At 37.9% G+C, this 72089-nt stretch overlaps 1 protein-coding gene and 2 pseudogenes across 1 annotated transcript; 2 read left to right on the top strand and 1 right to left on the bottom strand.

Annotated features, from left to right (window-relative positions):
- Positions 1-41443: 41443 nt before the first annotated feature.
- On the top strand, positions 41444-42720 carry LOC133791168 (probable carboxylesterase 18). Its single transcript, XM_062229090.1, has one exon. It carries the CDS (start codon positions 41634-41636, stop codon positions 42648-42650), a length of 1017 nt encoding a protein of 338 aa, XP_062085074.1. The 5' UTR covers positions 41444-41633; the 3' UTR covers positions 42651-42720.
- Positions 42721-44210: 1490 nt separating this feature from the next.
- LOC133789544 (uncharacterized) lies at positions 44211-45123 on the bottom strand (annotated as a pseudogene).
- Positions 45124-64462: 19339 nt separating this feature from the next.
- On the top strand, positions 64463-71676 carry LOC133791596 (probable zinc metalloprotease EGY1, chloroplastic; annotated as a pseudogene).
- Positions 71677-72089: the final 413 nt, after the last annotated feature.

The following is a 72089-nucleotide window of genomic DNA, read 5'->3' as shown; positions in this document are numbered from 1 at the left end:
TCTTAAAAGTTCTTAGTCTCAGTATTTTTAAGGTTGCTAAGGATTGGATGTTCGTAAGAGATAGGAAAAGATAGAGAGGAATCTTGATAGTTCTTCAATTGGTAAAATTCCTTATCTTTTCTATGTCATAAATTAATGTACACATGTTAATGGATCTAGTTATTTAAAGATTGTTTAAATTTTTTTTTTTGAAATCCTTGGGCCCACCACCTCGTACATTCTGATGTGCCCATGGAAAACCAGTTATAAACACATCCCTTGCAGCGTAACGATATAGCAATAATAGACAAACCCAAACTAGAATCCAAACTCATTTAAACAAAAATCATTTAGCAATATTACATTAATCTTCTCCGTTGATCCTGTCGGAAGCAGAGACCCAGAAATGACATCTTTGTGAATGGACAAAAATGCATGAGAGAGTCGCTAGGGATTTTCAAAAACCTTATATGCTGCAACGGCAAAAACAGGTTCCAATTTTTCTTGGTCTCTTTTCGACGATCTTCAAAAATGATATTGATTACAAGGTCTCCAAAGCTGAAGATTGTCCCCAAGTTAGTGCATTTTAAGTTCAATGTAAGCAATAAACATTTTGGAAACTAAGTGCAAAAAAAAAAAAAAACCAGCCAGAAAACAATGAACATTCAAGATTTTCATAAAGGATTAGCGAACAAGCTAAATTGGAATAAAAAAAATAAAGGCAAAGTTCCTAGATTTTTCTTAAATTAGCAAAAAAAATTAAGGCTTGTTTGAATTTTGTAGTACAATCGACGACAAGTGCGCAAGTGATTCTTAGGCTTGAAAAAAAAAATCCTTAAATGTTGTTAAGGGATAGTTAGTTTTAGTTAGTTCTGATTAGTAGTTACTTAACTAATTCTGTTAGTTTGTTACTTCTTGTAATCTGCCTATTCTTTTGTGTATATAAGGTTCTGACCTTTTTAATCAGACTTAAGCAATACAGATAATTTTTCTTCATTCTTCTCAATTTCTAAAACTCTAACATGGTATCAGAGTTCTCTTTTTCTTTTTTTTCTTCTTGATTTTGATCCTTCTTCCTGCTCTAATGGCCCAATCGTCTGATGTTAACAATGGTGGTTCAGCTACTCAAACCACTTCTGCTTCCGTCAATCTTCCACGCACAGCACCCGTACAATTGTCCCATACTCTTTTGATCCGACTTGATGAACATAACTATCTACCATGGAAGCACCAAGTTTTTCATGCTATCCGTGGAAATCGTCTCCAAAAGTTCTTAGATGAAGATAATGTTTCGGTGAAGTTTCTTTCCGATGTCGATCGCACTGCTAACAAAATCAATCCCGAGTATCAAGACTGGGAACAACAAGATTCTCTTCTAATTTCTTGGCTTCTTTCTTCCATGTCTGAGAAAATGACTAATCGAATGATTGGTCGTGATACAACTGCTCAGATCTGGAGTGGTCTTTCTACTTACTACACAGCTCAGAATCGAGCAAAGATTGGGCAATTTCGTACTCTTCTTAGAAATACTCGTATGGCTGGTTCTTTAAGTGAATATCTGTTGAAAATCAAGAGTATTGTTGATACTCTTTCTTCTATTGGACATGTAATCTCTGAACAAGATCACATAGATGCCATTTTTAATGGTTTGACCAAAGATTATGAAGTGTTCATTACATCTGTTAACACCCACACAGATTTGTATACTGTAGCTTAAATTGAAGCTCTTTTAATGGCTCAAGAAGTTTGAATTAAGAAAGGGGCGAAAGAACTTGATATTTCGATGGCTGAAGTTAATCTTGCTTCTCAATCTCGCTCCACTGGTTCTCGTGGGACATACCACAACAATGCTCGTGGAGGCTACTCTCGAGGAACCTACCAAAACTTCCCTCCCACCTTTGCGCAACATGGTGGCCCCTCTCTATTCGGCAATTATGGCGGTCGTGGTTCTCTTCCAGCTCCCATTTGTGGATCCTTTCAACCACCGTTTGGTACTTCAAGAGGCAGCTCAAATTCAACTCGTGGTTCATACACTCCATGGGGTCAGAAAACTCAGTGCCAACTCTGTCACAAGCAAGGTCACTCCGTGAAAACCTGCTTTTACAAATTTGATAAGTCTTTCTATGGCCCAGACACGTTTCACTCATTCTCCCCCAACACTTCCACTGGAGAGATGCAAGCTATGTTGGCTACACCAGAAATAGTCAGTGATAACAGCTGGTATCCCAATTCCGAAGCGACTCATCATCTCACTCCAGACCCCAACAATCTCCTCACCACTTCTGAATACTATGGAGATGAACAGATCCACATGGGTAATGGTACAGGTTTGGAAATTAAACATGTTGGACAGTCTATTTTTTCTTCCCTTTTTCATTAAAAACATGTTGTTTTACGTAATCTTCTTCATGTTCCCAATATAACCAAAAAATTTCTCGGTGTATCCACTTTTGCTTAAGATAATGATGTGTATTTTGAGTTTCACCCTCATATTTGTTATGTGAAGGAACTGGGTACAGGGAAGACCTTGCTGGTTGGGAGACGCCACAAGGGTCTCTATAGATTTGGCCTCACTCAGATTGCTCTCTTGTCCAAGTCTCACAGTTCAGCTCCTCCATCTGATTCAACCCTTCCTCCGCAGACCAATGTCTTAGTAGTTCTGTGTCTGTACCACAAAGTGATTTTTGTCTATGGCATAATCGTCTAGGCCATCCTTCAATAAGAGTTGTAAAGTTAGTGTTAAACTCTTGTAATATTTCTGTTTCTAATAAAAATGCATCTGAGTTGTGCAATGCTTGCTGTCATGGTAAGCATCACAAACTCCCACAACAATTACTCTACTCCTCTTCAACTTTTTCACTCTGACTTGTAGGGTCCTGCCCCCGTTCTATCATCTAATGGATATCGATATTACATAAGTTTTATAGATGCTTTTTCAAGACATGCATGGATCTATTTGCTTCACACAAAAGATGAGGCTTTTCCCACTTTCCTCAAGTTCAAAGCTCAAGTTGAGCTGCAACTTGGTGTGCCTATTAAATCTATACAGTTGAATTGGGGTGGTGAATATAGATCTTTCACAAACTTTTTGAACTCTCATGGTATTATTCATAGAGTCTCTTGTCCTCATACTCATGAGCAAAATGGGGTAGCGGAACGAAAATATAGGCATATAGTAGAAAGTGGTCTTACTTTACTTGCTCATTCATTTATGCCCCTTAAGTTTTGGGATGAATCATTTCACACTGCTGTATTTTTAATAAATCGTATGCCTACACATGTGTTGCATAATTTGTCTCCTATTGAATTTTTGTATCAGGTTAGAGCCGATTATTCTATGCTGAAAGTTTTTGGATGCTTATGTTATCCAAACTTAAGGCCATATAATAGGAACAAACTCAACTGCAGGTCAGCTCCGTGTACTTTTCTTGTGTACAGCTTGACCCATAAAGGGTAAAATACATGTCTAAAGATGGTCGGTTGTATCTCTCTCGAGATGTTCTTTTCAATGAGTCCATTTTTCCTTTGCTGAGTCTACTCCCTCCTCCCTTTCTCCTTTTAATGCTCCACAGAAAATGCCATCTGCCCAGCCACCTATTCTACATTCTGCTCCACCTGTTGTGTCTTCCCAGTCCCTTCTCTCTCTGAGTCTCTCTCTTATAAGTCCCACTTCTTCCAATGAGTTCCCTATCTCTGCTACTCACATGTCCAATAGTCCTTCTACTGTCCAACATCAAAACTTACCAAATGTTGTATCTAATGCTTTACCCACTGTTGGAACTTACATTACTCCTGCAGGAACTAATACTCACTATATGGTCACAAGAGCTAAAGCTAGTGTACACAAGCCACGAGTGTTTATTGCAGCTATAGAACCACGAAATGCCAAAGATGCCTTACAAATTCCACATTGGAGAAATGCTATGTCAGTAGAATTTGAAGCATTACACAGAAACAAAACATGGACCTTAGTTGATTTACCACCTGTTTGGAATCCAATTGGTTGCAAATGGGTATATAAAGTCAAGGAAAATCCCAATGGCACCATTCAAAAATATAAAGCTCGTCTTGTTGCAAAAGGTTTTCACCAACAAGAGGGTTTTGACTACAATGAGACCTTTAGCCCAGTTGTAAAACCAGCCACCATTAGAGTTGTTTTAACTGTTGCTCTTTCCAAAGGTTGGTGCATTCGTCAAGTTGACGTTAATAATGCTTTTCTCAATGGGTATTTGTTTGAGGAAGTGTATATGGTACAGCCACTAGGTTTTGAAGACCATACTTATCCAAACAAAGTTTGTCATCTTCGAAAAGCTCTTTACGGACTCAAACAAGCTCCTAAAGCTTGGTTTGAAAAATTGTCTCAAGCTTTGTCTACATATGGTTTTGTTTCAACCAAGGCAGACCCCTCCCTGTTTGTTTGTGCTTCATCTTCACATTGTACCTATGTTCTAGTTTATGTTGATGACATACTTATCATGGGCAGCTCTAAATCTCTCATTGATGGTCTTATTTCAGATATGAATACTGCTTTTTCATTAAAAGACTTGGGAGAAACCAATTATTTTTTGGCCATACAAGTTACTCACACTGCAGATGGAGTTCATTTGTCTCAGTAGAAATATATTCAAGATCTGATTTGCAGGGCTAAAATGCAAGGGGCTAAGTCTCAGAGTACTCCAATGAATGCTGGCCTTCATTTGTCTCACTTTGGCAGTGATCCAGTTGAAGATGCTACCTTATATAGATCCATTGCTGGGGCCCTTCAGTATGCTACGGTCACTCGCCCAGAAATTTCCTATAGTGTCAATAAGGTCTCACAATTTATGCATTCTCCATTAGCCTCTCACTAGATTGCTGTTAAACGCATCCTTAGATATTTGGCAGGCACCTTGGATCATGGCATTTATCTAAAATGATCCTCATCTTTGCGTGTTCATGCTTTTAGTGATGCGGATTGAGCCTCAGATCCTGATGACCACCGCTCCACCACTGGCTACTGCATCTTTTTTGGTGACAACTTAGTAGCTTGGCAGTCAAAGAAACAAACTACAATCTCAAGGTCCTCCACAGAAGCTGAGTTTCGGAGTCTAGCAAGTGTTGTTTCTGAAATATCATGGATTCAGTCCTTAATTCGTGAGCTGCATATGTGTTTACCTTCTCCACCAACTGTGTGGAGTGATAATCTCAGTTCTGTCATGCTGGCTGCTAATCCCGTTCTTCACGCAAGAACGAAGCTTATTGAGATTGATCTTTATTTTGTTCGGGACAAAGTTCTTCAACATCAGCTGGTGGTCAAACATGTTCCTGCACTAGATCAAGTGGCGAATTGCTTAACTAAACCTATCTCCAACTCCCGTTTTTCAGATCTCAAAGACAAACTCACTGTGGTTTCACTATCCACATTGAGTTTGAGGGGGGATGTTAAGGGATAGTTAGTTTTAGTTAGTTCTGATTAGTAGTTACTTAACTAATTCTATTAGTGTGTTACTTCTTGTAGTCTGCCTATTTTTTGTGTATATAAGGTTCTGACCTTTCTAATCAGACTTAAGCAATACAGATCATTTTTCTTCATTCTTCTCAGTTTCTAAAACTCTAACAAATGTAAATGAAAGTGTTCACAAAATCGAGTGCCTGTGCCGAACTTGTGGAGGAGATAGGAGGAGACTAGGTTCTCTTTTAGCCATTCTAATATTTGGAATTTTAAAGAAATTTTAATAATTGAAAAGCAAAAAATTGCCAATGCTGCACCCCACACACATTTGTGCGGCCTCATGTTTGAACCAATCACATTTCAGATTTTAGGGGGTGCACCAATAGTTCCAATTTTGAGGGGTCTACCCGAGAAATTCCCAATATTATATTTATTCTCTCTTTTTTACATCAATATTTGGACACGTTCTAAAAAAAACTCTAATAGCATGATCCTATCATATCTATATACTATTAATTTTCTCATAAATATATATTCTAAAAAAGAAAAATTAATACATAACATCATTGTAGTGTAAGGGCACCGATACTATTGACATTGGGGGGACTATTTGAGTAATCGTGTTCCCCATAGAGCAAACTCAACAAAAATTACCAAAAATGATCAAATAACCATAAAATACTATATTTTATTTTCGCTCTATTTCACATTATATTTGGGTACCTTTTTTAAAAATAAAAAAACCACTCCAAACTATGATCCTATTTTATCAATTTATTATATTTTTCTATAAAAATAAATATTCTCACGCTAAATTTAAAAAATTCATAATTTAGATCATTCAAATATTATGTTAAATTTAAACCAAATTTAAAAGTAAATTATAAAATGACATAATAATTAATAAATCTTACATAATTAAATTTAAAAAAATCATTTATAATTATAAATGGAATGATCTCCAAATTGGAATTATATATGCTCCACAAAGTAGGCCAGAAAATTATGATGCATGTCTATGTCTTAGTTATTAATTTTAACATTTCTTTGAAACATTGTTGAGAAATAAAAAATAAGTTCATGACGACGAGACCTTCATTATTATTTTTACTTTTATATTTCTCTTTATATAAAAAGTGTGTAGATAATAGAAAATTTTTGTTTTAACGGTTTATTTTGTTAACTGTAACACAAATTTTTAAATATTTAACAGAATACACCTTTAAAACTAATTAAAACTATATATTTATTAATTATATTAATATAAATTTGTTGCACCTAAATTTCGAGGATCAATAAATGAGTCTCGAAATGTAGGCTCATAAAGCGTAAGCTCGAAAATAACAAGCAACGGCTAAACACTTGTATAAATATGCATGATTCTTGACATGTTCTTGCTGGTGATCGAGCACAAGTTTAAAAGGCTTGAGCTTATGGTTCAAGCTCGAAAGAAAGAATCTTCTCCGACGCATATGGATATTATATGAGCCTTAGTAGTAAGTTCGAAGATATTGATGTCCGAAGATTGAGTTCGATGAAACCACTAGCTGAGAAGGATGCTGACTGGAATAATGAGCTCGAAGTATTGGTCGATCTTGAAAGCATGTTAGCCTTGCGTTCGAGGTCAGTGACGCGTTTTGCACACAACAGTTGTTAAGAGATCCCTAGTCCTTAGGGATTTGTTATTATCTTATATTAAATCTCAATTATCATGGGATATTATATATTTAATGTATTTATCTACATTTATTTCATATTTTAATAATTGGTTGTAATTTCCCTGAATCAGGAGAAGATATTCTCCCAACCAGGCTTATAAATAGCTTGGTAATTTTCATTTGTATTCATGCACAAATTGGGACTGAGAATTCTCTATTGAATGGCTCTGAGAAAGCTTTGAAAGAGTATTAAGATCAATAATATTGACTCATGGACTAGGAAGATTTTAACTGTTGAACCACATAAATGTTCTATTGTTCTTTTCTTCTTTTCTGAAATATTTTTTAGTGCTCTTCAAATTTAAGTTGACAAAAAACGACGTCAACAGTTTGGTGCTTTCATTGAGAACATTAAGCAAATATTTGTATTGTTTGATCAGAAACCTCCTACATTGCATCAATGGTCACCGCAAACAACCCAAGAGCTGGTGGGTGACCATTGCCCCAAATACCTGAGGAGCAAACTCCTCAAACTGAGAATTATCCCCGGAGGCCTGAAAAACAACCAATGACAGACCACGGCCCAGACGAGGGGAGTACATCATCTGACTCCAGGGAGCCACCTGCTCCCAAGCCCAACAAGGACCTCTATTATAATCCTGAGAAATACATTCCCATTGTGGAACTAGAGAATCACCAATTGCACCAACAATTGGCAGAAGCTACACAACGCAATGAAGAATTGGCTAGGCAGGTCGCCAAGGTCCAGGCGCCACCCTAGAGGCCCAGAGGACGTCCCCGCAGAAGCACAGCCGCCAGGAGGGCTGAACAAGGGGCCTAGCAGACCCAGCCAAGGCCCAGGGCAAACACTAGCGACAATCGCCCTAGGAGGAATACTCAAGCTAATACTGTCAGTAATCAAATGGTGGAGGTAACTGCAGGAATAGGGAATAACCAAGCTCCCCCAACAGCTCGGAGTATTAATCCTGAATCTGTCATAAATAACCCAGAACCATTCTGAGCCAATTCTGGACCTTCCAGGCCCAACAATGGAAGGCCTCCACCATCGCCTATAAGGCATCCACTGTCTGCCATAAGGAACCCATCATCGATCCGAGAAGCACCCCAGCTTGCTCCTAATAGGAACCGGGCAGAGGAGCATGCAACACAAATGCCATCTCGAAGTGGTAGCTAAGACGGAAAACGTCGAACTTGACCCATGCATGGAGGCGACCAAGAGACAACCTGAGGACATAGGGCAGCCTAACCAGCAGGAAGCCACATGTCGAGATCACAGACAGCTGGAGCAAGAGGTCCGGTGGAAGATCCACCACGCAACCATCGAGCCCCTTAACTATAAAGAAATGTTAGTTTTATGAGTGGGATTTTGGACCTCACTAGGTCTGTAAGCGTATATAATACGGAACCCATAAATACTGGGAATTATGACAATAATCCTGATCTTCGAGATCATCTAAACCATAACCGGAGGCAGGCTAATCCCTCGAACCCTAACTAATGTGCAAATCTGAACAGCCGAAAAGAACCTGTGCAGCCAGTATATGGGAAACAGTATAACCCTATACCAGAGCAAGGTGTAACACCATGGATAACCAAGACTGTTACACTGTGTGTTTATAATTGTGCAAGACTTGCTAATCAAGTCATTTAGTTGAAAACATGACCCTAAAATCATAATCGAGTTAGGGTTAAAGGATTTTGGTCATAAACAAATAATTTTTCATTTAAATAAACGTTTAGTACATCAGATCCCAAAAATAGGATTAAAGGACAATTTACAAAATTTTGAAAGCCATATACAATCACAAGCCACTATAATGGAAAAATACGCATTTTAGGTTTCCTTGTCCCTGTACTATCCCTCGGCTATGGCAGACGAGTAGCTGACAATGTACACCTCGCCCCCAGAGCTCTCCAACTCATGGTTGAACCATCTTGCCCTTGCCTTTATCTGCACCACGTAGCACCCGTAAGCCGAGACCCAGCAAGAAAACCATATAGCATAGCATAAACGATGATTTCAATCAAATGATCCATAAAACAGTTAACCAATTAAACAGCATGTCATAACAGTTACCTAATCATAGAGGAAAAGCAATGATTCACAAGCCATTCATCCCAGTATTTAACAAACTATAAGCATCAGATTAGCAATGGTAAACATATCAATACTCATCAGTTTATCCTAATCATCACACAATACTCAGGGTTAATGCCCTTAGGCCGCACCCTCTATTCAATCCACTGAATCCAGCTCGCTTAGGCCGAGCTCGGTGATTATCTAGCTGACCTTAGCTCCCAGTGGCCGAGTCACGTCCTGTGCACAAATATCAGTCTCAGTACTCTTAAGTCGTTTATTTCGTTGTCACATGGCATATCATAATTATACAACATCTGTATACAAATATAGGGATCCTTAGTCCCAACACAGCCACACAAAAGGGTGTAGTTTTCTTACCTTTAAGTCCGAGCGAAGTGAACGAAATTATTTTGATCACAATCCTTAGCCCTGAGCCTTGGTGATAAACCTAGTCACAAGGGCCAATGGTATCAATCAATTTCCAATCAAAATAAAATACCTAGGAGTCAGAAACTAGCCTCCGAGACCTCAATTTCTACTAAACGAGGTAGTACATATTGTCCCGAGCGCCTAGGTTCGAACCCCCGAGCCTGACCAATTCTTGAAACAATTCTAAGTCTAAAATCCCTAGGCGGGTTGCGACTTGCCTCCAAGTCACAGAGTAAGTACCCAAGCCAAAGGGGGAGGTGGGACGCGACTTGGCTTAGTGGGTTGCGGCACGCCCCCAAGTCATAGGCCACACCCAGGACAAAATGGTCACACGCACCACGGCTCCCCCAGGTGGGTCGCAGCGCTCCCCCTTCGAACCCAGAAAATCTGGGTTTTCTCTTCTTCTTCCCAGCCAAGAACACCAAGAGTCTACCCAGAATTTTTCCTATCAACTCCCCTCAATTCAGCACTGAACCAGCCACAAATTCAAGAATTAAACTACCTATTTTAGACACCAAATCCTCATAAATTACTTTTCAATTACTATCTTAATTCAACTAGAATTCATTACCCAAGAACCCAGAACTGAAGCTATTCTTAAGCTCTAGGATACTCAGCTCCTTTTTATTCCATTAAACCAAAGTCATCAACTAATTTATACCTAGAAACCTAGCAAAATACAAGGATGAAAACTAGAGCTCTTACCTCAAATATAAATGACTTCTCCTCTGTTTTCCAGCTCCAATTCCTAGCTTTTTTCTAGCTGAGCTCCCTTCCAAAACTCAGCCTTAAGTCTGAATCCCTTCTGCCCTTTCCCTTAGCTTCAAATTTCATCAAGGGAGAGTGAGAGAGAGAGTACATGAGAGAGATGAGAGAGAGTGAGTTGAGAGCTTTCCTTTAACTTCTAATTCTCTCTATTTTTCCTAAGTCTGAATATATTACTTAACCCAAAATACCTTTTTGCCCCTCCAAGGTTTACTAATCTCCAATTAGCCCCTAGGGATAGAATGGTCATTTTTCTCCCAATTCCAACTGATTCCTCAAGTGTTCCTAATATCTACCAATTAATCCCGTCATCCAATTAACTTCTAATTATTTACCCAATGTCTAATAATCTTCAATATATTTTATAAATTCTCGAAAATACCCCCAAGCTCCACCAAGCCGGGTATAAATCCTCGCCGTGACTATTTCGCCAATCCGCTCACTAGGACCGTCTCAAGCCATATACTACAAATATATCCACATAATATTGTGGTCTCAACAAGTTATCACATATAATCACATTTATGCCCTCAACGGGCCAAAATTAAAAATATGCCCTAATAAGCTAAACAGGGCCCACATGCATATTTAATACTCATAACATGCATTTCACATATCCATATAATCATATGATCATGCATTTAATCATTAAAATCGCACATATACCAATTATGCCCTCCTAGCACGCTAATCAAAACCCTTAAGCCTTATTAGCAATTTTTGGGTCGTTACACAAGGAGCTGGAGTTTTTATAAACAATAACCAGCTACTACAGGCACAAGCTCAACCTCTAGTGGACTTGGTCAAGGAGAGAATTAATCAGCTCAAAAGAGAGTTAAGGCTCCTTCAAGATGAAAGGAAGAAGCACAAGGTCGACGACTCTGATGAGGAGATCGAGCCTTTTGCTACACATATATCAAACACACCATTTCCTTAAGGGTTCAAGATACCACATGTAGCTCCTTTTGATGGGAACTCATACCCATACAACCATCTGAGCAAATTTAACACCATCATGCGAGCCAGCAACGTTGGCTATGAGCTCAGATGCATGTCATTTCTGTAATGCCCTAAACTCCAGGGACCGTTACGGTGTGCCTTATAAACAGTGCTAAACTCGCTAATCGAGTCATTTGGCCAAAATCATGTAACAAAGTATGATTAGCGGTTTAGGGATTAAAAATTTTGGTTAAGAAATAACGTTTCATTAGAACGTTTACTGTATACATTGGGATCCCAAAAATATAATTTAAAGGTCTATTACAAGAAAATATTTACAACCAGCCGATCTAAGCGGAAAAATAGGCTTTAACCCTAGTTCCTCTCTCAACCCTCAGTCGTGGCGGTCGAGCAGCCGCATATGAACATATCGTCACCTAAGCTCTCCAGCTCAAGGATGGTCCAGCTTTCTTTTGCCTTTACCTGCACCACATAGCACCCGTGAGCCGAAGCCCAGCAAGAAAACTCAATATTCTCATGAACAGTAATAATATGTCATCAAATCATAAGGCACACGCCTAGCAAATATAACCCTATCCAAGCAGGCAAATAGGTTCACGTAATGATGGGTGTCCAGGATAAATAATCTCGCCCTCCTGAGTGGATGACTATCAAGTCAATCCTAATCAGATAAGTGATTTAACTCTGGTGGTTCCGGTAACCATATCGGGCTTATAGCCCTAAATAGAAGAGTGATAGATGTACAAGTCACTAAGGTGGGTTCCGTTCCCTTTAGCCATGTGACGATAGGGTCACTGAGGCTTTGCAAATAATTGATCCTTTCACTAGCTTATCAAGATAGGTGTTCGATGGACCAGTCACAAATATAACCTACCGCATGACCATAGAGTCACAACCATGGGATTCCGCTCCCTAACCACATGACAAACCGTCACCTAGGCCTTTGGCCCTGGCTCTGAGTAACTAGTCCTAGACTAGTCAAGCGCTTATAATTTTCATCGACCTTAGGGTCAGTCCAGCATTAATGCTCCTAGAGTCATTCAACGGTGATATTGATTAGATCTAATCTTTTATCGGCCCTGCGTTCAAGACGCTTATGCCGTTTCTGACTCTTAGGTCCATAATATATGACCAATGCCGACCCTGACTAATCAGTGCCATACACAAATAAGCAAGATTTGCTAAGCATTTAATATGCAATCAATGTCCACATTTAATAACCAACATGCCTCAACAACAACCACGTATGTCATGTATACAGGGTGCAGTTTTCTTACGTCTGGTTCGAGCGAGAAACAATAATTGAACGACCCTTGAGAACGATCGATCTTTTAATCCTTTAGCGGTCACCTAGTCATAACCAGATAGAATCTCCAATTAATGAAAATCAACAAAAATAGGGTCTTGATCTAAACCCCACTCTCGGGACCCCGAAATGTACCCACACAGTGAATAGATTCGATCTCGAGCCTTAATGATTGAAACCCCGAGCCAAAAACCCTTAAAAACACTCAAAACGGGGTTCTGAAGAAACAGGGTAGCGTTGTAGCTCCCCCTTGTGGGCGCTATTGCGCTACCTCCAGCCTGAAGTTGCCCAGAAACTTCTCCCTTCGATTCCACCATTTCTAACCCAAACCAAAAGCTTCCAAACATCAAATTAAGTCCCAAATGAACCCGAAAACCATCCCCACATGTCCTAGGCACGACAACCCCAAGAACCCTAGCCAAAAACATCCATTGAAACTCAACTTTCCAATTCAAAAACCAGCTGAAACTCAACTAAGAAAACAGAGTAAGACCAAGAGTTTTAATGGCTAAAATCTCACATCAATTTCAGCAACACGCCCTCTTCAATAGCAGAGGATAACCCTAGCTTATCACAGTTTGGTTCCTTGGCTTGGTTCCTCAAAAAGAGCTTAAAAATCCAAAGAGACATGGAAGAGAAAACCATCAAGAGAGAAGGGAAGAAGTGAGACTCTATTTTTGGTAAGCTTCTACAGCCTTAATGGCTAATATAAATCCTTAAGGGTGAAAAGACCTAAATGCCCTCAAGTCTAAAATAAAACCTTAACAGCCACCAAGGGCAAAATCTTCCTTTCGCACCTATTTCCTTAATCATAATCAACACCCTCCAATTCCCGTTATTCTCAATATTCTCATATACCAATAAATCATATCCCATTACCCTTTAATTCCCAGTAATGTTCTAACCATTAAAATCACCCCGAGGCTCACCCTGAGCCCCGAACTTAATCCCGTTATGACCAAACCGAACACTTGCATTTCATGATCGTCTCATGCCAAAAAGCTCGAACAAATCCACATATAATGTGGTACCATTCATAACTCACCCACATGCACGAAAATACACAATCACGCCCTCAACGGGCCAAATTACCAAAATGCCTTTCTAATTAAAAATAAACCCATATGCATGCCTTTATCACCATATTATAATATAATTCACATAGTCATGCATATAATCATCTAATATTGTAATAAATCAATTATGGACCTCCCCGCCTCCTAATCAATGTCTTAAACCTTATTAGGAAATTTGGGGCATTACAACTATCCCCTCCTTACAGAAATTTCGTCCTCGAAATTTATCTAAACAGCCCGGAATAAGAATTCTACACAATTGATTCCGGCTTCCCAGGTCGCTCCCTCGACCTCACTGTTTCTATAACATACCTTAACCCAAGGTACACTTTTTTCCTCAGAACCTTATTTTTTTTCTATTACAATCTGAATTGGCTATTCCTTACCAGAATACCTAACCTCAACCTTCAGATTCTTATGACTTAACTTATGAGTTCTTTTTAACCCATGTCCACTGTATGGAAATGCATAACACACTGTATACAACTGATAGTGCCAAAGATAAGGCTGATCCAAAGTCAACCTAACCTGTAACGACCCAAAATTACTAATAAGGATTAAGGACCTTGATTAGTGTGTCGGGAGGGCATAATTGGAGGTTATGTGAATCAATAGTGTGAGAATGCATGTTTATGAGTATTGGGTGAGCATGCGGGCCCTGTTCGACTGGTAAGGGCTTAATCGTAATTTTGGCCTGTTAGGGCATAAACGTAATTGTGTGTGATAAATTGTTGAGACCACATTATTATGTGGATAGGTAGATATATATATATATATGTGAAATATGTGAGAACCACATTATTATGTGGATAAATATGCAGCCGGTGACTTGGGGCGATCCTAGGGAGCTAGATAGTAGGAAAGTCACAACGGGGCTTAATGCTTGACTTTGGGCAAGTCAGGGGTACTTTAGGTATCGTGTAGGGATTTGGAATATCGGGTGATGAAAATAAACATATGGAGATATATCTGAGGTTAGAATGTTTAGGCCGGAGTACTGGGGAATTTTACTATTTTTCCCTCGGGGACGTTTCCGGTACCCCAAGCTTTGGGATTAGTCTAACAACCTAAGGATATACTTGGAAAGACTTAGAAAATACTAGATAGAAAATGTAAACTGACCTTTCAGCCTTCTCTCCCTTCTCTCTCTTTCCTCTCCCTGTTAAGGAAGAAAAACTCTGATTTTGTAAAGGGAAACCAGCTAATTTCTGGGAATTGAAGGGGATAAGCTAGAGGATTAGCTCAAGAACTAATCAAGGACTGAATTAGAGCCAAGGTAAGCATTGATTTTTGTTCTGTGGTTAGGAACTTTAAGAAAAATGGATGAGTTTTGAATATTTGTGGTTTTGGCATTTAGGGTGGAATTTGAGGCTGGAACTTTGAAGCTAGGTTAGGGAAACTTGTGGAGAGGTGATACTGCAGCTAAGGTAAGTTTCAATTTAAAGTTTAATGGTCGAATTCCATAAATTCCATGGCTGGTTTTGAGTTTGTGGGTTTGAAATCTTAGAAATTGGAATTGGGATTTTGGTGAGTGTTAGGCTGGATTTCTGGTTGGATTGCATTGTTTAAATTATTCTAATGATGTTGTTATTAATTGGTTTTGAGTTGGGGGCTTTGGGATGGCTTAAGATGAGGTTTAGAGATTGAAAATGGTGGATTTTTCTGGGTTTGAAGGGTCGGGCCGCGGCATGGTTCTTGGTGAGTCGCGGCCCTTCGAGGTTGTTGCACGCTGAGGAAGGAGGGTGGGCCGCGGCATGGTCCAAGCAATGCCGCGGCCCTTACCTGTTTTTGTGCCCATGGAGGGTTCTGTCAAGGGCCATGCCGCGGCGCTTAAGGGATTTTGGGATTTTGAGATTTTAGGCTTGGGAATTTAACCTAGGGTGCTCGGGGTTGAGTCTTTTACCATATTTGGTGAAGTTCAATGTTCCGAGGACTAGAACTTGGTTTAGAAGCTCATTTAAGATTGTTAATGGTATCCTTTATCTTGGTTGTGACTAGGTGTTAAGCTAGGGCTCGAGGATCGGATCGCGCTCAAGGAGCATCGCTTATAACTAGCTCGTTTGAAACCCAAAGGTAAGAAAGCTGCACCTGATTATGTGGCTAGGTTGGGACTAAGTGTTCCCTATGTTTGTATGCATTGTTATGTGAATGTGTTTAACCATGTGGAAACGATGGGACTAAGAGCTCCCTACACTTGTATATCATGTCATGAGATGGTGTTATTATGCCATGGGACATGCAATAACCGGCCTAAGAGTGTCGGAATCAATATTTGCGCACAGGGCGCGGCTCGGCCACTGGTAGCTGAGGCAGCTTATCTATCACTGAGCTCGGTTGAGCTGGCTGGAGTCAGTGATTATTACACTGGGGGCGGCCCAAGAGAGTCGAAGACAGTGTATTAAATAGAGGGTGCGACTAAGGGCGCTGACCCTGAATATCATTTGATGATTTGATGAACTGTTGATTATGATCGTGAATATTGTGTTATGAACGTGATTTGTTGGCTGTCTGGATGAAAAACTGTTAATCTATTGTGTGATATCACTGATTGGATAAATGTTATGAAATGTTGAACTCTTGGTTGTGCATTGTGAAATATTTGATAAATGATGTTGATCTTGCTATGTTATCATGCTTTCTTGCTGGGCCTCGGCTCACGGGTGCTACGTGGTGCAGGTAAAGGAAAGGGTAGGCTGAAACAACCATGAGTTGGAGAGCTCTGGGGGCGAGGTGTACATCGTCAGCTGCTCAGCCGCCACGGTCGAGGAATTGTACAGGGACGGAAACCTAAAATGTATATTTTGCCATTAAAGTGGCTTGAATTATTTGTAACTCTTCGAATTTGTTGTAACTAAGACGTCTAAATCCTGTTTTGAGTTTCCATGTATTAAACTGTCATTTTTAATGAAAATAGCCTGTTTGTGACCAAAATCTTTTATTCCTAATCCGTTGATGACATTGAATTCACACTTTGTTTAAATGGCTTGATTAGCAAGTCTTGCACTATTTTAAACACACAGTGTAACGGTCTTGGTTATCCAGGGCGTTACATAACCAGTCATATCCAGGACTCAACTGCCAACATAATCTAGGGTTCAGCTTGCCCTTAACTCCTCACCCCTTTCCATGGTGATACTTTAAGGAAGATACAATCTTCTACTTGGAACTCCATGTTCCTGCTTCTTAATCCAGCAACGCTTTTCCATTTACTCTGAGAAGTGAGCATTCATGCTCTAACCTCTAATAATCTCAATGATCCCTTGAACCATCACATGATCCAGAATCAACACCTCACCCATCTCATTCAAATGAACTGGTGCTAAGCATTCTCAACATACCTCATCTCATGAGGTACCTTTCCAATACTGGATAACTCTCTTTCTCTCTCTGATTTACCATTAGTCTGAGAACAATAAACTGTACTGAATCCCATTTATATAATCACCATCTTATTTAACCCTTCCATGACCTGGAAGTAACAATAGAGTCTTCATCTGATAAGATAGACCTTAAATTCCATGAAGGCGCACTATCTCTCTCACAAAGAGATCTGAATACTGATCAGCTGCATTATTCGTCCTTACTGATAGAAGTGGCTCACTTTAAATACTGGTCCACAATGACCCAATCCAAATCACGCTGACCCACTAATTTGGGCAATCCCACCGCGAAACCCATCGCGATGCTTTCTTATTTCCATTATAAAATACTCAAAGGCTACAATGGCCCCACTGATTCTGATACTCTGACTTGACCTGCTTACAGGTTAAGAACTTTACCACACATTCCATTATATCCCTCTCCATCTCAAGCCATCAATATAAAGCTTTCAAACTCGGATACATTGTCACGATGCCTGAATGAAGAGAATAAGAGAGTAGCATGAGATTCATCCAGAATCTCTCAATTAATCCCAATGTCCATCGGATTCCACATCTGATCATTATACCGCAATAAATTCATACCTGACACTGCAAAATCCTTAGCTAAGACTTTCTCCTCAATCTTTCCCATCTGTGGTTCACTTAATTGTTTTTTTTCCTTTCTGAGATAGTCATCTCAAGCATAAATCTGGCCACCTGGTCCATCAGACACTCTACTCTAGTTCTGGTCAAATCCTTTAACCAACACGTTACATAGGCGTTAACTTTTCTCTGCTGCTGAGGTGTCATAACAACTTCTAAATTGATTCTAATCTACAAGAAGACTCAGAACTCTTTCTCATGGCACATATAATATCCTGCCCATCCAAGGAAACTCTTGCCTACCGAGGCATTCCTTGACCTTGGCAAATTTTCACAGAGAAAACATCACGCACCACCGTCCAAAAGGATTACAAATCCCATTCAAATAAACCTTTGAATGCTCTATTCATCTAATACATAAACATTCACATTAAACAAATTCTCAAAACATGCTCAGCACTCCTAGTGCCCTTATCAGTTATAACAGCAGACTTCTGGATATTCTCTTCCCTGATCTCTAGCTGGTACTTACCAGATCTAAGATCCACCTTAGAGAATACCATCTAACTCATTAACTGAACCTTTAATTCTTACAACTCCCCTGAGCCATTCAAAACAGCGCCCTAAACCTAAATCCATCCCTGGCACCAATCCAATCACCATTCTATCTCTTCCTAGAAAATAAATCCTGGCAAGTCCCGTGAAAGCACATCCAGAAACTCACAGAATAATCCAATCTTTTCTGACCCCACTTTCACAATCTAAGTGGTATCCTCCACACTAGCTAAAAGTTTTATGCATCACCCTGCAATAAAACTCTAGCTTTCACTACAGATGTCATAAACATACCAAATCCATGCACAGTGCCAATTTTCATAAGGCTTTCCACTCTCAAGCTCAAGAGTTACTATACTTTCTTTCCATTTAGCATTGCCCTATACTTACTTAACCAATCCATACCCTGGATCAAACCAAAGTCATTCATAACCAGCTTTATCAAAGTCACTGATGGGTCCTTTTACAATAATTCACCTCTTCTCTTAAATCACCAATACGGTATCACTTTTCCATCATAACATAATAATATGACATGTATATCAACTTTATGCCTCTCTATATGAAAAAAATAAAGAACAGCATGGCACCAAATCAGTCAGCACAAAATAAAGATCAGAACTAAAAAGTTGATCTGCCACCCCCGAGGAACTAGTCTCGGTCTCAGACTCTGATTGCCTCAGAATAAACACTCGAGTTGGAATCGAGCTATCTATCCCCTTTTTCTCATCATCTTTCAGCCTTGGGCAATTCTTCATGATATGCCCAACCATATCACATGCAAAACATGCCTTTGCTCGGCATTCTCCCAGATGACGCCTCTTGCACCGAGTGCATATTGGATAAGTCTTCCAGCTTTTCTTCTTGCTTACTCCAATAAGTGAAGATACTACTATGTGAGCTTCGTGCTCCCTGGCACTCTTCTTCTCATATCTTACGCTCTTAACAGCAAGAGCCTTTTCTACCACCTGAGCATAGGTAGAGACTTCATGCACTAGGGTAACTCTAATACCCTGAGCTATTCCAGGATTCAATCCCTAAACAAACCTTTCCTTCTGAGCTACATATACTGGAGGGTAATACTCCTAGAATCTTCCATAGAGAAATTCCCATCTGCTCTCAACCCTAGGCTGAGCCAATGCTAGTGCCACTCCTGGCACAACAAAGGAAGAGGTGCTCCCCAACAGATTCTGTTGTTGCTTCAAACACCTAATCTCTTCCTCATGCCTCTGCAATCTTGATTGCAAATCTGTGAACATCTGTTGAAAATTCATAGGAGCAGATGAAGAACTAATACCCTGGTTGTAACTCCCAGCCTTTGTATAACCACCACCAGGCCTCATTATCTGCCTTGAATATAAACCTGCTAATTGAATCTGTAGTCAATAACTTGACCCATTAATCATGATGAGCATATCAAGAGCTTTCCCCAGAGCAACAATCTTACCACCCACATTTACAAACCACTTGCAGTGTTAAAAACATGCCCATGGCATTCATACATCAATCATGACCCTGCTCTTCCAACATTCACACCATGCCTCCAACTCCAGCCTGCAAATATTACAATTATATATTTATGGAGCAGGTAATCAATAATCACATTCATATACATATTCACGGAGCATATAATCATATAATCAAGAGCCACGCTCTATTAGAATCTCATGCTCCCTAATACAATAAGAAGGTAAAGCATTTACATTCTATTTAAGCAGTTAAGCACATACCCATAGAAATAGTTACCATTCCCTGAGTGATGCTATCTTCAGTGACGAGTGTACATGCCCAACTTGTCTTTAGGAACCATAAACCTTGGCTCGCTCTAATACCAAGTTGTAACGCCCTAAACTCCAGGGACCGTTGCGGTGTGCCTTATAAACAGTGCTAAACTCGCTAATCGAGTCATTTGGCCAAAATTGTGTAACTAAGTAAGATTAGCGGTTTAGGGATTAAAAAAATTGGTTAAGATATAACATTTCATTAGAACGTTTACTATATACATTGGGATCCCAAAAATATAATTTAAAGGTCTATTACAAGAAAATATTTACAACCAGCTGATCTAAGCGGCAAAACAGGGTTTAACCCTAGTTCATCTCTCAACCCTCGGCCGTGGCGGTCGAGCAGCCGCATATGTACACATCGTCACCTAAGCTCTCCAACTCAAGGATGGTCCAGCTTTCTTTTACCTTTACCTGCACAACATAGCACCCATGAGCCGAAGCCCAACAAGAAAACACAATATGCTTATGAATAGTAATAATATGTCATCAAATCATAAGGCACACGCCTAGCAAATATAACCCTATCCAAGTAGGCAAATAGGTTCACGTAATGATGGGTATCCAGGATAAATAATCCTGCCCTCTTGAGTGGATGACTATCAAGTCAATCCTAATCAGATAAGTGATTTAACACTGGTGGTTCCGGTAACCATACCGGGCTTATAGCTCTAAATAGAAGAGTGACAGTTGTACAAGCCACTAAGGCGGGTTCCGTTCCCTTTAGCCATGTGACGATAGGGTCACCGGGGCTTTGCAAATAAGTGATCCTTTCACTAGCTTATCAAGATAGGTGTTTGATGAACCAGTCACCAATATAACCTACCGCATGACCATAGAGTCACAACCATGGGATTCCGCTCCCTAGCCACGTGACAAACTATCACCTAAGCCTTTGGCCCTGGCTCTGAGTAACTAGTCCTAGACTAGTCAAGCGCTTATAATTTTCATCGACCTTAGGGTCGGTCCAGCGTTAATTCTCCTAGAGTCATTCAACGTTGATATCGATTAGATCTAATCTTTTATCGACCCTGCATTCAGGGCGCTTATGCCGTTTCTGACTCTCAGGTCAGTAATATGCGACCAATGTCGACCCTGACTAATCAGTGCCATACACAAATAAGCAAGATTTGCTAAGCATTTAATATGCAATCAATTTCCACATTTAATAACCAACATGCCTCAACAACTACCACGCATGTCATGTATACAGGGTGCCGTTTTCTTACCTCTGGTTCGAGCGAGAAACAACGATTGAACGACCCTTGAGAACGATCGATCTTTTAATCCTTTAGCGGTCACCTAGTCATAACCAGATACAATCTCTGATTAATGAAAATAAAAAAAATAGGGTCTTGATCTAAACCACTCTCGGGACCCCGAAATGTACCCACATGGTGAGTAGATTCGCTCCCGGGCCTTAAGGATTGAAACCCCGAGCCAAAAACCCTTCAAAACACTCAAAACGGGGTTCGGAAGAAACAGGGTAGTGCTGTAGCGCTAGCCCCCTAGTGCCCCAGCACTCTTCACTGAACCAAAACTGCCCCAGAGCCACATCAGGTAGTGCTGTAGCGACCCCTTGTGGGCGCTGTAGCGCTACCTCCAGCCTGAAATTTCCCAGAAACTTCTCCCTTTGATTCCACCATTTCTAACCCAAACCAAAAGCTTCCAAACATCAAATTAAGTCCCAAATGAACTCAAAAACCATCCCCACATGTCCTAGGCACCACAACCCCAAGAACCCTAGCCAAAAACATCCATTGAAACTCAACTTTCCAATTCAAAAACCAGCTGAAACTCAACTAAGAAAACAGAGCAAGAACAAGAGTTTTAATGGCTAAAAACTCACCTCAATTTCAGCAACACACCCTCTTCAATAGTAGAGCATAACCCTTGCTTATCACAGCTTGGTTCCTTGGCTTGGTTCCTCAAAAAGCGCTTGAAAATCCAAAGAGAAATGGAAGAGAAAACCATCGAGAGAGAAGGGAAGAAGTCAGACTCTATTTTTTGTAAGCTTATACAGCCTTAATGGTTGATATAAATCCTTAAGGGTGAAAAGACCTAAATTCCCTCAAGTCTAAAATAAAACCTTAACAGCCACCAAGGGCAAAATCATCCTTTCGCACCTATTTCATTAATGATAATTAACATCCTCCAATTCCCGTTATTCTCAATATTCTCAAATACCAATAAATCATATCCCATTACCCTTTAATTCCCGGTAATGTTCTAACCATTAAAATCACCCCGAGACTCACCCCGAGCCCCGAACTTAATCCCGTTATTACCAGATCGAACACTTGCATTTCATGATCGTCTCATGCCGAAAAGCTTGAACAAATCCACATATAATGTGGTACCATTCATAACTCACCCACATGCACGAAAATACACAACCACGCCCTCAACGGGTCAAATTACCAAAATGCCCTTATAATTAAAAATAATTCCATATCCATGCATTTATCATCATATTATAATATAATTAACATAGCCATGCATATAATCATCTAATATCGTAATAAATCAATTATGGCCCTCCTAGCCTCCTAATCAAGGTCCTAAACCTTATTAGGAAATTTGGGGCATTACAATTTCAAACTACTTTGACAAGACCAGCGAAAAACTGGTTCGATAAATTTAGAAGACATTCGATCTCATCTTGGGATCAATTGGCAAAGGAATTTAAAAAATAATTCAAGGCCATGGTAGGCGTCAGACTCGAGGCCTCGACCTTGACCAATGTCAGACAACAGCCGAGAGAGACATTAAAAAGCTATCTGGCAAGGTTTAACATCGAGGTGGAGCGAGCCCGTAATGTTGATGATAGTGGTCATCTTATGTTCGTTCAAGCTGGTATATTGCCAGGAAGTCCCCTTTGGGATGATATGTAGAGAAAACCGGTAAGAATAATAATCGAGTTCAACAAAAGGGCTCAGAGATTCGTCAATGTAGAGAAGGTGAGGCAGCATTAAAACTGATCCCTCAGCCCATTATAACTACATCGATGAATGTTAACTCAGCCTCAACCTCGGCTACCATCAACGTCACGACCCTCAAGAGATAACCCTTCAAAAAGAAAGAAAAATGAAGGGAATAACTCAGAGGCTGACTGGGGGAAAAAGACGAAGGGAGACAAGTATTTCTCCATTTATACGGTTTACACCTAGCTCACTAAAACTTGGGAGAATATATTTGTCATAAATAAGAATCAAGTTCCGTTTAGGCGACCTGACCCAATAAGAAATCAGGAATCAAAGAGAGACACCAACAAGTACTGTAGGTTCCACAGGGATGTCGGACATACCACCGATGAGTGACGATAACTAATATATGAGATCGATGGCCTAATCTCGAGAGGATATTTCAGACAATACATAAGAAATCGAAATACCACTCAGGCATCGGCTGGACAGAGGGCAGCTTCTACGCAACCTACCCAACAGAATAACACCTCCCGAGCAAGGGAGGATGATCAACCTTCCCCAATAGATGGGGAGGATGTGGTAACCATCTCCGGAGGACCACACCTAGATGGATCAGGCAGAAATTCCCATAAGAGATATGTGAACGAGCTCAAGATGGGAGACGGTTCTCCCTACGTGTGATAGTCAGAATCTCGTGATCCACAGGCAGAAAGATCGGGTAAAAGTTGTGCAATTCCACATCGCCTGGGGAAGGTCAAGTGTGATGATTCTAAGACTGTGTAGGTATGAGACTACAAAGTTGTAGAATGCTTAAATGGATTGATGGGTACTACCTATACCAACAAGATGCATCTTCTTTTCGGTAGCTCATTACTTGAGAACTCCCAAGTTAAGCATACTTGACCTGGAGTAGTCTCATGATGGGTGACCTCCTAGGAAGTTTTCCCAAGAAGCGTGTGAGTGAGGACAAAGCACACTGGAAAGACTCATGTTGGTTTGTAGGGCTAGTCGTCATTCCAGGAAGCAACCATAGTGACAGAGGGCATTACATATGGTATCAGAGCCTTGACTCAGCCAGAAGTGTGGCTGACGGGGATGTCGGACCCCTAAAGGGAGGGTGATTGTGATAGTCAGAATCCTGTGATCTGCAGGGGGAAAGACCGGGTAAAAGTTGTGCAGTCCCACATCACCTGGGGAAGGTCAAGTGTGATGATTCTAAGACTGTGTAGGTATGAGACTACAGAGTTGAAGAATGCTTAAATGGATTGATGGGTACTACTTATGCCAACAAGATGCATCTTCTTTTTGGTAGCCCATCACATTAGAACTCCAAAGTTAAGCGTGCTTGACCTGGAATAGTCTCATGATGGGCAACCTCCTGGGAAGTTTTCCCAAGAAGCGTGCGAGTGAGGACAAAGCACGTTGGAAAGACTCGTGTTGGTTTGTAGGGCCAGTTGTCATTCCAGGAAGCAACCATAGTGATGTGGGGCATTACACTACGAGCCTGAACTGTGAGCTCCAAAGCAACAAAAGGTTGAATCTCAACCCATTACTTTTACAGAAGAAGATGCTTCGCATGTTTAGTTTCCCCACAACGACCCTCTAGTCATCACACCTCAGCTTTCCAATAAAAGGGTGCGCAGAGTCTTGATAGATAACGGGGACTCAGTCAATATCCTTTATAAGGTCACTCGAGAAAAGATGGGACTCACACTTCGATATTTGAAAGCCTGTGAAACGACGTTTTATGGATTTTCAGATGAAGGGATTGCCAGCACGGGATCTATCAAACTCCCCATAACCTTGGGAGACAATCCAGTCTCGGTGACCAAGATGATGGAATTCATAGTGGTGGACACCCTGTCTGCCTACAACGTACTGCTCGGAAGACCAGCCCTGATTGGGCTGGGGCAGTGTCGTCTGTTAGGCATTTAGCCATCAAGTTTCTGAAGTGTAGTGGTATCGGGACGTTGAAGGGAGACCAGCTCGCTACACGGGAATGTTATAGCATTTCCATGAGAGGAAAGAACAAAACAAGTGCACAAGCACTTGTTGTTATTTGGAAAATGAACGGATCTATCTTCGAAATCGAAGAAGAGATCGACACTAGAATAGAAGAAGAAAGGGTCAATCTCAGACCAATTAAGGAGCTTGAAGAAGTGAAGCTCGATGAGAGAGATACCACGAAGGTGGTAAAAATAGGAAAGAATCTTTCAAAAGATGTGAAATAACAATTAACTCGCTTCTTGAGAGAAAACTAGGATGTGTTTGCATGGTCACACTCAGATATGGTGGGGATCAGTTCGAGCGTTATAATCCATGCACTCAAGACAGATAAGAGCTTCCCTCCGAAGCAACAAAAAAGGAGGCTCCTGGACGACGATAGGAAGAAAGCCCTGAAAGAGGAGATCGAAAGGCTAAAGGGAAATCGGTTTATCTGAGATGCTTTCTACCCTGATTGGATAGCCAATCCTATGCTGGTTCTGAAGCCCAATGGCAAGTGGCAAACTTGCATTGATTATTCAAAACTCAACAAGGCATGCCTCAAGGATTGTTTTCCCTTACCTCGAATCGAACAACTCGTAGATGCCACTGCAGGTCATGGCATCATGTCATTTATGGAAGCTTATTATGGATATAATTAGATAGCCATACATGCACCTGAATAAGAACATAAAAGCTTCATGGCTGATAAGGGCTTGTATTGCTACAATGTAATGCATTTCGGGCTCAAGAACGTAGGAGCCACATACCAATGACTAGTGAATAGGATGTTCGCTAAGCAGATTGGGAATATCATGGAAGTTTATGTGGACGATATATTGGTCAAGTCCAAACATAACTGTAACCATGTGGACGATCTCATTGAATGTTTTGTTGTGCTTCAAAATTATAATATGAGACTTAACCCACAGAACTGCTCATTCGGAGTATCCTTGGGAAAGTTTCTCAGATTCATAGTGAATGCTCGGGGTATAGAGGCTAATCCCGACAAGATTAAGGCGTTAGTTGACATGCCCTCACCTCAAAAACATAAAGATGTTCAAAGCCTAACTGGACGAATGGCAGCCTTAAGTAGGTTTATCTCGTAATCTACAGATCAGTGCCTTCCATTCTTTAATCTTTTGAGAGGGGCCAAGAAATTTGAATGGTCAGAAGAGTGTGAACTCGTGTTCCAGAATCTTAATAAAAATCTCGCCGAGCCACCAATCTTGTCTAAACCAATCATAGGGGAAGTCTTGTACTTATACCTCGCCACAACCGAGCATGCCATTAGTGCAGTACTTATTCAGGAGGATAAGAAAGTAAAAAAAAAACCTGTTTACTACGTCAGCAAAAGGTTATTGGGGGCAGAATTGAGATACCCATTAATGGAAAAACTGGTTTTGTGCCTAATACATGCATCTTGAAAGCTTCAACCCTATTTCTAAGCACATCCTATCCGTGTGTTAACTGATCTCCTGTTAAGGCAAGTATTACCCAAGCCTAAATCATCCAGGAGATTGATGAAATGGGTCATCGAGCTTGAACAGTTCGAGATCACCTATCATCCTAGAATAACTATCAAAGGGAAAGCTTTGGCAGACTTCATTTTCGAATGTATAGGAATCTCCAACGAGGAAGTCGTAACCCCAGCCCGCATGTTGTGAAAACTTTATGTCGATGGGTCCTCTAATGAAAATGGGTCGGGGGCAAGAATCATTTTGATCACCCCGATTGGAAATCGCTTCCATTCTGCATTAAGTTTTGGCTTTGAGGCTGAGTACGAGGCGTTATTAGCAGGTCTTTGAATAGCCTCCGTGTAACGCCCTGGCTACCCCAGAACAGTTATGGTGAACGGTGGACCGGAAATTTGACTCATTACCTGAGTCCTTTGGTCAAAAACGTGCTCTACGTGTGATTAACAGGCTAAGGTATAAAACCAATAAAAAGGAAATGGAGATTTTATTACAAACTGCTCTGCACAGCTAAACAAAACATTTACAAGTGGTTCTCAGTACAAAATGGTCATTACAGTTTTAAATTTACAATCCCGCCGACCTAAGCGGCAAAAATAGGGTAAACCCCCTAGTTCCTCTGAGAACGCCTTGGCCGTGGTGGTCAAGCGGCTGCATATGTACACAACACCACATCAGCTTTCCACTCAAGGCTAGGTGAGCTTTTCTTTCCCTTTACCTGCACCACATAGCACCCATGAGCCAAAGCCCAGCAAGAAAACACAATACTTTTCATAAACATTACCAAATGATTATCATTATAATTACACTGAGCATAAAGCTTTCAGACAAATGAATAACACATGATTTTAGCGGGAGAGTGGCTGTTAAGTAAGACACTAGCCTCCAAGCTCTCTTTTCTAGCGGGAGAGTGGTTGCTAGGTAAGCCACCAGCCTCCAAGCTCTATTTTGTAGCGGAAGAGTGGCTGATGGGTAAGCCACTAGCCTTCAAGCTCTGTTTTGTAGCGGAAGAGTGGCTGATGGGTAAGCCACTAGCCTTCAAGCTCTGTTTGTTCATCGACCCTCAGGGTCGGTCAGGCATTAATGATCCTTGCGTCATTCAATGCTAGCAGTCGATTAGATCTAATCTCTGTTGGCTTGCGTGATTCACGCTAAGGTCGTTCTGACAAGTAAGTCAGCGCTTCCTGACCTGTGTCCAGTAACACTGCCGAGCCTGACAAATAAGTCACAGCCTCACAGCTGATACTAACACTTTTGTCAATTCTGTATTCAATCCATGTCCATATTTATACAATCAACATGCCTCACAAATATCCATGCATGTCACACTTTGGGTGCAGTTTTCTTACAAAAATCCTCACAAATATCCATGCATGTATTCAATCCATGTTCCGAGGCCTAAAACTAGGTTTCCGGGGTCAAAACGAGCAAACGGGGTGAAAACAGGGCAAGGGCTGCGGCCCTAGCACCTTGGGCCGCAGCCCCCAGGGTTCCCAGAGGCTAGGGCCACGGCGCCCTTCATCAAGGGCCGCGGCGCCCAGCAGGCACAAGGCGCCCTTCATCAAGGGCCGCGGCGCCCAGCAGGCACAAGGCCTCCACCTGCTTCTTCAAAGAAGGGTCGCGGCGCCTCAAGAACAGGGCCGCAGCGCTCCACCCTGGGCTATTCCCAACCGCGTTTCTAACACTCCAAAGCCTCCAAAATGATCCCTAAACATTCCCCAATCATCAAGAAAAAGTTCCCAAGCTTCCCCATGCATCAAAACCCTCAAAACCCAAGGCTCGAACGAACCGAAAACTCAACAATTCACAAATTCAATTCAAAACTTAGAAACTCGGAAAAAACTCAAAACTTAAACTTCGATTACCTTCAATTGGGTTGTTTTCCGTCGAATCCTTCAGTTAAGAAGCTTCTAATCTTCCCTAGGATCGCTATGCCTCGATCCTCACTCGATTCCGACTCCTAGAACTCAAGATTTCGACAAAAAGGCTTAAACGACAAAACGAACTTTGAAAAGGGAGAACGGAAGGTTTTCTTATCGTATATTCTATCTGATAAGCTACTTCAACCTTAAGTAACCTCAAATAAAACCTAATGCTCGGGGTCCCGAAAACACCCCCGGGGACATTATAGTCAAAACCTCCAGAATTTCACCCTGATCTCAAATATTCCCAATTTATCATCAAATGAACATTTCTATTACCCCAAAATTGACCCCATTATGGTAAAACCGCTAATCCACTAAAAATAATCGTCTCATGTTGCTTAGCTCGAATATATCTCCATAATAATAGAATCTCATTCACAAATCATATCATGCACCCAAATACACAAATTACCCTCAACGGGCCAAATTATCATCATACCCCTGTAATTGTAAATATGGACTCATATGCATGCATTTCACATCATATCATAATATAATCAACATATACATGCATTTAATCAATTAATAACATAATTAAGCGAGTATGGCCCTCCCGGCCTACTATTCATGCCGTTAAACTCATCGGAGAATTCGGGGCATTACACTCCGAGCTCAAAGCAAAGGTCATCCACTGCTACAGTGACTCTCAGTTGGTCGTTAACCAGGTCCTAGGTGAATATCAGGCTTGTGGCATAAAAATGGCAGCCTATCTGGAGAAAGTTAAGGCATCATTTGGGGAATTTGAGTTCTACGCCATAGAACAAGTTCCCTAGGAACAAAATTCAAATGCAGATGCAATGTCCAAGCTCTCCACGACCAAAGAAGCTGACACACTCAACGTGGTTCCAATAGAATACATACTGGTTCCAAGCATAATCGAGCCTAAGGAAGAATATGTCAACATGATTGACTCACAACCCACCTAGATGACCCCGATAGTTTACTACCTCGAAACCGGAATTCTCTCAGCAGACCCGAACGATGCTAGAAAACTTATGTACAAAATACCAAGATACACCATCTTGGAAGGAAAGTTGTACATAAGGGGATACTCCATGCCACTACTTAGGTGTGTAACTCCCCCCGAGGCAAAGAAGATTTTAGCATAAATCCATGAAGGATTTTGCGGAGACTACACTAGGGAGCATAGTCTGTCAAAAAAGGTGATTAGGAAAGGATATTTTTGGCCAACAGTCAAGGCAGACTCATTTGAGTACATTAAGCATTGTGATAAGTGTCAACGATTTGCTTCAATACCGCGAGCTCCACCCACCGAGCTTACCATGATGACCTCCCCATGGCCATTCGTGGTATGGGGAATCGACCTCATAGGCTCCTTGCCAACCAGAAAAGATGGAGTAAAATACGTTGTAGTCGTCGTCGACGATTATTTTACAAAGTGGACCGAAGCCGAACCCTTAGCTACTACCACCTCGAAGAAAGTCCTAGATTTCGTAGTAAAAAATATCATTTATAGATACGGGATGCCTAGGATGATTATGTCGGATAATGGGACCCAATTTGAAAGTGATTTGTTCACACACTTCTGCGAAAAAAATGGGATTATTAAAAGCTTTTCCTCCATGGCCCATCCACAAGAAAATGGCTAGGTCGAATCTGTAAATAAGACTCTAAAGAGTTCTGTTAAGAAAAGGCTATAAGAAGCTAAGGGGAGATGGCAGGAGGAACTACCTCAAATCCTGTGGACATACAGAACAACGGCGAGAACCTTGACAGGACATACCCCATTCTCCCTGGCTTATGGATGCGAGGCCATGTTGCCTATCGAGGTCAAAATCCAAACTATAAGGTGGGACGCATATGATCAAACCTCGAACCTATCCCAGCTCGAAGAAAGTTTGGTCCTTATTAAAGAAAGACGAGACGAAGCCCAGTTGAAAATGTTGCATACCAGCAGAGGGCTGCGAGATATTTTAACAAAAGAGTCTGAGACAAGAAATTCGAATTGAGAGAATTGGTTTTGAGGCGTGTGTTTCTGGCCACACGAGACCTATCTGCTGGGATGTTCGGGCCTAATTGGGAGGGACCCTACCAGATCAATTCCATCATTCAACCTGGAGTTTATAAGCTAGCAAGGATAAATGGAGGATTGGTTCCGCGAGCTTGGAATGGTGAACATCTACGACCTTATTATCAGTGATGTACAATGATGTTTATTCGTTTTAACCAAGCTGATGTTTGATTTTTGCTTTTTTTCAATACAGTTATGAATTTTATTCAAATTTTGTATTTTTATTGTTATAATTATTTGCAAGCCCTTAAAATTCAATAACCTAAGATCACAATCATAGGATATTAAGGGGGCATAAGTGGTATACAATCATACCATAGGCTTGAAAAAATATAACATAAATAAAAATAAACTCTAATAACAATGTATGGATTATTAACCTAACATGAAGAAAACAATGTGTATGGATCATTAACCAAACACGAATTAAACAGGCCTGGAACAAACCAACAACGCCTAATCGACACAGTCAAAAATTGGAATTCTAGATAAACCAACCAAAAACCATAAGTTGAGACCAGGGCTAGAAATTTTTGTGAATGACTTTCGACCTCGCAACCTCGAGATCATACTCGAGGAAGAGGAAAAGTAACTGGAAAAACAAAATATAACTAGACTAATAAGGTTACATACCATTTAAGTATCTTTTTAAAAAAAAATGCATGGTAAAAGTAAAGTTCGACTTTGACAATAACGAAATCAACAATGGGCATTTCAAATAAACTATGCATCGATGTATTGAAATTCAAACTTAAACCCAACGTATATTTATACAAATAATCAAGTATAAAAGCAAGTACTTGTTAATAACATGCTCGAAATATTTCGATCCAGAAATATGATGTATAATATTAAGGTAAAAAGCTAAAGGTAGATAATGTGCAAACAGGTTTTTCGAGCTACAAATTAGAAAGCATAAAAACTACTATTAAAATATAACATTCACAAGATAATCAAAATAGCTCAGACTCGAGCTGTAAATTCTCTTTGCCCCAAGGGAACAAAAAATATACAATATAGTTATAAAAATTATAAGGGACACGGCCCTATTCGAGACAGCTCAGTGTTGGTCGACTGAACCAAACTCGACCTCCTCGCATTTTTCATCCCCGTTCCCTCCATCTTGGGTAGTGGTTGTGACCTCTTCCTTGGCAAACCGAGCCTTCCATTTGGAGATGAACTCCTCTTCTTTTTCCTGTAGGAACGAAGTGTCTATCTCAGGGTTTAGAGACCATATCATATACATAGCTCAGTTTGTAGCCCAATCCTTCTTTGTCTTGAACTCCTCGGCGAGGCACTTCTTTTCATCTTCAAGAATTTTGAAGGTTGAATTCTTCTCCTCCTTCAACATTCAGCCTCGACCTTGGTAGCACTTGTCTCTACTTTCAGGCGATCGATCTCAGCTCAGGCAACGTCGAAATCCACTGTCTTGGTGTCGAGTTCCGCCTTTAGGATGTTGGCAGTAGCCTCAGAGGAATCAAGTTTAGCTTGAAAAAGCTTGAGGGCATCCTCGGCCTTGGCTTAGGCCTCCTCAGCTTTGACCTGGGCTCCCTTGGCCTCCTTCAGACCATCTTCAGCTTGGATGCAAGCCTGGTTTGTTTCAAAAACTAGGGTTTCTGCCATCGCCATCTTTGAGGAGAATACCGAACTCTGGCGAAGGACACCAAGAAGGGCTTGAAACAAAAAGTTTTTAAAAGGGTAAGAAAATAAACAGATGACCAAAGAAAGTAAAAGTCACAGGGAGCAGGCTTACCAAAACCCTGAGCTCCATTGTTTGGTTGGTGAGGCGTGTGGGATTGTCCCCCCTCAAAAACTGCCACACATTGGCGTCGAGATTGCTGCAGGATTAGCCTGTTCGGCATAACAGGTATGAGCAAAGGTCAGCTCCCAGAGATCCCGCAACATTCTCCAGAGGGTACTCTCGAATGTAAGATGACCCCACGAACTTGCAGACCACGGTTGGGGCACCCCTAGGCTTGAGGGCCGAAGGAGGCACTTGTTTGCCTTTGTCCCCATCAATGATCAGTTGGGGAGGTGGCATTTTCTCTGAAGACTCGATGGTGGCGAGAAACCACATCCATGGAGTCTGAAGCTTGGGCCTTGAGCTCGGAAGAGGCGGGCATCTAGGGAGAGGACCCCTCAACGATCTTGGTCAACTTTGAGGCATCCCCTTTCTTTGAGGTTACATGACCTCGTTCAATACCTTGGGGTTTGGGGGGCTGTCCCAAAAGGCTGTCTAGATCCGACTCCATGTCACCTGAAAAGCACAGGGAAGATTAATCAAGTTGAGAAAGAAAAAATCCATACACATTTTTATAAGTGAAAAAGACTAAGTGTCAAGGACCAAACAGGAGGACTCACTAGAGCTCGAACTTGGGGACCAGGAAATTCCCCTATCTTTTGACAAGGCTATGGGAGTCCCCTCCCTAAAGGTAGGGGACATCCTTGAGAGGTCCCTATGATCGTATGTGCCATATTGCACTGCTACCCCATCCCAAACCTCATTTAAGCTATACATGGTTTGGTATTTACCTAGCCAACTATTGAACCTACAGACTCTAAGGTCTACTCTCGGCCATTCTAGGAAGTTATCCCTGGGGTCCTCAAAGAGGATCATTACGTCAGGCTCGTGCTTACGTAATGACGAAGACCTCATGAATGAGTCGAGCATGACTTTACCTCTTAACGAGCTCGCTAAGACCTCATTCTGCGCCTCATTTCTTGAGCTCGAGGGTTCAAATGGGCAAGGTCTATGGACTCGAGAGCTTTGACCCGCGTGTTGGCCTCTCACAGGGAGCTTGGTGGTAGGCATGGGCATGTCCTCCCATCTCGCATATTAGCAGTTGCTGAAGTCGTCAGTGGTCTCGCCTTCTTCTTGAAGATTGCAAAACTGAAGCTTGTCCTCATGGAGAAGATAAGAGAGTGATCGTCGACCATAGGGAAGCTTGAGGATAGCTTCCCTATGTTCCCTCATGGCATCCGTAGGCTAGGGGTGATGGTAGGTGGCTATATAAAATGTTTGAGCAAGTCAGTTGGGCTCGCAAATTAAAGGAAAATTTAATCAGAAAACACAAGTAAGGAACTTACGAATTCTCCAAAAAGAGTAGAATCGAGAGGGAGCAAGACCGTCTGTCCAGAAGAAGGCACTCTTGAAGTTTGAAGGATGATTTAGAATATCCTCAAACAGTCACTTCTCCTTCAGGTAGCTTGACAGATAGTACAACCCATCCCCACCATAAGCTAGGGAAGGGTTGCTTTTGAGGCGAAAAAAGGTACAATATATCGTGTGTTGTGGGCTACTCCCACTTTATCTCCTTGTACAGCGACTTCAACGCAAACATAACCATGTACGAGTTCGTCTGGAGTTGGAATAGAGTTATGCTCGCATAGTCCAGAAAGCTCCGGAAGTAATCCTTTAGGGGTAATAAAGCCCCAACTCGTAGGTGCTCACGGCTCCAGGCTGTGAGCTTGACTTTTCTATCTGGATCATCTTCGTCAGGGGCAAAACAGCTTCTCTCGTCGAAGCTAGTAGGGCGACAGACTAACTTCCCAGAAAGCTTCAACCCGTTGCAAGAGAGTAGCTCGAACATTTTTCGGGTCGAAGTAATGGATCTTTAGTAGTGTTCGACCTTGAAGAAAGAACTCTCCGAGACCGAGATAGAAAGGGATTTGGGGGCTTTAGGCGACTGGTTAGAAGGACCCTCCATAAGGTTGAATACGAGCTCACCAGGTGGAAAGGCTATGGTAACTTTGAGTTTGGGGTCTAATGGAATAAGTCGGATCTCGAGATCTAGTTCGAGATAGGCTGCCACTTGGAGTATTTTCCTTTTCCTCTCTTCAACCCCGTCGATCTGACATCGAAAGTAATCTCGTATATCCTCTTGCTCACACCGTTCTTTGTGCTCGCGGATCAGTCGTTGATGTTGGGTGAAAGATGATTCAGGACTAAGAGTTGATGGGTGGTAAGGGATGGCAAACATGGGCCCCCACCGATTCTCATAGTACTGCGGCATCTAGCAAGGAAGGAAAATGTGAGGGCCCATTATATAAAAAAAAAATATATGGATAAAAGAGGAAGGGGTTAAAATCTGTATAACTCAAGCTTGAAAGCATGAGATGACGAGATCACCCTAATTGAGCCTGAAGGCTGGAAAATGTGAGATTGACTCGGATGTATATCCTGAACTATTGTAAAGTTTGGGCATCGAGCGTGCACCCACGTGGGAATGGGACTGTTATTGCCAGTTTATAAGAATCCCAAATTTCTCGGGAAAAAGTTGGCAGTTGCTCGAAAAGGTGACATTTTCGTGATTCATGCATTAAAACCCTAATCTAAAACTCTATTTCTTAAGCTACATGAAACCTATGACAAAAAAAACTCCATTACCAGAAAAACTCCATTTTTACGTGTTTCTACCATAAATTTTTTTGTCTAAATCGTGATCCTAATCATGCCAAATCTACCCAAATTAAAAAAACTTGCTTAATGTAAGAAAGGAGCCATAAAATTTGGTAAGAACCAGAAAGCCATCCTCACAGACAAAGAAACACATAAACAAGAAAAAATACATATATAACCAAGAAAGATCAGAACACTTACGTGAATTGGATCGAAGGTACGATGAGATAGTCGACTGAAGTAGCGGAAGCAAGAATGATTTCACAGAGTCGAATGTACTAGAATGGCTTTGCTTCTTTGGTTTAGAAAACATGGAAAAAGAAGTCTGGTTCTTTCTTTCTTTTTCTCTCTGGTTCGTATTCTTTGAAAAGTAAAAGTGGGAATGGGGAAGGTGGAGAAGGGAAATATATATACCCCAGTCGTCAAATCAAAGGTCAAATGGATATGTGCCATTGATTCATATTAAAGGAGATCCAAGGGATCACGTTTGATTCTCAAAATATGGCCGCAAAAAGGAATAGGAAAGGACGTATGCAGAAAAAGAGAGTACTCGAGTACTCTGGGTATTCAATCCCCAAGTGACGTATGTCCGCACTCGAGTGTGGTAGGTGACACGATTTTCGAAAATGGAGTTCAAAAGTTTTCTTCTCATAGGATTCGAACCAACACTTTTGAGGGGACAAAATGTTACACCCAAATTTCGAGAATGAATAAATGAGTCTCAAAATGTAAGGTCGTAAAGCGTAAACTCGAAAATAACAAGCAGCGGTTGAACACTTGTATAAATATGCATGATTCCTGACCTTTTCTTGTTGGCGATCGAGCACAAGCTTAAAAGGCTCGAGCTTAAGGTTAAAGCTCGAAAGAAAGAAAATTCTCCAACACATATGGGTGTTATTCGAGCCTCAGTTGTAAGCTCGAAGATATTGGTCTTTGAAGATTGAGTTCGATGAAACCACTAGCTGAGGAGGAGGCTGGCTAGAATAACGAGCTCAAAGTATTGGTCGATCTCGAAAACGCATTAACCTTGCGTTCGAGGTCAGCGACACGTTTTGCACACAATAGTTGTTAGGAGATCCCTATTCCTTAGGGATTTGTTGTTATCTGATATTAAATTCCAATTATCATGGAATCTTATGTATTTAATGTATTTATTTACTTTTATTTTAGATTTGAATAATTGGTTGTAACTTCCCTGAATCAGAGGAAGATATTCTCTCAACTAGGCTTATAAATAGCCTGGTAATTTTCATTTGTATTCACACACAAATTGGGAATAAGAATACTCTAAGAAATCTTTGAAGGAGTATTAAGATCAATAATATTGACTCGTGGACCAGTCAGATTTTAACTGCTGAACCACGTAAAAATTCAATTGTTCTTTTCTCCTTTTTTGAAATATTGTTTAGTGCTCTTCAAATTTAAGTTGACGAAAAACGGCGTCAACAAAATTCAAATATTATAAAATGTCATTATTATAATAATATTTAATATAAAAATACATATTTAATAATTATATTAATATAAATTCAAATGTTATAAAATATTATTTTGATAATAATATATAGTCCTAATTTTTTACCAATTATATTAATATGTATTCAATATTATAAAATATTATTATAATAATATTTAATACAAGAGAAGATATTTAATACTTATATTAATATAAATTTAAATCTTATGAAATATCATTATAAAAATAATATATAATACATAATATTAATTTTTATCAAAAAAATTATCATTTATATTTAAAAAGGTTATCATCATATTATATATATTTTAAAAAAATCATAAACAATATTTTGGTTTAATTTTTCTTTTAATATGTTTATGTCATTCTTTTTATATATATATTATTATTTGTTTATTTAAAATTTATATGATAATACTATAAATTTAATAAAAATAATTAATAAATTCTATAAATAAAATTAAGTATGTGTGCATTTCACGTTGCTTATATCTATTACATATAAAATAAGTGTTTCAACCCTATGTTTAATCAAATAAATTTTGCTATAAGTATAATAGTAACTTATATAAAAAAAATGAATTATAACTTTGTAAAAATTCTCACGTGGAACTCATGAATAAAGTACGTGTGACAAGTCCCTTTTTCTTTTGTCGCGTTAATAAGTTACATATAAGTGGTAAGTAAACTATCTATTGCACTATCTATGTGGATGAAAAGAGTACAAAACAGAGTATATTTATTGATTTACATGTCAAATTATTAGTGGAGTTTACATGTTATTTATTGATTTAAGAAAGTAAAAAAAAAAAGCCAAATATAGTGGAATGTATTTAGTTTATCTGCAACTTAACTTACATATTGGGGTGTACAATATTTTGGTGTGCTGCTACACGACTTGGCTAGACAGCTATCTAACACAAAACTAATTGCATTTCTATTTCTTTGCCATCACTCATCGATCGCGGCTACATCATCTTGGCACCGACTTCGCATTAAAGTTTTAACTAACATCCAACTAACATCCTCAAATCATTTCTGAATAATTAATAATAGTGCTTATTTTTCTTAATAAAATAAATTTATCATGGATTATATGAGTATTTTAAAATTATCTTATTAATATAAATATTAAAGAAAAGAATATGAATGTATGAAAACTTCAAAATTGTATGTGATTACATATATAATTATTTTTAAATAATCATATATAAAACTAACTAGAAAAATTATACTATTTTAATTAATAAATACGTAATTTTAAAGAGTTAATATCATTTTGGATTCACTGAATTATCATTGATACTCTTTATTTTGTTAAATAATAATTTTGGATTTTTTACAAAATAAATCAAAATAGTATTTTCTCACTTAATTTTAATCAAATTATTTTTCATTATTATCAAAATACCCTTACTTTGACGAGCAACACCTTTCGGTGTCTCCTAACCCAAACTCCAATTGGGTTTTGCTCGCCTTAGTGAAGCTCAGAGGTGACTGAAAGGTTGCTAAGAAGCCATGACGACATGAGATTTCATCAGGCCTTTAATGGTGCCCCACCACGTGTCTAGAGAAGGGAGCTTAGTGTTGGGGGTTTCAGCGACATCTACTCCTCTTGGTGGGGCGCCAAGGATAGGAAGAAGTAGAACACATGACGCCAATCATAGCTTAGTGACGGGACAACCATGGCTGATTGGAAGGAGAGAATAAGAGAGAAATTTTAACGCCCTCCTAATCCAGGACCGTTACACTGTGTACTTAAAATTGTATCAGACCTGCTAATTAGGTCATTTGGCTTAAAACGTGTAACTAAGGTTAGTGATAAGGGTTAGGGTTAAAAATTTTGGTCAAAGAACCATTGAATTTTATTCCAAAAGTTTTCTATAACATAGGATCCCAAAATATTACAACTCAACTGTTAAAAAGGGTAAATACATATATAAAAGTTACTTCAGCCGACCTAAACGGAAAAATAGGGATATAACCTTAGTTCCTTTGAGATAACCCTAGTCGTGGTGGTCGAGCAGCCGCATATGTACACGCCGCCATCGAAGCTCTCCAACTCATGGCTGATCAAGTTTTTCCTTTCCCTTACCTGCACCACAAAGTACCCATGAGCCGAGGCTCAACAAGAAAACAGAACGTGCAACAACAAAGAATATAAACTTTAAAATAACCATTCAATAATAATTAGAAACATTAACTCATAGATACTATCACTTAAGTTTAAACATATGATCATTGAATTAACCTGGGGCCGCTGCCCTATTCAGTTGCCCTTTAAGCCGATTCTCGGGCCTATGCCCTAGCTACAAGACCATAGAGTCACCTAGGGCCTCACCCTTAGCTCTGTCTCACTAGCCATAGAGCTAGTCCAACCCCCGTGGTTCACCACTGACCTTAGAGTCGATCAACGTAATAGTACGTTGTTGGTTTAGGTCAATGCCTCTCGACCAGCACACAACGCTATTGTCGTCCTTGACTCATAAGTCAAGCCCTAATCCAGGAATTACATACCTTAATACAGAAAATAGATGCGGAGAGGCACATCCTGACAAATTAAGCACATACTCATGCTAATCATATAATCCCATTGAATAACCATTTTCATGATACTAAACATATTCATATAACGGGGCAACTTGCCCTAACTGTAGAATTCATGCCACACATATAAGCACTTAAACATTCATCAACAAGCATTAAGAACAATAGCTTAACATAACCAATCATGGGGCCCAAGCCCTAATCATATTAATATATAACAGACGGACCAAGCCCTAATCACATACAACATGTTCTGAGTGCAGTTTTCTTACTTTAGGTCCAAGCAAGCGTAAATAAGAGCGACCCTCGAGTACGATCTTGGTTTCGAGCCCCTAGCGATACCCTAAGTCACAACCATAAAATAGGATTCTATTAATATCGAGCGATCAAAGGCTTCCGAACCAAGTCTTAGCCTTCGGGGCCTCAGGCTCCACCAAACGGGGTAGTGGAAACAATTCCGAGCCCTAAGGAAAAAGTTCTATTTTGAAAACAAACTCCCAAGGAAAAACTTCCCAGGCGGGCCGCGACTTGGCCCCCTGTGGGTCGCGGCGCGTCCCTTGACCAGCCTCTTCCTCCTCTCTGTCCAGAGGCACGGGCTGCGACTTGGCCTATCAAGTTGAGGCACGCCCCCCAGGTAGAGGCCTCCCAAGGTGCATGGCTCAGGCTAAGTCGCGACTTGTCAAGAACAAGGTCACGACTTGGCCCCTCGAACCCAGAAATAACCTCCATTTCAGCAACCAAATTCAATCCTAACCATACCAAATTTCACCCCAAAACATAAATTCAACCAACACAACAACTCTACTATGCTCCCAGCAACAAAACCCAATAGAAAACTAGTCCCAAAACTCATTAAATCCTTACTTAAATCTTTGAACTTCAAAGGCTCAAAAACACATAAAAACCAGCTATGAAAACTCATAATTTAAATGCTGGAAATCAAATTCAAGGCTTACCTTCTGATGAAGATTAATTCCCTCAAGACCTAAGGCTCAACTCATGTGATCCTAGCCCAAATTCTCCTTGGTTTCTAGCCCTGAATTCCTTAATCTCCAATGATATTAGCTTAGGAAAGCTTGAGAGAAAAACAAGTGAATAGAGAGAGGAAAATAGTCGGTTTAGGCTGAACACTCTATGGGTTTCTAACTTTTGTCCCTTAAGTGACTTAAGTTAATCCCAAGGCTCGGAGTACCAAAAACGTCCCCAAGGGCAAAATGGTAAATTTTCCCCTATATTCCCTCCTAAATACTCTAACTCCAAATATTTATTTTCATAACTCGATAACCAAATTAAATGTCTATTACCCAAAATACCTATTGACTCCCCCCAAGTCGGGTATCAGGTCCCGTTGTGACTTTCCCCCTAACTTGCTCCCTAGGACCGCCTCGTGCCAAATAACCAAAACAAACTCACATAATAATGTGATCTCTCACATATATCACATATATGCACATAAATACAATTATGCCCGCAATTGGCCAAATTACCAAAATTGCCCTTCTAATAAGAAGCAGACCCACATGCATATTTAATATCCCTAAATATGCGCATTTAATCATATTATCACAGAATTCACATATTCACAATTAATATAGCAATTAAACACGTAATTTCATATATTGTCATCCCGACCCCTCTAATCAAGGCCCTAAGCCTTATTAGGTAATTTTGGGACGTTATAAAAATGGGTTGAAGGTGAGAGAAGGTCAAGGATAAGGTTTGTGTTTAATTAAATATGATATTTGTGTTTAATTAATTAAATATTTTTTAAATTTAAATTTTATTAATTTTTGGTTTTATAACATTTATTATTATAATAATAATTATTAAATTAACTAATTTATATAACTTTATAGTATTTTAGTCATACTTAAAAAAAATTGACGGAAATTGGATAATTGTATTATTTTGTTTCATTTTACAAAATATTTGGTCAAAATTAGCGGTTAACAAAATAGAATGTTTAATTGGTAACTTTTGCATAATACATTATCCAAAATGATATTTATTATTTTTTTTATGAATGATTTTATAAGAAAATAGTTAAATTAGATAATTAAATTTAATTATGTGCGAATCTAATTGATAGACATTTATAATCCATTTATATGAGTTTTATTTTAGTTCTTTTAAAAGGTAAATGGAATCTCATATGATTATCATCATGTTTAAAGATTCGCACATAATTAAATTTAATTATCTATATGTTTAAAGATTATGGCGATTATCTCATTACTTATTAAATTAAGAAAAAAAATCAAGAATTAATCAAATAAAATTGAGATATATGTAATTAAAGTGCTAAAGTTTTACTATTTTTTTTGTTGGGAAGTGCCAAAACTATACCTTTATTAATACTTAAATATATATATTTTAAAAAATATCAAACATTGTGTTTAGTTGCATTTCGTAGTTACCAACAATTAACTCTCACTTTTGGCCAATATTATAGTATAAGTATTTTGTTTAAGTTTGAAAATTTTATTTAAATTTCTATCAAATTGAAATTTAGGGTTTATGTATTTTTAATTACATCTTGTATTTTCAAAAGATTTTAAAAATCATAAATATATTTTATAATTTTTTCAATTTTTTTTATAAGTACACCAATCGTGACGTGACACATGACCATTCATACCTAAATATCCCAGTAAAATTCCAAAGTATTCAAGTACCGTACATATGGGCACCGTGATCCGAAGATATATAGGACCCACATCTAACCGTAGGGACATTGAAGATATATAAATATATATTTTTTAAAATTCTGTTTTGTGAATTCTTCATCCCATTTTTCGAGGCATTATTATAACTCATGAGTCAGGGTGAGTAATACTCTAACCATACAATCATTCATTCATGGCAAACAAAGATCCAGTGCTTTCTCCTTCTCTTCCATGGAAGACTCGGATCAGCGTGGGATTGCTCTCATTCGTCACTGATACTGCTCGTCGAAACAACGGCACCATTAACCGTCGCTTCCTCCGTCTCTTCGAAATCAAATCTCCCACCACTCCCTCCCCCGTCAAAGGAGTTTCCTCCTCCGACTACACCCTCGACTCATCCCGCAACCTCTGGTTCCGCGTCTTCGTCCCTAGCTCCGCTTCCGCCTCCGCCCCCAAATCACTCCCCGTCTTCATCTTCTTCCACGGCGGTGGCTTCGCTTTCCTAAGTCCCGATGCCTTCGCATACGACGCCGCCTGCCGCAAAATAGCCCGCAAAACCCCGGCCATCGCCGTCTCCGTCAACTACCGTCTCTCGCCAGAGCACCGCTATCCTTGCCAGTACGAAGACGGCTTCGATGTCATGAAGTACCTGGACGGAGAAGGAGCCCTCCCGGAGGAGGCTGACGTGTCCAAGTGCTTTCTCGCTGGAGACAGCGCGGGGGGCAACCTGGCACACCACACGGCAGTGCGTGTTTCGGAGGAGCGGGAGAAGTTCAAGGCGGTGAGGGTGTTGGGGTTGGTGACGATACAGCCATTTTTCGGGGGAGAGGAGAGGACGGAGGCGGAGCTGAGGCTGAGAACGGCGCCGATAGTAGAATTGCAGCGGACTGATTGGATGTGGAAGGCATTCTTGCCGGAGGGCTCGAATCGGGACCACGAGGCTTCGAACGTGAGTGGGCCCCGCGGCAAGGATATATCGGGTTTGGCAAATTTTCCGAAGACGCTGGTGTTCGTGGGCGGGTGGGACCCACTTCAGGATTGGCAGAGGAAGTATCATCAGTGGTTGAAGAAATCGGGCAAAGACGCGGAGCTTATTGAGTACCCGGATATGATCCACGCTTTTTATTTGTTTCCGGAGATTCCCGAGTCTCACCAACTCTTCACGCAAGTCAAGGATTTCGTACTCAATTGTATCACTAATTCCAAATAGCCTTATCTTTCTCTGTCTCCGAGATTATGTGGTGGGATTGGATCAATAATATCATATTATTTATTGCAAATGTTTTATTTTATTATTATTATTCATAAATTTCAAAGTTGATCTAGACTTTCACTTTCTCCTTTTTCATACCAGCAAGTTCGGCATTAAACGGCCATAATTTCAAGAGAAAATTCAGGGAAATAGGTGAAAGGTGAGGAGGGTGGGTAATGAATGGGTCCCATGGTCGGTCGCCGAAGAAGCCTAGAATTATGGACATTTTTTTCTTGGGGGGAGAGAAGGCCGAAGACGAGAGTTTTGCAGAGAAAATTGCAAGTGTTTTTTGGGTTCTTTTTTCACGATACCTGAACCATAAGATATTCTTGATAATTTTCGAAGAAGACGATATCGAGAGGATCCTGGGACCATTTCGGCAAATCGTTTCGCGGCTTTTTTGTATAATACAATTTAGCGTGTTCTCTCCAATTCTTTTTCGAAAAATCTGGATATGATAAAGGTGCTGTCAGGAAATTTTAATATAGATCTCGGTGGTTGTGGGGTTTCACTCTAGGTTTTGTGGGTAGAGGTAGCAGTATTTTTTGACCCATGAAATCGTCTATATGTACGCGTTCAACAATTGTAAACTATTTTGATTTTTTGAACTACAATATACATCGTTATAAAAAAAATAGTGCCGAAAAATGTTCATGAGTCAAGAACATTGAGAGCCTCACCAGTAGGGATTAAAGTGAAGCCCGTATAGGAGAATTCCCATAACTAATATTATTATTATTATTAGAGAAATTGGGGTGAAAATGATTTTGCACTGTCTAAATTTTTTGATTAGTTTTCAATCAGTTATTTAAATTTTTTGACCAACTATCTAAATTTTTTATTATAAAAAATTATTAAAATTAAATTAGAATGCAAAATAACTTTAAAAAATATATTATTTTGACAAATCACTCTTATTATTATTATTATTGGATAAATTTGTACTTAAAATGGCTAAAAGAAGTTATGGGCGATACTATTTGTACTATTCACCTACTGATTTTTTTCACTTCTCAGGCCAACACCAACCCAACGGCATTACTGCATATATATTGCGTGATTATCTCGAATCCAACTTCATATAGGCATATATGATGTGTACTGTTCACACGACAAAAGCCTATTTCTTTACTATATATATTATATCTTTTTTTAAAAGATAAATATATTTATATCATATATAAATAAACATATGAGTATTATTTGGATCTATATTTTATGTTGGGTTTTTTAAATTATAAATACACATGTAATTTAATTTTCTAAATAAAATTTCAAATACTTCATAATTAATTTTTTATATAATTTATTTTAATTTGTGTATAAACATTCTTATTCTACACTATAAGAAAGTAAAATTAACATTGAAATTGAAATTGATTAAAGATACAAAAGATAATTAAATTATTACAAACTTACATTCTAATATTAAAATCAAACACCCTAAACATAAAACTATAAACAACAATATTAATATATATAGAACACAAGACAAACTAAGACATACTTCTAATAATTTTAAAAATTATTCCCAATTCTGCCAAGATAGTCATAATATTGACTATAATCTTGTGAAGGATTATGAGATCATTGATGTTCATCTTCAGCTCCGACTCTTTGTTCTTCTTTATATTGAGATCCTTGGAATTGAGATGCTCGATATTGAGATCCTTGATATTGAGATCATTCTCCTTGTTCTCCATGTTCAGATGTTTGCGCTCTTGATATGTAAATTTTTCTCTTTTCGCTTTGAATAAATTGGTGAAACTCTGGATCAGATATAGAATTCAAATCCGTAAATAAAATTTTATTCTCTTCTCTCTAACTAGCCACATCAACTTTTTGTCTTAGAAGTTCATTTCTTTCAAAGTTACATTTTCTATATCGTTAACAAGTTTTTGACTTTGATCCATTAATTTCTTAAATTGTTCATCACTTTTTTGTTTTCCTTTTGCTTTTTTCACACCGATAGGTCTTTTAGATAAATTAACAGGAACTTCCTCATCATTCATATTAAGATCAAATGAATTCATACCGTTGGGTGTCGATTTTGGTGATTCGAAGCCAGAAGAACAAGATTGGGGGGAATTGAAACTATGACCTTGTTGTTGGAATCTAGCTGGTGAATTGGTGTTGTCATTTGCAAATTTCTCACAATCTTTAAGAATGGACCACACATGATCAAATTTGAACCCTCTTCTGTACTTTGGATCTTGTGCTAATAACATTTTCGCTTGATTTAACTGCTGAATAATAAATAAATGTTGTCAATAAAATTAAAAATAAGTTACTAACTAAAAATAAAATATAACAATATAATATCTTCTTGTGAAGCACCACTTGGATTTTTATTTTCAATTTGGTTAACGCATCCCCTTAATTTTGAAACTACCGCAAGAATGGTCGTCATTCGAGTTTGTGAAGATCTTCTCGGTCGAGGTTGACTACTAAACTGTCCAGAGTGATACGCTAATTCAACTCTTGCCCACATCTGATCTTTGAATTGGTTAATTCCTATGATTGGATTTTGAGAAATGTCAAGATACACATGACACAAGTGCACATCTTCTTCAATCGAGTATGAAGAAGTTCGAATTGAAGTCATTTTGAAAGAGAAAGAAATTGGTTTAGAACTATGTTGAAGAGGTGTGGTCATCGTATGTGAAAAATATGTCATTATATAGGGATGTAAAAGTTAGATTTCTTACGACAAAATAATTTAAAATCGGAAGACAAAAATAGGATGTGACAATACAATACAATACTATGTGTATCTTTTATTAAGACAAAATAATTTGAAATCTGAAGATAAAAATACGATGTGACAATACAATGCTACAAGTATCTTTTCTTAAGACAAAATAATTTGAAATCTGACGACAAAAATACGATGTGACTATACAATGCTACAAGTATATGTTCTTAAGACAAAATAATTTGAAATCTGAAGACAAAAATACAATGTGACAATACAATGCTACGGGTATCTTTTCTTAAGACAAAATAATTTGAAATTTGAAGACAAAAATATGATGTGACAATACAATGCTACATGTATATTTTCTTAAGACAAAATAATTTGAAATTTGAAGACAAAAATACGATGTGACAATACAATGCTATGAGTATCTTTTCTTGTCTTCAATAATTTGAAATATGAAGATAGTGAATATCTACACTATAAAACATTGGCTTAATGTAGACCAACAACACATACAAATCAACGTGGATTAAAGATGAATTCTCATTATGGTAGTTCATTTTATTTGGCATCGTCTTCTTCTTCAGATGATGATGATGATTATTATGATGATCTAGAAAAGCAAGTGGTATGTCAAATTATTGCTAACAACATTTTTTGCATCGTTCAACACCAAAATAACGAAGGGTCACATAGGGGCTCAATTCCTGGTCATATAGTAGTCAACCGTGACCGAGAAAATGCTGATCGCAATCTCTTCAACGACTATTTTGCAGAGAACCCTTGATTTTCTGCCTCGATGTTCCGCCGAAGATTCTGAATGGGTCGTGCTTTATTCCTTCATGTTTATGATGTTGTACAAAGACATGACAATTACTTCTTCCAATGAAGAGAAGCACTCGGTAAGCTCGGGTTATTGAGTCTACAAAAAGTAACAACCGTATTTCGAATGTTGGCATATGGTGTACCGGCAGATGCTACCGACGAGTATATCAAAATAGGAGAATCTACTGCTTTGAAAAGTTTGAAACGATTTTGTCGTGCTGTTATCGAGGTCTTTGGAACGGGAATTTGATAAATCATGCTTACATTAGCTTAATAATTAAAATTTGAACCAAAGTTAACCACCATATGATACAAATGCTCATCTTTCATTTAATACCAAAAATACCCCTCTCATAACAAAATCCCATACCTTTCCTCTCTAAAATCTTGCAAGAAAGATACACATGGGTAAGTGATTTTCTTTGATTCTTGTTGTTGTTGGTTGTTTTTATGATTTAGAATGCTGTTTAGATGTTGGATCAGTAGTTTGTTGGTATTTTTTGCTGTTTTTTGGGTGAAAATCGTGGTCTGTGAAAATTTGCGTTTTTTTGGGTTCCTTGAGTTTTTTTCTAAATGCCCGATAGTGTCCGATAGAGGCCCGATGCAGGAACGATAGTTGTTGAGTTTCAAGGTTAGGGATGAGGTCCGATGGCCACCCGATGCTTGCCCGATATGTTTGGTTACCCGATGGTCATTAAGGTTTGATGTCTACCCGATGGTTGCCCGATTATTATTTTCAATCATACACCCTTTTTAAGTACGATAATGGATCGATAGTAGTCCGATATATGCCCGATAGTTGTTATAAAGTTAATGCGGACCTATTAGTACGATTGTACACGATGGTACCCGATAAGTGCCCGATGCTTGCCCGATAGTACGATGGTACACGATAGTGATAAAAAAACTTAAATAAAAACCATACCTTTCGGCTTTTCCCCTGCCCATTTCCCGTTCCCTCCCAAAACTCTTCACTCCCACAAAACCATCGAGCAACATAACTACTCTCACCCGACGCCTCTCTCTCCCTCACCCACCCTCACCCGGCACTTTTCTCTCCCTCACCTGACGGTCGGAAAAACCCCCACCGGAGACGAAGAAAAACCAAGCCCCAACCCCCACCGGAGATGAAGAAAAACCAAGCCTCACTGGAGAAGAAAAACTGACACCCCATTACGCAAAAATGTCTAGGGTATGTGTTTTTTTCAATTTCTTTTCCATTGGAAAATGTTATAGTATGTATTGTTGAATTTGACTGTGTGAAATCTGACTGTGTGAAATCTGATAAACCGTAAAATTTTGAAAAAAAATTCTGGGTTTTTTAGAGGTACGATAGGGTACGATAGTGGGTCGATAGGGGTACGATAGTATTTGTGTTTCTCATAACTTTAGGTTGAAGATGAGTGTACGATAGTGGTTCGACGTTGGTACGATAGGTTTGTGTTTTCTGATAACTTGAGGTTGAAGATGGAGGTACGATAGGGTACGATGTTGGGTACGATGTGTGCCCGATAGTGGGAACAAATGGTTGTGTTGTTATAATTCGATGGTGTACGATGTGAGGTACGATTGTGAACGATAATGTTATAGTTCCAGTTTTTCATTGGTGTCTGATATGGTGCGATAGTGTCCGATAGTTGCTCGATAGTCTATTGCAGAATATAAAATTTGATGTTTTTTTTTGTTATTCTATTTAATTGGGTATTTATTTGTTTTATGCAGAACTTAAGACCTCCACAACTGATAGTTCCAGTAGAGGAACATTTTACTGGACGTATCACTTGGCGCGACAGTTGGTACTTTCCAAAGATTAAAGCAAAATTTATACAGTGTGGTTTATTGGATAGGGTGAAGGAATCCCCTTTCAAACAGTTCTTCATGGCGGAACCATTAAATTTTTCTGGTGCCTTAGTCCATCAGCTGTTGTTGCACAAATTCAGAGGAGAGAAGACTGACGAAGTCCAGTTTTATATTGGGAAAAAAAGATGTAGATTTAGCCAATTGGAGTTCGGTTTAGTTACTGGTTTAAATTTTGAGGCCGAACCATCTGAAGCTGAGATTAAAGCGAAGAGCACTTCAGATCGGTTGATTCTTGAGTACTTCAGTGGTCATTCCCCAGTGAGCATAGGGCAACTGCGCAGAACTTTTGAGAGTTGTCAAATAGTTGATGATATGTACAAGATGGGTTTGTGCTTATTAGTTGAGGGTGTTTTGAAAGGTCGAGAGGAGAAGTTGATGGTTTGGACTGACATGCTGAAGATGGTAGACGACGTTGACTTCTTTTTCCAGTACCCGTGGGGGAAGATATCATACCAGAAGTTGTTACAAACTTGTCAAAAAGACTTTGTTGAAATGAAGAAGCATTTACAGAAGAAGATTGAGAAAGGAAAGACTCAGAAGGAGGCCAAGTACTCTATTTATGGGTATGCTGCAGCATTGCAGTATTGGGCTTTTGAGTCCATCATTGAGTTGGGTCAGGACTATGCTGTGAGATTGGGCCAAGGCATTCCAAGAATGATCAACTGACAGAGCAAGGAGAAAGTAGAGATACACAAAGAGCAACTTATTAAGTTGTTTGCCAAAAAGGTGAGCTTTTACTTTACTTTTGAATGTTCTATATTTTTTTCTAGATATGCAATTTTATGGGTACTGCACGATAGGAATACGATAGGGTACGATTTGAGTACGATTATGGGGTTATTTTGTGGTTTTTTGTCAACTGTTTGAAAATTGGCTAAGGGGTACGATTTGGTACGATGATGGTCCGTTGGGGGTATGATATGCATTCTTTATTAATGTTGTTGTAGAGGTACGATATTGGTACGATGTTGTACGATGATGGTACGATAGTTAGCAAGTAATTCTCACTTACGGGTACGATATTGTTATGTTATGGGTACGATATGGGTACGATAATTGCATGATATGGGTACGATTGGGGTACGATAGTGTACCATTTTTCACCGATGACAATTACTTATTTTTTATATTGTTTTGCTTTCCAATCTAAATATGCATTGTTTTTTGTGGCAGTTGACAGTATACCCCTACCTGTGTGCCCGACCTGCTGAAGAACAGTATATGAGGACCCTTACAGACAATGAAGCCCCATTGTATGTGGACATGGGGTTAGAGGAACTAGAGGTGGGTCCCGATGGACAGCCTACACAGGAAGCCTTACAGAGCCAGGTTGAAAAGCTTGCTGAAAAGTTAGCTGAGCAAGCAGAAGCAGCAAATATTTTTAAGGAGGTTCCACCAACTCAACCTGAGGCACCTGAGGTTCCCCCATCAACACCTCATGCCAGCACCTCCTCCCAAGCTGAGCAACCAGGCTACTCTATGATTTTGGCCAGGTTGGAAAAGGTTGAAGGGCAACAAAGTGCCCTTATTAAAGGTCAGTCCGAGATCTTGGGTCAATTGCAAAAGCTGATGACGATGATGGAAGATCTTAGTAGGCCAGCTCTAGATCCACACCCTCAGTCCACTGAAGAAGGCCCTCAGTCTCCTGTAGATGAAGACATTCTCCCTAACGATTACAGACCTGTTGATGTAGATGATCACATTTTTCGCACACCAGAGGATATGCAAATTACTGTAATCGGAGATACTGAAGATTCTGAAGTACAATTCTTAAACATAGCTCCACCAGCACCGGAGAAGAGGAGAGAAAGAAAGAGGCCTAGGTGGTTCGATGAGTACACTACAATGAGGAAAAGGAATAAGAAATCGAAGACAGCAGTGAATGTGGATCCATTGAGGGTTGTTGATGGTAAATTACTTATGACCTTTCACAAGTGGTTGCTTGGCACCATTGGGAATAAATATCCGAGGGAATGCTTCTCACGGACACACGATGCTGCTTGGTTCCTGAAACTGCATACTCCGAGGACATGGCTTTCTGACTCTGTAAGTTTTCTATAACTTCATAATTAAATAATGTTGAAAATTTATTTAAATGTTTCTATATGTAGTGGTACGATATAGGTACGATTGGTGTACGATGGTAATACGATAATTATAAGTGTCAAATTATAAACTGTTTATATGTCAATGGTACGATTGTGGTACGACATTAGCACGATAGGGGTACGATATAATTTGTTAAGTTGTTACTATTACCATCGTAATTTTAGAATTTGTAGTGGGACGATATAGGTACGTTGGTAGTACGATGATGGTACGACAGTGGGACGCTAGTGGGTACGATGTTGTATAATATTAGTTTTTGCCATAAAGGTACGATGATGGTACGACATTAGCACGATATGGGTATGATAGAAGGTTTTATTGTTGTTATTTTGTTACTATATTCATGTACGATTGGGGTACGATTATGGTACGATTGGGGTACGATTATGGTACGATTGGGGTACGATAGTTACTATATTCATGTCTGATAGTTTTTTGTTTATTTATTTTGGTACGATAATGTGGTTACTGACTTAATTTTCCTTTAATGTAGCATTTAGATGCAGCATTCCATCTCATGAGGAGGCGTCTAGAATTTTATCCTAACGTGTACCCTTAGAAATGTGTTGTTATGCCTACAATTTTTATCGAATCATTGAAGGCTCGGTGGGACGCTTTTCCAGGTTCTGAATACTCTAGATTTAGTTGGGATGACAGTATATTGGACCTGGTTAGGGGTGATGCAGTCCAGTTCTTACCGAGTTGGCAGAACAAGGAGTTCATTTATTTTGCCCTCTTCTTGAAAGACCAATTGCATTGGGTAGCTGTAGAGGCAGACCTGAATGGGTGGATGCTCAACATCTTTGACTCCAGTATTGGATAAATTTCCGAAAATGATTTGATCAGCTTGATGGTTGACTGGTGTACCATTTTCCCATCGGTCTTGCGACAGTCCGGTTTATTTGAGAACCATGACATTATACTCGCGCCTCAGTTGACAGCATCAGAGAGCCAGGTCAGACCCTTCGATTGGAAACTCACTCCACGTGAATTTGTACCGCAAACAAAATCCAGGTGAACTTTATTAAATATCACATATTAATTATTATTTCTTAATTACAAAATTTATTAAATTATTGTTTATTTTCTAATGCAGTGGCGATTGCGGATGTTACGTGATTGAGCATATTGAACATAAGCTTCTACAACTACCATTTGATAATGTAACTGACAATAATATGAAACTTTTTAGGCAAAGGTGGTGTGTAGACTTATTCTACCAAAACTCATGTTGAACGGTCTTAATGTTTTTGAATTGTATAATTTTTTTTATTGCTCTTTTTGCAATTACTACATTTTAATGTGCTTAATCTTTGCATCGTACTATCGTCGATCACTATCGTACTCTATCATACCCTCACATGCCTCACAAATTTCACGAACTGTACTGAAACCATACCATCGTACCAGTATCGGACCAATATCGTACATTATCGTACCCTAATGTCGTACATTAACTATCGTACTACATCGAGCAACATCGTACCATATTGTAAGATACATTTAAATAATCATACAACAAACAATATCGTGCATTGTCGTACCGGCATCGTGCACTATCGAACCAACACTGGATTATTACATATTTAAGAGTTTCATAATGGAGAAAAAAACAGAAAAAAACCTGCAAAATCCAGCACATAACAAATATTACTAGTTCAAGCAGAAATAAAACATAATAGGTCAACTAGAATACAAACAAAACAATTTAACCTCGGTACTTGCAAGACGCTTTGTTGTGCCCTTTACCACCACACTTGCTACAACATCGTTGTATCACAACCTTGTCTCCATTAGAAGGATATCGATTTTTCCTAATTCGTCCGACCTTTTGCTTCTTCGGTCGGCCTACAGGTTTCTTCTCAATTGGTACTCCAACTTGGATGTTCTTAATGTCTTCAGGCAATTCCCAATCATCCTCATCACCAACTGGCATAATTGTCCCCTCATATGTGCTCTTCCAACTCTCTCTTGTGTAATATTGAGAGCACAATGCGTACATGCTAATATTTCGTTCTTGAGCAGCAGCACATGCATGTGGACAAGGAATCTTCATGATTTGGAATAGGCCGCAACTGCATGTTCGTGCCTCCAAATCAACTATACCACCGCTCTGAACTGTTCCTCCGGGGTGGACATTAAATGTATAAGGTCCAGCTCTGTCGACGCTTAAGAACCGAGATTTCTCAAATTGACATGACAAGTCCCCCTCCATAACTGGTGATAGAGTCGTGCTACACTTTTCAGCGTTTTCCTTTCGAGTAGCAAACCATGTTTGAATAGTAAACCTGATGAATTCAACAAAAGCAGTGATCGGGAAGGCTCTTGCGTCCTTAGTTTTGCTGTTGAAACTTTCAGCCCAATTACTTGTCATTACATTGTAACGGTCCCCTGGAAAGTACGCACGAACCCATCTTTCAAATCCAATGCCCTCAAGATATAGTGCAACTCGAACATCCATTGCTTTTATCTTCTCAAATTCTCTTTCAAAATCTGTCTTCTTATACGAGTATGCACAACTGTAAATATGATCCGTGAAGCAATCAGTCTTGAACTTGCTAGCCACGTTCATAATAATGTGGTGGTAGCATGCGCCATGGGGTGCATCAGGGAAGACAAGTTCCAAAGCATGAACAATGCTTTGATGCCTATCCGATACGAATGCTAAGTTCTCAACATCACCAATCGCTTGTTTCAACTTCCTCATGAAATAGGTCCAAGAGTCGTGGTTCTCACTGTCAACTATTGCGAAAGCAATCGGAAATATGTGGTTGTCTGAATCCAATGCCACGGCACACAACATTTGGCCACCATACCTAGTTTTCAAGAAGGACCCATCAATACATATAACAGGTCGACAAAACTTGAATCCCCGCCTACAAGCACCTAGAGAAAAAAAAGCAATACTTGAAGCGACCCTCGTCTACCTTGAAATCAGTAATGGAATCGGGATTGTTCAACTGCAGCATGTGCAAGTACCCAGGTAACTTCGAATATGAAGCTTCAGGCGTACCCCTAACTATGTGGAGTGCTTTCTCTCTGCATCTCCAAGCCTTCTCATAACTCATTTCGATCCCGAAAGAATTCTTCATATCTTCTCTTATTTTGGAGGCTAAATAATCTGAACCGTTAACTGAGAATTTATCCTTGATCAGTTCGGCAACTACCAAAGGTGATGCTTGATGGTTATCTTTTTTTCGAACATCGAGGGAACATGTGTGTTCATTTTCAAATGCTGTCACCTCGAACATGTTAGAAAGTTGCTTCTTCTTCCCTCTTAACCTCCACCCACAATCAGGATCCTTGCATGTAATGTACCAAACATCAGTACCAGACTTCTTAACTATAAAGTCGAATCCCTTCTTCATTGCAAACAAGCCAGCAACCTTCTTTAAATGTTCCTTGTCTCTGAAAAACTTTCCTAAATGAATCTCCCCGCCTGATGTGCCACCCATAGATATATAGTGACTATTATCCTCAATGTCTTCTCTTGTAAACATCTGAGCTTTGAATTTACTATAATATGTCGAAGAAGAGAGTGGATCACTAAATTCTCTAGCATCATTTGTTCCGTCTGGACGACTACTACTAGTACCAGGTGTTTGGCGATCTTCTCTACGGGGTCTACTTCTACATGTTGTTTGCCTCGGTATTTGGTACGACAGTGGACTCAGGCTCAAAGCTTGAGAATGGACCTCTGTTTCTTGGTTGTCTCTTACATCTTCATTGCAATCAAAATCAGCATCAGGTTCAGGATAATCAAGAAAATCGTCATTGCCCTCAAAATCATTTTCAGGGTCAGGACAATCAGGAAAATCATCATGAAATGGCATCTATGCTACATGATCAACTGTCGGTATGAAAGGGTTTGATTCAGGTACAGCAGTGGCTACCAGCACCTCCGGATTTGTTTCTGGAACATAAGTCCCAACCTCACTACGAGTATCCTTAACAGTACTTGGTGGAGGATTACGATCAACAATGATATTCTTCTCCACCAAAGTCACAAAAAGGGGAACAAATTCATCTGGCTTCTTCAAAAGCATTGACAAATATAAGCTTACACCCTTGTCATTCCTTATAAGTTCAGGTCGATACATTAACCCTTTCATATACTTATAATTCACTTCTAATTTCAGGTCATACTGCACTTTGTCAACCTCCAGCTCTGAGTACAAAAGTTCAACAAGTTGTGAGTAAGTTATGTCCTTCTCCAACTCGAACGTTAAATTTTTGGCTCCATTAAAAACCCAATCTCTACCTTCACGCTCCCAAACACCATTATACATTAAGTACGCGAACAAAGTTGACCCTATCATGTACAAAGAAAAAAAAAATCAGTAAATTACAACAAAATGTCAAAATTTAGTTCAAATGTTTTGGCATCGTACTAGTATCGGCCCATATCGGGCGATATCGGGCAAAGTTTTATTTATGTTTTTGATCACTTAAAACACTAATATCGGGCAAGTATCGGGTAACATCGTGTACCATCGTACTATTAGGTCCGCAGTAACTTAATAATAACAATCGGGCATATATCGGACTACTATCGATCCATTATCGTACTTAAAAGGGTGTATAGATTTAAAATAATAATCGGGCAACCATCGGGTAGCCATCGTACCTTAATGACCATCGGGTAACCAAACATATCGGGCAAGCATCGGGTGGCCATCAGACCTTCATCCCTAACCTTGAAACTCAACAACTATCGTGCTTGTATCGGGCCTCTATCGGACACTATCGGGCATTTAGAAAAAACTCAGGGAACCCAAAAAAACGCAGATTTTCACATAACACGATTTTCACCCAAAAAAACAGCAAAAAATACCAACAAACTACAGATCCAACATCTAAACAGCATTATGAATCATAAAAGCAACCAACAACAACAAGAATCAAAGAAAATCACTTACCCATTTAATCTCTTCACTATGAGCAAAAATAACACAAAGCTTGGTGTTTCTCCTCAAACAATCCACAATGTCCGAATGTGTATCTTTCTTGCAAGATTTTAGTATAAAAATCTTGTGTGTAAAACGTATGGTGAAGAGAGAGTGAGAGAGAATGTATGGTGAAGAGAGGTATGGTGAAGAGAGGTAGAGAGGAAGAGGGAGAATAGAGAGGAAAGGTTTTATGAGAGGGGTATTTTTGGTATTAAATGAAAGATGAGCATTGATATCATATGGTGGTTAACTTTGGTTCAAATTTTAATTATTAAGCTAATATAAGCATGATTTATCAAATTTCCCCTTTGGAACCCGCTATCTCTGATCACCTAACGTTGATGATGTTGCAAGGCTGCTACACATTGGTGAAAGTCGAGGTTTCCAGGAATGTTGGGTAGTTTAGATTGTATGCATTGGAAATGGAAAAATTGTTTAACGGCTTAGGGAGGACAATACGCTGGTCGTAGTGGATCTCCAACTATTATTCTTGAAGTTGTAGCTGACTATGATCTTTGGATATGACATGCATATTTTGGTCTACTTGGATGTAACAATGATATTAACGTGTTGGAGGCGTCCCATCTTTTTGCTGATCTTGCTGTGGGTATTTCTCTACCGGCTAATTATATCATTAAAGGGAAAGAGTATAATATGGGTTATTATTTAGCCGATAGTATATGTCCAAAATGGTCTACTATTGCTCAAACCATTCGTGAGCCACTTGGCCCGTAGCAACAATTATTTGCTTGAAAACAAGAAGGATGTAGAAAAGATGTAGAACGTGCATTTGGAGTATTGCAATCAAGATTTGTCATTGTGGCAGGACCAGCGCATCTATGGAATAAGAGGATATTATATGATATAATGACTTCATGTATTATTATGCATAATATGATAATAGAAGATGAATGCGACTTTAATGCACCCATTGAAGAACGACTCGAAGTGCCAAATCCAGAAGTTGAGATGGTGGGTAATGACGATGCTCGATTTCAAGAATTTCTAGCTCAACATAGAACAATCAAAGACAAGGATGTTCACATCGCACTTCGAAATGCATTAATTGAACACTTGTGGGACGAATATAGTATCAGAAAATTAGTTTAATTTAATTAATATTTCAAGGGTGTGTTATGTTTTAGAGTTAATTGAATGTATTTTATTTTAGTAGTGTAATATTTAAATAGGAAAATGTAATGTGTTATTATAATTTTTCATGTTTTAATATTTATGAAATAAGTTTCATGTAATTAATAATAACATTTTCACTTAATTGATTAATTAAATAAATAAATGATAAAATAATATAATAATAAAAATAATATTCTATTTTATTAAAAAATAATATAATAATAAAGAATATATATTTTTGGTGTTGTGGTTGGAATTGAAAAAAAATATGGTGCTAAGATTCCTTAGTTTTGGTGTTGGTCCAACACCATATATAGTGTTATGGGTTGGAGATGCCCTCATCTACTCAATTAATTTAATGAGTTTATACTATTTCGATATTTATTTACATTTTTTAATTATGTATCTTCTTAAATAATTAAAAATAATATGTTAGTTAATTGGCTCAGTCAACATTCTATTTTATCAACTTTTTATTTTTGGAATTCTGTAAGGACATTTGGCCTTGTCCTATTCCGTTGTTATTGCTATATATAGCTTATGTTGTACCTGAGAGAGAAGAGAGATTCGTACTCAAAGAAAGTTGAAGTTTGTGCTAATAAAAGTGGTTGTCCATGGATGTAGGTTAGAGTTATACTGACTTTAATTCGAACAACGTAAATACTGTGTGTGCCTTGTGTTTTTAGTTATGTTTTTATACTTAAGTTCTTGTTTACTTGTGAGGTGTGTTCTTGAAGGCTTGAATTTTGTGGTGAACTTTGTTCTTGACTCTACAAATTGGTGCAGTGAACGTGGGCAAATTCAGTCATGGCTTCAGCCAAATATGAAGTTGAGAAATTCACTGAACAAAATGATTTTGGGTTGTGGCGATTGAAGATGAGAGTACTTCTCATTCAACAGGGACTTGAAGAAGCTTTGAAAGGAGAATCTAGTTTTGACAAGAAAATGGAGGAAAAGGATAGGAAGGTGCTGCTGGACAAAGCACACAGTGCGATTATCTTGAGTCTAGGTGATAAACTTCTTAGAAAAGTCTCCAAAGAGAAGACAACTGGAGGGGTTTAGGCCAAGCTCGAAGGTTTGTATATGACCAAATCTCTGGTAAATCGACTCTATCTCAAACAAACTTTGTATTCCTTTAAGATGTAAGAAGATAAAACTATAGAAGAACAACTAGATGTTTTTAACAAACTAATTCCTAATTTGGAAAATATTGATGTTACTATTAATGATGAAGATCAAGCTTTATTGTTGTTGTGTTCATTACCAAAGACTAACACTCATTTCAAAGAAACCTTGTTATTTGGAAGAGAGTTTTTATCTCTTGATGAAGTGCATGCTAGGGTTTTGTGCCTTAATTAAAACTCAATTTCTTTGTAACCTCATTTTATTATCAATAAAAGAATAGAAACCAATTTTTGACTTGGTCAATCACTTTGCTCACGTGTTTTATTTTCATGATTATTTGTTTAATATAAACTTCTATTAAATCATGAACATATAGCTAATCATATTTATATTGACGCAATCATAGTGGAATATAAATATGATTACATGTTCAAAAATAATTTAGTCCTAAGATTAGTCAGTGCACAGGATTTACATTGACTTGCCAATCTACGATATAATCTACTTACACATTGTAGTGTTATGTTCTTTCCAAAATATTAGCAAAGTAGATAAGATCGGATGTATTTGTTATATCGGACTGAATCTATATTGACAGTAGATAAGATAAGTAAACATACCGTTATTATCTATTCTAGTCATATGATATAGTTGATCATATGTCAATTCAATCTTAATTATGAGTGGTTAGTATTCTAACTGATTGTATTATTTGAGTTCTTTGAATTATTTGTTACCAGCTTACCCCACAGACTAGCCCATACTTACATCTTGGGAACTCGATAGTATAGTTGAGTGGGAGTGTTAATCATAGATATGAACATCTATAGAGTAAAATGATGATTTCCTTTTAGTTTGGTTCAAGGTGCTAAATGATAGAGATCTCATTCAGTAATTAATATTAGTTTACTGAAATGTCATTTACAAGGAACTAAGTATTTTAAAGAAAAAATACAATGAGGGGTAAAACGGTATTTTAGTCCCGTCTCATTGTAGACCGTCTATAGAGAATTGAGTGATAAGTATGGTTGTAACAATGGATAACTTATAACATATCTATATTGGTTATAGAACGTTCTATGAATTCAAGAGTGCAATTCTGAGTCTTTAGTGGAGTCATGAGGAATTAATAAGTTAATAAATTTATTTGTTGAATTTATGATAACTTATTGGAGCTTGATTTCATAGGCCCATGGTCTCCACTGTACCTTGGATAAAATCATCTAGATAGTCTCAATTAATTGATTCAATTATCAATTAGAAATATCAAAGTTGACCAGGTTAAATTTGGATAGTTTCATAGAGTTATACAATTTAGAGAAGAAAATAGATCTTAGGGAAGATTTATTAATTAAGAAAAATTGGTGTCTAAATTAATAAATAAGTTTAAATCAAGGTTCAAATTATAAATAATTAATTTGATAAATAATTTAAATAATTAATTAATAAATAGAAAATAATATTGACATTGATTTTAAGTCCAACGAGCTTATAATTAAATTGAAAATTTCACAGAACTAAAGCCCAGGATAATTTCGACCTAATGGATGATATTATTTATTATTTTATTTATTTTTTAATTTAAATAAGCGACCTAATTGAGCCTATAAAATGAATGCTAAGAGAGAGTTGAGAATAGAAGTACAGAAGATCTGGAGCAGAACAAAAGATCTAGTTTTGACACGTTGGGGTTTTAGACTCTCTCTACAGCAAAAGTCATTTTCTAAGCCTCTAAATTCTCTTATCTTATTCTTCTCTTTGTATCTATCTCATGTGTTGAGAATTGCTCACTCTAGTCTAGGTGATTCTAAGGATAATTTGGAAGGCTGTGAAGAAATTTGAAGATCGGTTCAGTTTCTTGGTGATACTCCGCGACAGAAAGGATTCAAGGGTTAGAGAAACTGAATGAATTAATTATTTATTCCGCTGCGTATAATGTAAATGTTCTTATCATTATCTCTTTTTAAATTCAATTATAGAAACATGTTCTAGGTTTTCTTATATTAATTTATTTAATATATGATTTACATGAAAATAAACAAGATCCTACATAAGTTTTCCCAACAATTGGCCTCAGAGTCTTTGATAATTTTTATTTTCATGCATGAACATGGTAATTTTTTTTTTGAATGATTTGATGTGTTGAGTAATTGGATGGATTTCATATTTTTGATGAAGCATATTGATTTTTATGTGATTATTAACAAATTTGGGTTATTTTGTTGTGTTTTCTATGCAATTAATTTTTATAAATGCTTTGTTTGATGTAAAACATGGTAAAAATTATTTAGAATAAGTTTTTGGGTTGAAAAATTACACAAATTTTTTTTTGGGTTGTGGTCGCGGCCTAGGTATCAGCGGCTAGTGGCCGCGACCACCATTAACCTCTGGCTGCAGCCCGAACACGATTTTTGCCCAGAATCGTCTTGTGGCCATGACATGCGATAAGGTTTTTCTTAAAATTTAATTTTTGAATGTATTTTTGAATGGGTTAATACAAAAATATTAGATTTTTTATATTATTTAAAAATATCTCTTTTGAAATACGTTATTTTTATTTTTTGATCTTTTAAAAAATATATTTTCTACAAAGATGCAAATTCAAATTTAAAAATAGGTTAACTAATTAATTTTAAATATTTGAATAAATTAAATATTAAAATTAAGTTATTAGATATTAAAGATATTTTTTAAATACTTGATATTTTTTGAAATCTTTTATTTGAAAATAATAATATCTGATTATTTTATGGATTTTAATATTTAAATAATTTGAAAATTTTGTTGATTGGATATTTTAAAGGATATTTGAATTTGTTTTAACTATTTAAGATTTTTTTTTTCAAAAACAACTAATTATATTTGTTTTTAAAATTTATAACTGGTTAAATTTAAAAAGATATCACGTTTTGTAAACCAATTAATAAAATATTTATTTATAATAAATGAGATTTAAATTAACTTTAGTTAATTGTTGATAAATTCTATTTAAATTAAATTAATATTTTCCAAAATGACATAAACTAAGTTGATTGTTGATAAATGAAATTTAAATTATCTTTTTGTTAATTGTTGATAAGTTTCATTTAAATTGACTTATTTATTTTTGCAAGAATTTAATTAATTATAATTTTTGATAAATTCTAGAAAATTAATTGTGGTATTTTTGCAAATGAAATAATATGCAGTATTTTTGCATAAATTCATAGATTTGCTCATATAGTATCATGATTAGGTCCATCCAATTATAACATGTCTCTTTGCATTATATGTGGTATTTTTGCAATTGGGCTTAGATGCATATAGTGACCCATATGTTTGCTTAATATATGATTTTTGCTAAACAAAACATTCATAAAATGATAGATTTTATTTGGGCCTATTAGAAAATGTAAAGTTTAAATTCCTCTCTTGTGGGTGGTTCCACTTGTGAATGTCTATTTGCTTTGCATGACTATAACATGTCTAATCAATTAATAACAATTAATAAAATGAATGTTTTAATTCCTGTATTTTGGATAGGGGTGAGCATCTAAACCGGAAAACCGTGGCGATTGACCGTACCGCACCACACTACACCACAAATCGCGGTGTCAAAAGTGGAATGGTTCAGTATGGTTTGTATCTTAGCTAAACCGCGCGGTGCGGTGCGGTGTGCGATTTGGCGGTGTGAAATTTTGGTTTGCACCACACCGCACCATATACTTACAAATATGTTAAAAAAAATTAAACTTTACATATTTACCATTTTTTAGTAACTTAATATGAAACTAGGAGTCCACTTAAATTAGGAGCCCACTTAAATTAGGGTATAACCTTATTCTCTAACACATCATACACGACAACAACTCCTTCCTCTCTCATCTCATTTGCGCCTCCTCCCTATCACCATCTCCATCTCACACATATTTTTTAACACACTTACACCGTGGAAAACCACCCAAACCACACCGCAAAAAATGGTTTCGTTTGGTCGGTTTGGTGCAACGAAATCACACCGCACGGTGTGTTCTAGCTACTACACCGCACTTGTGGTGTGTTGTATTAAAAAGTGTTCAAACCGCCCAAACCACACGATGCACACCCCTAATTTTGGACCTTGTATGGAAGTATGAGAGCCTTAGTAGTGGGAACGACATATTAGACCTAGCCCTCCTCCAGACAAGTCCAATTGTTAAGGCCCATTTGCTTGCGTTGAACTTAATTGTATAAGTTCATTATAATAGTTAAACCTAAATATTGATTAGCAACAAATTAATTCTAATTTAATTGAATTTGTTTCAATGTGACACTTTAGAATTAATAGAAAATTATAGGACTTTGGTTTTAAAAATTTAATTTTTTAATTTTTTTGGAGTACTATAGTCACTAATTCTAAAAAATTAATATTAAAAATACTATTTTAAATAAATAATGAGCTTATTTTAAGAATAATATTTGATCTCCACCATTAGTTTAACAATGTCAATAGCTTAATTGGGCCTCGAGACGCTTTGATTCGTTCTCCTACAAAATGTGTTCATTAGTTATTTTGACAAGGTTAAATTTCAAAAGATAGATAATTATAGGTCAAATTATAGGTGGAAATGGTGGAGGTAATGTTCAGAGCATAAGATGTTATCACTGCAGAAAGGAGGGACACACACAAAGATTTTTGTCCAGATTGGCAGAAAGGAAGTTTCAACAACGAGAGAAACAAAGACATAAGAAATGCAGCTATTGTACAATATGGTTATGAGTCCTCAAAGGCTTTGATGTTGTCAAGTAAGAATCCTGAAATTGAGTGGATAATGGATTCAGGCTGCTCATTCAACATGAATCTTCTTGGGAATAATCAACCATGTAAGATTGCTGGAATTGGATCCGTGAGGTTTAAATTCCATGATGGGAATGAGAGGCTTCTTGAGAATGTAAACATATACCTGATCTTAAGAGAAATTTAATTTCTCTTGGTGAATTAGATAAGAGGGGATATGTGTTTACAGATGATAATGGTATACTGAAAGTTGTAAATGTTTCAATGATAGTTATGAGAGGGATTAAGAAGAACGAGCTTTACTCTCTTGAAGGAGACATAGTAATCAGTTTAGTAGCAAATGTAACCGAGAAGTTGTTGACAAAAACTGAGTTATGGCATATGAGATTGGGTCATGTAAGTGAAATGGGTATTATTGAACTGGAAAAAAAAGAGTTACTATGTTGGGAAAATGTGGAGAAACTTAGAACTTGTGAACTTTGTACCTTTGGTAAATCTTGCAGAGTAAAGTTCAATGTTGGTTAGCAAAGAACAAAGGGGACTCTAGACTATGTTCATGTTGATTTATGGGGGCCATCAAGGACTCTTTCCCACTCTGGATCTAGATAATTTATGTCCATAGTAGATGACCATTCAAGAAAATTGTTGGTGTACATTTAGAAATCAAAGGATGAGTCATTCAAAAATTTCAAAAATTGGAGAACCCTTGTTGGAAATCAAAATGAAAAAGAAAGTGGAGAGGTTTAGAACCGATAATAGCCTTGAGTTCTGTTCAGATATGTTCAATGAGTTTTGCACCAAGAATGGCATAGCAAGGCACAAGACAGTTGCTTGTACACCTCAACAAAATGGCCTACCTGAAAGATTTAATAGAATTATCTTGGAAAAAGTAAGATGTATATTATTAAGTACATGATTGCCTAAGGTATTTTGGGCAGAAGCAGTCACTACTGCTGTATATTTGATTAATAGATGTCCATCTACAACTCTTGACATGAAAACACTTGAAGAAATCTGGTCTGGACACCCTCCAAATCTTGAAAAACTTAAAGTTTTTGGCTGTATTGCCTATGCTCACATTAGGCAAGATAAATTGGAACCTAGAGCAATCAAATGCATGCTTCTAGAATACACAGAAAGAGTCAAAGCATACAGGTTATTGTGCTTAGAACCTAGTCACAAAAGATGCATCATCAGCCGTGATGTGGTCTTCAATGAGAACAAAATGGCTTATAAATCAGATGTTGAAGGGACTCAGTCTAGTACTAATAGGAGAAAAACTCTCGATACAAAGAAATTAAAGTTTGAAGTGGAGTCTCATGACAAACTTGAAGAAGAGAAAATTGGAAGTTAGTTACTTGAAGAAGAACCAGATAAAGAGCAGCAAGGAGTTGATAGTAATTTGTTCGCTCGAGATAGAAGCGGAAGAGAGATTAAACCTCTTGAAAGGTATGGATATGCTGACTTGATTGCATTTTCGTTAGTAGCTGCAAATGAAGTTTTAAAGGAAGAACCAAGAAGCTTTAAGGATACTTTAGCTAGTAAAGAGAAACATGAATTGATAAAGGCTATGAGTGAAGAAATAAAATCTCTACATGACAACCATACTTGGGATTTGATCGTGAGGCCTGCAGGTTCAAGAATAGTCAGCTCCAAGTGGATTTTTAAAAGAAAAAAGGGTATTCCTAAAGTTGAACCAGCTCGATTTAAGGCAAGACTAGTTGCCCGAGGTTTCAATCAAAAGGAGGGTATTGAATTTAATGATGTTTTTTCACCAGTAGTTAAACATAGATCAATAAGGATTCTTTTAGCAATGTTGACATAATTCAATCTTGAGTTGGAACAGATGGATCTAAAGACAACATTCTTGTATTGTGAACTTGATGAAATATTTTTAATGGCTCAGCCTGAGGTGTCAGAGGAAAAAAATATCATGTATGCAAGCTAAATAAGTCATTGTATGGATTAAAACAATCTCTTAGGCAGTGGAATAGAAGATGTGATGAATTCATGGCCCGAATTAAGTTCCAAAGAAGTAAGTATGATAATGGTGTTATATGTTGATGACATTTTGATAACAAGTAACAGCAAGAATGAGACTGAAAAAGTAAAAGAGGAGCTCAGAAAGGAATTTGAGATGAAGGACCTTGGTGCTGCTAAAAGAATATTGGGGATTGAGATTAGTCGAGACATAAAGATGAAGTTTTTGTACTTGTCTTAGGAAGCATATCTCAAGAAGAATCTTAACAAGTTTGGTATGTCTAATTCCAAACCTATTGTAACTCCTACATCTCAGCACTTTAAACTAAGTATGACTCAAGCACCAAAGACAAGTGAAGATCAGTTATATATGGATGATATACCACATGCAAATGTTGTAGGGTCCTTAATGTATGCCATGACATGTACACGTTCGGATATAGCTTATGCAATAAGCATGGTGAGTAGATTTATGGAAAATCCTGAAAAAGCTCATTGGCAGGTTCTAAAGTGGATCCTAAGGTACATCAAAGGTTCACTTGGTAGAGTTTTAGTATATGGTGGAGCTAGGGAGAAAAATAGAACAACTGAAATTAAAGGGTTCATAGATTCAGACTATGCAGGCTGTCTATACATAAGGAAATCTCTCACAAGCTACGTATTCACTGCATTTGGTTCTGCTATCAGCTGGAAAGCAAACTTATAGAAAGTTGTGGCCTTGTCGACCACTGAAGCAGAGTACATTGCACTAACAGAAGTTGTAAAGGAAGCTCTATGGTTGGAAGGCATTGCTCAAGAATTGAAGCTACAGAACTAGGTCATCACAGTCCATTGTGATAACCAAAGTGCAATTCACTTGTCCAAGAATCAAGTATATCATGAGAGGACATAATATGTAGACATTAAACTACACTTTGTCAGAGAAGTAATAGCTCGAGGATCAGTTATAATTAAGAAAGTTTCCACTGACACTACAACAATTTTGACTATATATTACGGTAAAAAATGACATTTATTAAAAAGCGTTATTAATGGGCAAATTATGAAAAACACACGCTTTTTTTTTTCAGAGACAATTTAGGCGCCAACTATTTCATTTGGCGCCTAATGAAAATTCTATCTATCCCATTTGCCTCCTCTGCCCTCTCTTTCACACTCACTCCATCGAATTTCTTCTCCCTCATGTGATTCTCCCTCACGACATCTCTCTTGCTGGAAGTAAGAACCCAAGAGTCTCCTGCCTATGGAAAGAACCCCTTCATTCCATCTGAACCTCTTTCCCCTTTCCCTCTTTCTCTCTTCAATTCCGAATGTGTGCTCCTCTCAGAAATTAGGGTTTTTTCTTTCCCTCTTTCCTCTTCAAAACCTCACAAGCGAAACTAAAGATGTTATATTCCCTAAAATTTTCCCACCTGCTGTTGCTCCGTAAACCCCCATGCACTAGCACCAACTTTCGACATCTTCTTTGGATGGGTAAGTTTCTACACTTTTAGTTTCAGATTTTTGACGATTTCTCCCTTACGTTGCTATGTATCTATATCATATATTTATATATATACTGAGTGTCGTTATTCTGCTTATTGATAGCAATCTTTTTTTGTCTGGTTACATGATAAATTAAAAGAAGCTTTGACTTTTAACAATTGCTTTGGTCTATAAATGTGTTACTTTTGTGATGAGTTTTTCATTGTCAGAACCAAACTTTAGCTGGATGGTTTCATTTAAGGAGTTTGCACACCCTAAGGTGCAAAGTCTCTTTGCAATGATTACCATAGGACCACCATTTTTTATTGCAACTGCAATGTTTGGTTGTGTACTTCAAATGAGTTCTTTGGTGGTGGAGAAAGAACTAAAACTTTGACACGTACTAACTTAGCCAAATAATAATAATAAATTATAACATAAATGATCTTGTGCAAATGGAATGAAGACATTAGTTTATATTTTGATATTTCTTTGCTAGTTGATTTTCTGGCATTTCAGGAACTTGTTATTGCTTGGGTTGTCATTTTGGCTTGCCTTGTCCATGGGGTTGACCATTTATTGGGTCTCTCATTTGGTTTCTTTTTAGTTTTTCCTCATTTGTGGCCATGGGGTTGCTCTGCTTTTTATTTACTATGCAATATTTCTGTAATAATAGAATGGTCTATTTGGTTGAATTCAGGCATTCAACTTTTGATTGAGTATAAAAACAGTCTTGAGATAAAGCAATAGATCATATACTATGTTATGCAGATATTCTATTTACTAGAATAAAAGCTTTGATCATGTTTAGGTGTTTTAGTACTAATGACAATGACAATGGTGCCGAAGATACTAAGAGCACTACCTCCACTTCAAATGACTCCGTAGCCTGCACCACTTTGACAACGATGACAACGGAACCCTCGGAAGAGGCCGAAGAGACACCGTTCACAAAGCTTGAGTCCGAGAAGCTTGCTCCGGTTTCTTCCAGGGTATCTTTTTTCTTCGTTATCTGTTATCTATATTTAGCAGTATTTTTGTAAGTATCTATTTCAAGAATTTTGTTTTTTTTGTGTTGCTTGAATGGAATTATGGACTTAGCAAAACCAATTTCTACTTTTGTTATTCCTTATGGTTTGTTCAAAACGTGATTTTAAGGACGAAAGGGAAAAGCAAGATTTATGGGATTTTCATTATAAAGAGGGTTGAAGGAGGAAATTTAGGGATGTAAATTCAGTGAAAGTTTGGATTTTTCATTTTTCTTCACTGTTAGATTGACAAATATGTAAGTGATGTAAGTTGCGAAAGAAACTATTTAGCAAAATATTTTCATCAGTCATTTCCCTATCAATTTTTTTCCTGGAAAATAGTGCTTTAGTAATTTAGTTTACTATAGTGAAAGTGAGGTGTGATTTGAAACATAAGGTTCTGAAGTTTCACTTTTAACTTATTTGGGAAAATTACTTGATAGCAGTCTAAAGCAAAACTATCTTATTTGGGAGATTGTTTGCTCTTTTTTAGTTTTTCTTATTCTTGAGAGAAGCATATGGTTGTAACTAATCTACCATATACTGCCCATGATTATTTCTTGCAAGGTAACTGATTAGCACTGATGAAGAGTCCAAGAACTTTACTTAGCTAATTGTTTAGTAGTGTTATAGTATGTTTAGTGTTATCTTTGTTACTATGGATTTTTGGTTCAGACCGGGAATTATTTGGACACTCATAGTAGTACTTATAGATTTTCTAAGTTTAATCTATAGTTTAAGAATATTAAGTATAACCTAAGGTTTGATTAATGTGACTGATATTAAGGATTATATTTATTATATTATAAGGTTTAGACATCAACCAATAGGATTTTATGCACATGTTATGAATGGTGATTAAGGATTAAAGATTTTTGAGGATTTAATTTAATAAGGAGTAAAGTTTGAATGTTATAGGGTCAGTCAGCAGCTTTGAATACGTTGAGGGCTTAGTCAAGGCTGTTTACTCCATTCAAACTTAGCTAAAAATGTGTAATTTCGTGTTTAATTATTCAGCGTGTGCCGATATATCGCAGCTATAAGGGGCGATATATCGCAGCACGTAAATACGGAAAACACGAAACGATGCATGGTCGCCTCGGGCATACTGGCCCAGGCGATATATCGCCTATAGGGGGCGATATATCGCCTCCTCCAGTATGTTTTCAAACGTTTTTGAATTCATTTCCTTTTAGCCATTCAAACTCCTTCAACAATCCAGCATCTTTTGAACGAGTCTTCAGCCTCTACTGAACGATTATTCAAATGATTTTCACCTAAAAAGCCATTATTTTTATTCAAGTAAAATCAAGATACTTTCATTCCCAAACTCTATAAATAGGACCTAGTACCCAGCCATTATTCACCTTTTGCTCTAAGTTCAGAAGCTGCCAGTGTTAAGTGAGTGTGAGAGTGTAAACACCTGGTTTGGGAAAACTATAAGCTTAAACATCATAAGCTTATCAAACACTTTGGGAAGTGAGTTCTATAGTATTTCGGTGGAGGTGTAGATTGGTCTTTCAAGTCTTTGAGGTAACCAAAACTCTAGTTCCTTTCTGTATTATGTTATTTTCTTTCTCATAGTCTTCTACTCAATCTCTAACCTTAATCTTCATTTTGGTTAGGGAATCTAAGTTCTTGAGCACATAAGTTCGGTAAGCGTGTTTCTCAAATGGTTTAGTCTTTCCATCTCTTTCATTTCATCTCCTTTCTTTAGACTCACTCTTTCTTATGGTTTTAGGAGTGTTCCAAAAAGTCCCAACTCAGTCCATTAAATCCCGGTAACTTTGGTAAGGAAAATAGGCTAGAATCAATATGTTATGTGCTTATGTTATCTATATGTTTTATGTTATTAATGTGTTATGATATGTATGTATGTTTGTAGGCTTGGGCATATGACCCATATGACTAACAAGACCCCAAATGGATTATGGGCATATGACCTACTTAGCTAGTAGGACCCGACTAATTCCATGGGCATATGCTTGTTTAGTCTATGGGACCCCAAGTAATAATGGCCATTATAATAAGTGTATGTTATATATATTATGTTAAGTCTTTATGTTTCTTATGAAATTATGTATATGACTATGTGTTAGATTTTCCTTGCTGGGCATTAGGCTCATTCCTTTCTGTTTTATGTGCAGGAAAATAAGCTTTAGAGGCGGTAAGATTCGTGACGCTTAGAGGATGTGTATCGATGGTGAATGGAGTCAAGGGGCCGAGCGTTATTCGATTCGAGGATGTAGTCTCATTTTATGTTTTTATGGTTTTATGTGTATTTTCCGCACCAAGTATGTAATGTCTTTTATTTAAAATCATCTTTTGTTTTTAAAGACAATGGGATCCCATATCCTTATTAGAATTTTATTTATTTGTAAGTAACTCTTATTTTACAAGTTACTAAATAAAATTGTGGTATTTTCGTAAAAATGTAAGTTTATGTATAGTTTTGTTAATGGTCCAAATAGTCTAGATTAGTGGGTCATTACAACTGAGCATCCTGATATGCCATGTTACTCTATGATATAATGATATCAATAATGAGAAATAGGACATTGGGAGAAAGCGGATAGCTGAATTTGTTTGCATACATCAACAAATATAAACCGATGGAAAAGCTGACCCTAACCTATCAAAATATTCCTTCTTCAGCCACCAACACCACCATCATTTGGACTGGCTTACAACAATTTCCAAGTTGACTCTTTTAAATTGATGGAGCTTCTTGGACTAGAGAAGGTTGATCCTGCAGATGCAAAGCTCATTAAGGACAAGCTCTTCGGGTATTCTACATTTTGGGTGACCAAAGAAGAGCCTTTTGGAGACCTTGGTGAGGGTGTTCTTTTTGTTGGGAATTTAAGGGGGAACAGAGAAGAAGTGTTTGCCAAACTCCAAAGTCAGCTGGTTGAGGTCACTGGTAACTCAGAAGGTCCAGACCCGCGTGGAGGGCCACGTGTTAGCTTTGGCCTACTACAGAAAGAAGTCTGAGAACCAGGGCCAACAACACTTTGGCAATATGTAATAGCTCTCTTGTTATTCCTTATTACAATTGGATCTTCTGTGGAATTAGGAATTTCATCTCAGGTATAACGACTGATATTTTATAGACAATCTGATATTTCTACATTTTACCATTGGCATCTTTCCTTATCACATAAATGGTTCATTGAAATGGATATCATTTTACTAATTATTCTCGATAACATACCTTTTTGTTAAAAAGATCAATAGTCTTCCACCAGAGGTGGTGAAATATTTCACAGATCCAAATGCAGTTGAGGCACCAGATATGGAGTTGTTATTCCCATTTGTTGATTTTTCTTTGCCCTTAGCATATGGTGTGTTGGGGGTTCTGCTATTCCATGTGAGTAGGATTTCATTTTCTTAAAAATTACTATAGAAAGGAAAAACACAAGTCTCATTCAATCTGGCTGACCATGGGCATAATAATATGTAAATTATTTTCATCTCTCTGATTCTGTTCTACATGCTATTAAAAAAAATGTGTTCAATTGTGTATGAGTAAGGGGTCTAGGGTTCGAACCCAAGCTGAAACTATGGATAATTACTTCTTATTTAGAAAATTAACCAGCCCACGAACCCTACATTGATAGCAACTGAGGTGATGAAACTAAATAAAATGACTACTATTTTAGTAAAATTTGACTTTATTTCTTTAGAGTTTAATACCCTATAATTAATAATTTGTTTAATTATTAATTCTTTTGTACTAATTAAATTCATACATGTCATCTAAAAGAGTCACATAGTTGACATTGGTATTCCCTAAATGCACCATTTTGATATAATACCAACATTATTTGCAAACTTAAGATAACAGACAAGATTTGTATCTCTACAACACAAAAATAAGACAAAAACATTGCTGGAATTGTGATACATTAACTTTACAAGTTTAGAAAATAATGCATATCAGTTTATGCTCCACCTGTCTAATATTTCAATCAAATATCTTATATTTTCAAGTAATAGAGAATATCATAGAAAGGTTACTCTAGAAAAATCATGAGTAACTTGGTGACTAACCTTTTGTTTAATTTTGTTCTTGTGCGAACCTTTTTGGGATATGACTTAGTCCTATATTTCAATTGTTTGACATATTATCAATTGAGTGCAGGTAGTTGGGCACTTTCTGGCTGCATTTCCCAAAAAAGTAAAACTTAGCATTCCTTACTTCATTCCTAATATCACCCTCGGAAGTTTTGGTGCTATCACTCAGGTGCGTACATGATGTAATTGTTTCTTCATTTCCTTTATGCCTTGTTCTTCAAATAGTTTTAAATATATGTGTTTACTTTCTTTACTTCAGTAGGTAGGATCATTGATAAATTTTTTTAATGTTCTTTTTGTTCCTTTTTTGAGGATGTGCTCTTGCTGCTCTTCTCTTGTTACTTTGTGTGTGTGTTTCAATCATAAAAATATTGTTTTGTCTTTGAAAAAACTAGTATAAATGAAAGAAGACAAAAAAGAAGTTGTTTGAAATTTCTTTTTGTTTGAGAATTTTTTTATCAACTGTAAGAGTTTTCTAATTTGAATCGCGTCTCATTGAAATTTTCATTATGTGTCCTTATTATTTAGTTTAAGGTTTTTACTTAATCGGAAGCCTATTCATTTAGGTTCAATTGCATTCAAACTACTAGCTTAGTTATATCAAAGCAAAGATCTAAATTAATTAGGATAATAATATTATAAGAAAGATATATGATTAAGAATCATGTCTTTACTACATTGGCACATGAGAGGCATGCAATAACATCTTCACTCATGTTTTACCTTCTGATTTTTGACATTGTCCCTGTTGTAAGTATAACTTTGCTTCTTTGGTACATAGTGACATTGTAAAGGGACTTGACCTCCAATGCTTTATATTGGTCTGCTGTTTTCATCTAATCCTGATGCCACGGGAGACCTGGTGCAGGTTCCAAGCATGCTGTTTCAAGGGTCTTTGCTTCTTGGGCTCATTAGTAGAGCCACTCTTGGTTATGCGTATGTCCCTGTTTTCTTTTTCAATCTTCATTATCAAAACTAAAGTAACCCTTGCCTGAATGTTTTCTAGCAGAGTTCACATTTTAAATCAAAGTTCAAGAAGCTTAATAATCTCAACTCAAGTAATTAGGTCATTATTCATTAAAAGGAAATTATTTCATCAAAATATACCACAAGTGAATGAAATAGTACTAGAATTTTTTGGAATATATAACTTTAAGTAAAGTGTAGTAAACTTTGGAAAGTAATGGAAGAGAACGCAGCTCTCAAAATTAGTGGCTAGATCATTTTCTAAACCATTTTCTTTCAGGGTCATCTAAAGTGAATTTGATGTCTTTGAAACAAGATTACATGGAATGGAGAATGTTACAACGTACCTACATTTGGACTACGTTAATAAGTATCTTGTTCATTAGGAAACATGGTTGAGACTTTGAAATCTAACCCTACTTTATT

Source organism: Humulus lupulus, chromosome 7 (genome assembly GCF_963169125.1).
Source record: "Humulus lupulus chromosome 7, drHumLupu1.1, whole genome shotgun sequence".
Taxonomy (NCBI): Eukaryota; Viridiplantae; Streptophyta; class Magnoliopsida; order Rosales; family Cannabaceae; genus Humulus; species Humulus lupulus.
Note: the sequence above shows the minus strand (reverse complement) of the source record. Positions and strands in the feature narration are given on the sequence as shown.

Coding starts and splice junctions, on each gene's coding strand:
- LOC133791168 (XM_062229090.1), top strand. CDS start 41,634: ATGGCAAACAAAGATCCAGTGCTTTCTCCTTCTCTTCCATGGAAGACT.